We start from the raw sequence: 69,747 nt of genomic DNA, 5'->3' as shown, positions 1-69,747 counted from the left end.
TGGTTCTCCCTAGTGGTCAGAGGGGGCCTGCTGGAAGGGGGTCAGGAGTCCTGTGAAAAGCGTTGTCCAGCCTGGCGGGCCGGCCCAGGCCCCAGGCTGTGGCTTCAGGAGCCCATTTACAGCCCCAGCCAGAAACCTCGTACCCGGCACAGTGGGTGGTGCAGCCTTTCACCCCTCGAGTCTGCCCCCTGGTGAGGGCAGCGCCGGGCAGAGGCCAGCCAGGAGCGGGTCCTCCTCTTGCCCCTTCCTATCCTCCTCAGAGGCTTTCTGGGGGACTCCTGGCATTTCTGATTGCCTGGATTCCGCTGTCCGGCCGGGCTGGGGGTGTCTGCCCAAGGTGACGTGTCACCAACGCAGCTGCTGACACCGCGGCCTATTCAGGCCAATTCTATTTTCACCCTCAGGACCAGTGGGGCTGCAGCCCCCTTCCGGGACCACGGGAAGAAGGTCCAGGGCCAGGGGTGTGCGGAGAATGGGGTGCAGCAGATGGAGAGAGGCAGACAGGGAAGGTGGTCTAGGTTTTTGCTTTTGTTTTGGGGTCACACCCGGCGGTGCTCGGGGCTGACTCGTGACTCTGTGCTCAGGGCTGACTCCTGACTCTGTGCTCAGGGCTGACTCGTGGCTCTGTGCTCAGGGCTGACTCGTGGCTCTGTGCTCAGGGCTGACTCCTGGCAGGCTCAGGGACCATGTGAGATGCTGGGGATCAAACCCGGGGCGGCCGAGTGCAAAGCCAGAGCCCTCCCCGCTGTGCTGTGGCTCTGGCCCCAGGAAAAGGCAGCTCGGACCCCGGCCCCTGGACACCTACCCTCCCCTTCCCTCCTTTCCCCAAGCTCATGCCCCACCTCGTGAGGCAGGGACACTGCTGGCCTTGAACTCATGGACCTGGGGGGACTCTTGTGTGAATGTTTGTTTGGGGCCATTCCTGGCAGTGCTCTGGGGATGCTCCCAGTTCAGGTTTGAGGGTTGTTCAGGTCGGAACAATAGCACAGCAGGGAGGGTGTTGGCCTTGTACACAGCCAACCTGACTGGATCCCCGGCAGCCCACAGGGTCCCCGAGCATCGCTAGGAGTCATCCCTGAGCACAGAGCCAGGAGTCAGCTCTGAGCACTGCCGGATGTGACCCCCAAAAGAAACAGATCTTGGGGGGTTGCTTCCAGCAGGGCTCAGGAGACTGTGGGGTGCTGGGGACAAACCCAGGTCTGGAACCGGAGAGACAGTGCAGTGGTTAGGGCGTTTGCCTTGGATGTGCCTGACCTGGGCTCAATCCCCAATGTTGGGTTTCCCAGCACCACCAGGAATGATCCCTGAGTACAGAGCCAGGAGTCAGTCCTGAGCACAGAGACGGGAGTGCGCCATGAGCACAAAGCCAGGAGTGAGCCCTGAGCACAGAGCCAGGAGTCAGCCCTGAGCACAGAGCCAGGAGTCTGCCCTGAGCACAGAGCTAGGAATGAGCCCTGAGCACAGAGCCAGGAGTCAGCTCTGAGCACTGCCGGATGTGACCCCCAAAAGAAACAGATCTTGGGGGGTTGCTTCCAGCAGGGCTCAGGAGACCGTGGGGTGCTGGGGACAAACCCAGGTCTGGAACCGGAGAGACAGTGCAGTGGTTAGGGCATTTGCCTTGGATGTGCCTGACCTGGGCTCAATCCCCAATGTTGGGTTTCCCAGCACCACCAGGAATGATCCCTGAGTACAGAGCCAGGAGTCAGTCCTGAGCACAGAGACGGGAGTGCGCCATGAGCACAAAGCCAGGAGTGAGCCCTGAGCACAGAGCCAGGAGTCAGCCCTGAGCACAGAGCCAGAGCCAGGAGTCTGCCCTGAGCACAGAGCTAGGAATGAGCCCTGAGCACAAAGCCAGGAATGAGCCCTGAGCACAGAACCAGGAGTCAGCCCTGAGCACAGAGCCAGGAGTCAGCCCTGAGCACTCCTAAGGAAGGCCCCCAAACCAGATGAACCAACCTGGGCCTGCAGGACCTGCCCTCGACCGCTCAGCCAGCCCTCTGGCCCGCAAGGCAAGTGGGCTTGTGGCCCGTGACCAGGACACTCTCCTGCCTCTGTTTCCCCGCCTGCCCCAGGATGAGCGTTTTCCATGCGTCTGCCATCCCCTGCTGGGCCTGGGAGCCCGTACAAAGGGCTTCGCATGTGCTTCGCGTGTGGGAGGTCTGGGCTTGACCCACGGCACCCCACGTTCCAGGGAACAGAGTCGAGTGATTCCTGAGCACCAGCGAATGTGGCCCTTAAACCAGAAGAAGAAGAAATAAGCCTGACTGGGGGCACGGGTGGGGAGGGGGTGCTGGTCTCGCCTCCGCTGTGACTTTATTCTGTCGTCAGTGTGGCAGCTCTGGGCAGTGCCTGCTCCCCGCCTAGGGGGTGCTGTACCGTCAAGCTGCTCCCTGAGCTCCCCCAACCCCCACCTCGTTGTCTGAGAGTCTGGCTAGGAGTGACCCTCAGCCCTGACACTCAGCCCCCTCCCCTCCAAAAACAAGAATCCTGACCTGTGTCCTGGTGCGGCCTCTGGCCTGCTGTGTGACCTTGCCTGGTTACAAGCCCTCTCTGTCCCCAAGCTGCAGTGTGGGGAAAAGATAGGAGCCACCTCAGGAGGCAGAGACTGGGACAGGGAGCTTCGTGGCGGTGAGGAAGACGGCGGCTGTGGGGTCACGGCCAAGTCTTGTGGCTGATCTCCCCAGAGGACCCTGCACCCCCTTTGCCCCCCCCCCCCCACACACACACACACTCACTGGCCTCTAACCGCATCCAGGGGAAGCCGCCGCCTGGCGTCCTTGGCAGGTCTCGGGGAAGAAACCGGTCTGGACACAACTCACTTTTACTTTTTGGCTTTTTGGGTCACACCCGGCGATGCTCAAGGGTTACTCCTGGCTCTGCGCTCAGGGATCAATCGTAGTGACTCTCGGGGGACCCTATGGGATGCCGAGGATCGAACCCGGGCTGGCCGCGTGCCAGGCAAATGCCGTCCCTGCCGTCCTGTCTCTCCGGCCCCTCTCAGTGACGGCCCCCCTCACTGGCTACCAGGGCCCAGGGGGCTGGTGCTGCTGGGACTGGGGCTTCGGGCCTCCTGCATGCCTGACCTGGCTCCCCGGAAAGTGGCTTGGAACCTTCCCTGCAGCAGAGAACGGTTCCCCCGGCCCCCCTGCGGCACCCCACTCTCGGGCGCCTCCCACATCCCTCCAGGGGCTCGAGGTCTGCTACTGCCTCGGGGACCCTACACACGGGACCCTCGCCCTTAGTGCTCCCCGAGCACCGCTAGGAGTGACCCCTGGGCATCACCCGGTGGGACCCAAATAAATAACTAATAAATAAACAAACACTGCTGGGAGGGCGAGGGGGAGCGCAGCCCCCTCAGTGTGGCCCACACCAGCCCCGGAGCAAACAGGCCCTCAGTTGACAAATAAAAGCCCAAGTCAGCCGAGCCAGGACCCCGGCTCAGGTCTGTTCAGAGCCTCCCGGTGGGCCTGCTCGGGTGCGCCCACACCCCCAGCAGCCCACACCCCCACACCCCCCAGACCAAGCCACCCTCTCAGCACTGGCCATCATCCTCTCCTGGTTGATTTGTAGAAATGTTTTAGCATGGACGTCACTTGGTTTCTTTATTTTATCCTTTCCCTTATCTTTGTTGGTGTAATTACTGGGACTGTGCACACGCGCGCGCACACACACACACACACACACACAGAGTCATACGTTCACACACATGCTCACACACACATTCACACACACACTCATACGCTCACACACATACATATGCACACACGCATGCATACAAATGCTCACACGCTCACACACACGTACACACACGCTCACACACATACACATTCACATTCACACACACATGCACACACATGCTCACACATGCTCATACACGTTCACATTCTCATACATATACGCACACATGCTCACACACAGTCACATGCACTCACACATAGTCACACACACGTGCACACAGTCACATACCATGTACATACATACACACGCACACACACACATGCATACACACACTCATACAAACACACACACTCACACATAAACACTCAGCGGGGGCACCAGAGACCCAATGTTTAATGGTCCCAGTGCTCAGGGGCCCTTATGGGATGCTGGGGATCGAACCCGGGCCAGCTACAGGCATACATAGCAAGCGCCCTCCCTGCTGGACTATCGCTCCGGGCCAGGAATTCTTCATCTGTGGTGGATCCCACCCATGGTCAGCTATAGGCACAGCAAGTCTTTCTTCCGAGACTTAGCTCTCGTTTTGTTTTCGGTAAGCTGCCGAGAGTATCTCGCCCGCACGGCAGAGCCTGGCAAGCTCCCCGTGATGTATCCGATATGCCAAACACAGTAACAACAAGTCTCACAATGGAGACGTGACTGGGCCCACTCGAGCAAATCGATGAACAACGTGGGGACAGTGCTACTTATTTTTTAAACACTCAAGCACTGCGTTTATTATAAGCTTAAAAATCTTGGTTGAGTTACATTTGCCGCTATTTCTTCTAGCACTGGTGTTCGTGCATATTATTACACTTAACTTGGTGGCCTTCGGTTTAACCACTTCACCCCTTTTCTGTTTTTTTTCTTTTTGGGTCACACCTGGCGATGCACAGGGGTTACTTATTCCTGGCTCCGCACTCAGGAATCACTCCTGGCAGTGCTTGGGGGACCATATGGGACGCCGGGGATCGAACCCAGGTCAGCCATGTGCAAGGCCATTGCTCTCCTGGCTATCCCATTGTTCCAACCCCACACCCACAGTCCTGACATCACCGTGACTCAGATATTACAGTCTTAAAGGCCTGGGCGGTGTTTGCTTGTTTTCTGCCTCCCTGTGGGGTGATTCTCCCGCACCCTGGTTCCAGCTGTACTGGGAAGGGCTGGGACAGCCTCGACCAAGCCTCGTGTCTGAGGCTCCAGCCAGACACGAACCCCCGGCCTACATTTTCTTTGGAATATTTTGCAACTTTTCCTTTCTCACACAAAGTCCTTTGGCTCATCTGGAATTGGGTTTGGCTAATGTGGGAGGTGGGAATCTAATTTTATTCTTTTCCCATATGGACAGCTAATTGTCCTAGCTTTGTTTATCGGAGACCCAAACAAAACAGAAGGTATTTTGGAACACGTTTAGCAGAAGTTGCCAAAGACCTTCAAGATCATCTTCGAAGCCGTAAAGTAACTTGGGGATGACATCTTATTTATTTGTATTTTTATTTATTGTGGGGGTTTGGGAGTCACACCCAGTGGTGCTCAGGGCTGCTCTTGGCTCTGCACTAAGGAATCACTCCTGGCAAGATTAGGGACCCTATGGGATGCCGGGGATTGACCAGGGTCGGCTGTGTACAAGGCAAACGCCCTCCCCACTGTGCTATCGCTCCAGTTCAGAATCGTGTATCTTAAAGATGTTTGGAGGGGGGCTGGAGCAGGGAGGGCGTTTGCCTTGCACGCAGCTGACCTGGGTTCGGTCCCCAGCATCCCATATGGTCCCCCGAGCACCTTCAGGAGTAATTCCTGAGTACATAGCACTGTAGCACTGTCGTCCCGTTGTTCATCAATTTGCTCGAGCAGGCCCAGTAACGTCTCCATTTTGAGACTTGTTGTTACTGTGTCTGGCATATCGAATATGTCACAGGGAGCTTGCCAGGCTTTGCCGTGCGGGCGAGATACTCTCGGTAGCTTGCCAGACTCTCCAAGAGGGGTGGAGAAATTGAACCCAGCTTGGCTGGGCTGGCTGCGCGCAAGGCAAACGCCCTACCACTGTACTGTCCCTCTAGTCCTGAGTGTAACCCCTGTGCATCGCAAGGTGTGAAAAGTTTTTTTCTTTTTTTTTTTCTTTTTGGGTCACAGGGATTGCACAGGGATTACTCCTGGTTCATGTACTCAGAAATTATTCCTGGCGGTGCAGTGCTCGGGGGACCCTATGGGATGCTGGGAATCGAACCCGGGTCGGCCGCGTGCAAGGCAAACACCCTACCCGCTGTACTATCGCTCCAGCGCTGAGATCCTGTGGTTCTTACTTGATGCTCAGCTGCCTGGGTTTCATTCACACACATGTGTGTGAGCCTGTGAGAGTGAGCACACGCATGCGTGTGAGCCTGTGAATGAGCACAGTGGTCTGAGGACCTTTGGTTCCCCAAGCCCCACCAGAAGTGATCCCTGAACAACAGAGCCAGGAGTAACCCCTGAGCACAGCCATGTGTGACTGCAAAGCCAACCAAATAAACAAGATAAAAGGAAGGACCGGAGGGCTGAGGAGATAGTATAAAGGGGAGGACGCTTGCCTTGCACGTGGCCAGCCCAGGTTCGATCCTGGCATCCCGTAGGGTCCCCCAAGCACTGCCAGGAGTGATCCCTGAGTGCAGAGCCAGGAGTCAGTCCTGAGAATCTCTGGGTGTGGCTAAAAAAAAAAAACATTAAAAATATAAGTCCTAGGGGCTGGAGCGATAGCACAGCAGGTAGGGCGCTTGCCTTGCATGCAGCCGACCCGGGTTCAATTCCCAACATCCCATATGGTCCCCTGAGCACCACCAGAGTAATTCCTGAGTGCAGAGCCAGGAGTAACCCCTGAGCATCTTCAGGTGTGACCCAAAAAATATCAGTCTTGCTCCATGAAAGGAAGCTAATTCTCCCCTGAATTCATCTCAAAATTCAGTGCTCTTCCAGTTGGCCCTTTGACTGGGCTAGGGGAGTCTACTTAGATGTGCTAAGATGAACGATAACAAAGTCAAGTTAGTAATGGAGGGGAGAGAGAGAAAAAGTCTGAGGGTGGCGGGGGCCAAGCTGCTCCTTTAACTTCCCTGCAGAGGGAAAATGGTCTGCTTTTTGTTCTGTGAAGCAAGATCTTGCTTTATGGGGCTGGAGCGATAGCACGGCCGGTAGGGTGTTTGCCTTGCACACGGCCAACCCGGGTTCGATTTCCAGCATCCCACAGGGTCCCCTGAGCACTGCCAGGAGTGATTCCTGAATGCAGAGCCAGGAGGAACCCCTTGAGCATCGCCGGGTGTGACCCCCCCAAGAAAAGATCGTGGTTTATGGAAGCTTCGGGGCACGTTCGACACAAGCACCTCAGGGTGGAAAGAGTGAGCCTGGACCACGCCCGCCAGAAGGAACACGGGCGCGAGGAGCAGCCCAGAGTGTCTGTTTTTCCTGCCGTTTTAGGGGCTGGGCCGGAGGGCCTGGGCTTTGGTGGAGGGAGGCGGTCCTAGGGGAAGGAGGTGGTGCTGATGGTGGTCAAGTGCCAGGGGCGGACCCTCTCGCATCAGTGCTGCGAAGCCAGACGGCCCTTATAAAGCGCCTCTCCCAGAAGCGGGCGGGCGTGTGCAGCTGAGGTGGGAGCAGGAGAGCAAAATGCCTGTTTTATGGAAAAGCTGGAACCAGGTTTCTCTTACCAGGGAAGAGCCGGGCGGTGAGGGCTAAGCCCTGGTGGGCCTGGCTGTGGGGCAGGAAGCTGTAGCACAGCCCTAGGGCACTTGTCTTGCACGCAGTTGAGCCCGCTGACCCCTGGCACCCCTGGTGGTCCTCAGAGCCCTGAGTGATCCCTGAGCACAGAGCTAGGTGCCAGCCCCGAGCACCGCCGGGTGTGGCCCTAAAGCAACACATAAGTGAATGAAAGGACGGTGGACCTTTTGCACAGTCCAGAGCCGACTCGGGGCACTGGAGGGTCCTTGGGATGAAGGCGGCTCATGTCTGAGTGCTCCAGCCTCAGTGAAAAGCGGGGCCACGGGGCTGGGTGTGCACATGTGTGTGAGCCTGTGAGAGTGAGCACACGCATGTGTGTGAGCCTGTGAATGAGCACACACATGTGTGAGCCTGTGGCAGTGAGCACACATGTGTGTGAGCCCGTAAGAGTGAGCACACACGTGTGTGAGCCTGTGAGAGTGAGCACACACGTGTGCGTGAGCCCGTGAATGAGCACACACACGTGTGTGAGCCTGTAAGAGTGAGCACACACATGTGTGAGCCTGAGAGTGAATACACACATGTATGTGAGCATGTGAGCATGAGCCTACATGTGTGTGAGCCTAAGAGTGAGCACACACGTGTGAATCTGTGTAAGCATGTGTGCATGCTTCCGTGCACACGTATGCGTGTGTACGGGCGTGTACGTGGGCACACAGGTATGAGAATCTGCACGTGAGCATGTGTGTGCATGTGTGTGAACTCATGTGCACCTGTGTGTTCATACACCAGCCTGGGCTGCTTCACTAGGGCAGCCAGGGGCGGACCCTCTCGCATCAGTGCTGCGAAGCCAGACTCTGAGGTTGGGGGGTTGAAGCTGGCACCCAAGGTCCTGCCAGGGTGGGGGTCGGTGGTGTGGTGCCAAGTGGGGGGAGGGAAGGCGGGTCAGGAGTGGGGTGGAGATCGGGGGCACTTAGAGAAGCACTAATGGGGGTGGTCCTGATCGGTTTTGGGCTGGAGGTGTGTGGGAAACAGAGTCAGCTGGGGGCATGTGCACCCCAAAGCTGTGGGCTCCTCCCTAAGCCAGCAGGCTAAGGACAAGTGCCTTGGTCCCAGGTTCCAGAGGACATTCTAGAAGTTTCTTGGCCACCTGTCCAGTTCTCTGCAGTCGCCTACATGTTCCCCGAGCCCCAAACTTTGGCCTTCAGTCGGCTTTGCTTTCCTATTTGCTTGCTTTTTGTGGGAGGTGGTGGCCACACCCAGGGGTGCTCAGGGCTGACTCCTGCGTCTGTGCTCAGGCATCACTCCTGGCAGTGCTCAGGGGACCACACGGGGTGCCAGGGACGGAACCCGGGTCAGTGGCGTGCAGGGAAAGCGCCCTGCTCCTTGTGCTACCTTCTTTGCCCTGCTTCAGTGTCCTGTCATTTCTGTAGAGTAAGGGAGGGGCCAGGGTGGGTACCTGGAGTTTAGGTGGTGAGGAGGGTGTGGACAGGATTTAGGAGGGGTGTTCCAGGCCCAGGGGCGGTCCGTGGAGAGGGAGAGCCACAGTCAGGTGGGTGAGAGGCCAGTGTGTGTGTGTGTGTGTGTGTGTGTGTGTGTGTGTGTGTGAGAGAGAGAGACAGAGACAGAGAGAGAGACAGAGACAGAGACAGAGACAGAGAGACAGAGAGAGAGAGAGACAGAGACCGAGACCGAGACCGAGACAGAGACAGAGGTGGGACATGGGGGTGATGGGGTGGATGGAGGAGCTGGGTCAGGTCTAGACCCATGGGATCTTGGATCGCAGCTGGTTCTGCTCTGGATACTCTGACACACGCACGGGCCAGAGCCAGGGCAGGACCCGCCAGACTAGGAGCGGAACCCAGGTTCCTGGTTGGCTTGGGCGGTGAACTTGTCCACACTCAGGACGCGGTTGCTGTGCGGTGCTGAGGGCCAATGGCGCCACCTGGTGGTAGACATGGAGCATCACAGGCGAGGCTTAACTGATGGGTCCTGGGGGGTGCTCCCCAAACTCAGCCTCAGAGGAGACCTCCTCCCTACTAACCTAGTAGGGAGCAGAGCAAAAGCCGGGGGTAGGGCAGGGAGGTCCTAGTCCTCCCCATTCCCACCCTCCCCGTGTAACCCGCTCTGTTATCCAGGAGGGTTCGTCACATTGGACATGGGACACAGGGACTCAGAGGTCTTGTTTTGGGGGTCCTGTGAATATAGGTGACCCAGGTGGGTGACTGGATTGCAATTTAAACCGGGCCATCTCATTTATTTTTCTTTTTGGGTCACACCCGGCAATGCTCAGGGGTTACTCCTGGCTTTGCACTAGGAATTACTCCTAGCAGTGCTCAGAGGGACCATATGGGATGCTGGGAATCAAACCCGGGTTGGCCGTGTGCAAGGCAAACGCCCTACCCGCTGTGCTATCACTCTCTCTCTCTCTCTCTCTCTCTCTCTCTTTTCTTTTCTTTTTGGGTCACACCCGGCGATGCACAAGGGTTACTCCTGGTTCTGTACTCAGGAATTACTCCTGGCAGTGCGTGGGGGACCATATGGGATGCTGGGAATCGAACCCGGGTCGACCGCATGCAAGACAAACTCCCTACCCGCTGTGCTCTCTCTCCAGCCCCCCATCTCATTTTTTCAAAAAATAATTTTAACTGAAAAATTCTGGGTCATACCTGGCGATGCTCAGGGCTCACTCCTGGAGTGACTCGGGGACCATATGGGATGCCGGGCATCGAACCCAAGCAGGCTACATGCAAGGCAAGTGCCCTGTGCTCTGGACTCTCTCCAGCCCAATTAATTTTTGTCTTTTGTTTTGTTTCGGGGCCTCACCCAATGGTGTATGAGGAGCCAGCTCGGCACGTGGGGGTCCCTCTGACCTCACCTTGCTTAGGGGTGCTAGGGATCAATCCAGTCTTCCCAAGTGCAAAGCACGTACCCCACCCTTTGAGCCCTCTCCCCAGCTTTTCAAATTTCCATAAAGGCCTCCAGAGGTTCTCAAGGGTCTCCAGCTAGGAAGATCTTGAAGTTCCTCTGCTGGGGCCACACCCAGTGCTCTAGGGCCCGTCAGGAGGGAGGACCATCTCTGGCCCAGACGCCCCTAGTTTTAGGGGATCTGGGAAGCAGGGCCGAAGGGCCCAGGGCCCCTCCCCGCAATCCTGGGCCCTGATGAGGGCTGGAGGCTCAGGGTGGATTGTGGTGAAGGGGAGGGGCGCATTCTCAGTGCAGCTCAGGGACCACCGGGGCCGGGAGCCGCACTGGGGGCCTCAAGCCTGCAGACGCTCCAGCCTTTTGCACTCACGCCTCCTTTTAATTAACTAACTTGGAGTGTTTGGGCCACCCGGCTGTGCTCGGGGCTTACTCCTGGCTCTGCACTCAGGATCACTCCTGCAGGGCTGGTGGACCCTTTGGGGTGCCGGGGATAGAGCCCAGGTGGGCTGCGTGCAAGGGCAACTCCCTCCTCTCTGTGCTATCACTGGGGTCCGCATGCCCCCGGGAGTCCCTCCACAGTGGCCCCTCCCTGGCATGGAAGTGGAGGTGGCCCTGCTCCTCGCTGCATTCTGTACCCCAGATAGGCAGTTTTCCCAAAGTGGAACCCAGGGCACAACTGAGAAGCAGGCTGGTTCCCAGCGGCCGCCCGCCCTTCCCTCCTCTTTTACCTGGGGGGGTTTCCGCTTCTGGGCACGTGTGTAAAGCGAGCCCCGAGCACTAGGGGCGCTGCTGGACCTCGCCCGTCCGGGGACGGCAACCTGCTCGCGGGGCTGAGAGCCACCTTGGTAAGGGGACCTGCTGGGAGCTAAGCCCAGACCACCCCCAGGTGTGACCCCCCAATCAAAATCAGGGTGGGGGGTTCATAAGGAAGAATCAGGATTTGGGGCCGCAGGTTCCAACCTGGGCAAGACTGGGCACATCCCCGGCACCTGCACCCCAGAAGCCCACCCCCCCTCGAAGACCCTCACCCTCATTTGGGGAAGTTCTGAGACTCCGACAGACCTGAAAGCCACTGCATGGCAGGGCAGCTGGGGCTTGGAGAGCTGGAAGGGAGCCCCCTGCCAGCCAGGGGGGCCGGTCCTCTGACAAGCCCCGCTTAAAAGGCCCCCCCCCCGCCCCCCCCCCCCCAGCTGTGGGCAGTGCCAGCCCAGTCAGGGGGCAGAGGGATGTTGCTGTCCCAGAGCGTCCTGGGCCGATTCTCACCTCTGCACGTGGATTTCCTCTCAACTCCTCTGGACTGTCCATTTTCCTCCCTCCCTCCCTCCCTCCGCCCCCACCCCCTTGCTGGGGTGGAATCTGGGGCCTCATGCCTGCTAGGCCCACACCCCACCCCTTGGGACCATCTCCTTAGCCTCATTCTATCTGCCTTTGGAGCAGTCAGACCTACAATCACCCTCCTTTTACTTGGCCACACAAAGCAGTGGTCAGGGCTGACTCCTAGCCCAGTGCTCAGGGATTCCTCCTGGTGGGGCTCCAGGGAGCCCTTCGGATGGCAGGGATTGAACCTGAGTCAGTCAGGGGCAAGGCAAGCGCCCTCCCCGATGTACTGTCATAACTCCATCCTCTGGCCTTTTTATTTATTGAGGTGGAGGGGATCGAACCCAGGCACAGGGGGGGAGGGCGCTCGCCTTGTACATGACTTGTAGGATCACACTGGTTTGTGCTTTCTCCTCTGCCACCAAGAGTTTAGGTTTATCGGGTGATAGCCATCACAGTGTTCCTGAGCCACCTCCATTCCTCTGTGTTTATTGGGATGTAGCTCTGAACATTTTAGGGTAACACTGGTATGTCCTGTTGCCCTTGCCAGAGGGAACTCAGTTTTATCACAGTGCTCCTGAGGCACTTCCACTCCATTGTGCTTATCTGTAGACTCTTCTCTATGCTCTCTTCCCCAACCGGTCTATCACCTTTCCCTCTGTTAACTTGTAAGGTCACATTCCTCAGAAATCTATGATTTTTATATCTGTGACTGAAATATTGCTTTTCTCCTCTCCCTACGTATTTTTGCATAGTTTACTTTATTTATTAATTTTGCTTTTTGGGTCACACCTGGCAATGCACAGGGGTTACTCTTGGCTCTGCACTCAGGAGTTACTCCTGGCGGTGCTCAGGGGACCATATGGGATGCTGGGAATCGAACCCGGGTCGGCCGTGTGCAAGGCAAATGCCCTACCCGCTGTGCTATATCTCCAGCCCCTGCATAGTTTACTTTAAAGCAATGTCCTTTTTCTGGAGTGATAGCACAGCGGGTAGGGCGTTTGTCTTGCACGCGGCCCGACCCGGGTTTGATCCCCAGCATCCTATATGGTCCCCTGAGCACGGCCAGGAGTAGTTCCTGAGTGCACGAACCAGGAGTAACCCCTGAGAATCGCCGGATGTGACCCAAAAAAAACAAAATAAATAAATAAATAAATAAAGCAATGTCCTTTTGGTACAGACACAGGAAGACAGCTAATATTATTCTTTTGTAACTTGGGAGTCAATTGACTCTGAATAATATTTACTCCTGGCCATCTCTCTCTCAACTTAAGCCTCAGTTGCCCTTAGTTCCTAGCACCCCAAAAGCAGAGTCCTGACGAGGGACTGAATGGACCCAGGGCAAGCTGTGAGCTACCCTGGCATCGAAATGGACCAGGCCAAAGCACCACGGTACTTAATATAAGTTAAGAGCATGGTCATGGACAAATGCTGTCATGATCCAAAAAGTAATGACGACATCAGGACCCTGCTAGGGTTAGGAAAGACTAATCTGACCTGAGCACTGTAGTCTGAGATCTATAGCAAGATAGCCCCAGGAGAGCTATCCTATAAGCTTAATGTATCTCTTACTGTGTCCATGGGCTGGAGCGATAGCACAGAGGGTAGGGCGTGTGCCTTGCATGCAGCCAACATGGCCAACCCGAGTTCAATTCCTCCGCCCCTCTCGGAGAGCCCGGCAAGCTACCGAGAGTATCTCGCCCACACGTCAGAGCCTGGCAAGCTACCCGTGACGTATTCGATATGCCAAAAACAGTAACAACAAGTCTCACAATTTGTTGTGAGACGTTACTGGTGCCCGCTCGAGCAAATCGATGAACGAGAGGACAGTGCTACAGTACTACTGTGTCCATACAAAATGATTAATATTAGGAATGCTTATGTTTGTTGGGGCTGGAGCAATAGCACAGAGGTAGGGCATTTGCCTTGCACAGCCAGCCTGGCCAAGCCGGGTTCGATTTCTCCGCCCCTCTCGGAGAGCCCGGCAAGCTACCGAGAGTATCTCACCTGCACGGCAAAGCCTGGCAAGCTACCTGTGATGCAATCAATATACCAAACACAATAACAAGAAGCCTCAAAACGGAGACATTACTGGGCCCGTGCGAGCAAATCGATGAACAACGGGAGGACAGTGTGACAGTGTATATGTTTGTTGGCCAAGGAGAGGAGAAACACACCCATGGGATTCCCTTGGGAGGGTCGTCCTGCTGAGTGAGAATCTGTCCTAGAAGCAGCTTCCCCTGAGGGGAGGACTTTACCTCTGTTGATTGTATGACCACACCTACATGTAGTTATTACCCCGACCCCTCATGCTCGGGGATTTAACTAGGCTGTAAGAGTGGGCTGGGGAGGCAGAAAGAGAATGAAGTGGGATCGAGGAGGAGAATGAAGTAGCATGGGGGAGGGAGAAGCAGGAGGAGAATCAGAGATGGAGATGGGAATGGAATAAACTGTGACTAGGACCAACCAGCCTGGCCCTCGTTTCTTCTTCCTTCGTCTGCCCATCCCCATCAGCCTCCTCGGGGCGGGGGAAGCGGCGTGAGACCAATGAACGCAGGCAGCGGAGAGGGAGCTGCAGCCTGCGAGACCCTTTCCTATTTTATTAAGTACACAATGACTGGCCCAGGTTCAATCCCTGCCACCCCGTAGGGGTTTCCTGGAGTCCCACCAGGAGGGATCCCTGAGCATGGCGCTGTCCCCCAGCACCCCTATATGATCCCTGAGTCCCTCAGGAGGGACCCCTGAGCACATGGCCAGGCGTCACCCCCCCAAATAAATGAATGAGTGGCTTTTAGTGGACACCAGATGCGCCCGATATAGGATAGTGTCCACTCTCTTCCACCAGACCCTCCCCATGCCCCCCACCCCGTCCCCTCTGCTCCTGGACCAGGGTCAAGAGGGTCGTGGTGGCAGCTCCTCCTTTGGCTCCTGGGCTCCCTCTCCCCTGGTCACTGTCCCTGCCCCAGCAGTGTCTGCTAGTTGGTGCTAGTTGGCCCAGCGTCCAGCCCAATCAGGAAGCTCTCAGGAAACATGGGGCCTTTTTCAGGGTCCACGGGGAGGTGGGGGGTGGGGGCCCAACTGCAAAGCCTGTGGAGAGCCGGCAGCCTGGTGCAGGGGCTTCGGCTTGGCTTCTTCCACCCAGCCCCCCGAGTCACCGCCTGAGAGACCACCACCACCGGGGGGTCCTGGACCTCGGTCACAAGCTTTATTGTCTCGAGCACGGACTCGCCACACTTCAACAATTCCACTTTGGGGGCGGTAGGGGGAACGCCTGGGGCAACGGCCGGCGGGGGGGGGGGGGGGGTGGTGGTGCACACCTTCCTCCTGCACCCTGGCCCTCTGGGGCCCCAGGCATGGGGAAGGGACGGTTGGAGCCCAAGTCCCGGGTTTGTTGGGTCGAGGCCGCAACCTCTGGGTTAGGCCCGAAAGCGTCGCTTCTAGGCTTGTTTGCAAACTGCAAGCGCCAGCTACAGAAAGGCGGGGGGCAGGGGGTGGGCACCCCCAGCGGTGTGGGGAGACTCCTGAGTCACTGGGCATTCCCGGACACAACCTCCACTGTGTGCACTCTGGGGGCTACGGGGGTCCCCCTGCAGCCCTGTGGGAGCCGAGGCGGCCTCTGTGTGTGTGTGTGTGTGTGTGTGTGTGTGTGTGTGTACCTCTCTGCTGATCCTGGGAACCAGTCACCAGGCGGTCCTCAGCTCCATGTGGGTGGGACTCCCTGGTCTTGCCTGCTATGCAAGGGCAGGGTTTTCTGGTCCCCCCCAGCCCCGGGGTCCTTCCCTGACTACAGGAGGGGCCTTAGATGCTGCGCCAGAGAGAGCAGGAGTGTGGCCAGGTGGGCACGCAGCCACATAGACCCCAAGCAGACAGTGCCCCATTCCCCCCAGCGTGTCCAGCTCCACGGCCAACCTGGCCCGGTTAGTGGCGGGGAACGAACGAGGAGGGGGGCCCCCCAAATGTCGCTAATACTGTGGCTGTAGTGTGATGGCCTGTCAGCAGCAGGTCGGCGCTGAGCCCCCACCCCAGCATCCGGGGGCTCTCCGGTAGCTGGGCCAAGGGGAGAGTGGTGTGGAAACGAGGTCCCTCGTGGAAGAAGCCGGGCCCCTCGGGGGAAATGGCTTTCTGGGGTCTGAGGGGCTCGGGAGAAGGGGGAGAGAGGGTGGGTGGGGTGGGGCGATCCGGGTGCCCCGAGGGTCCTCAGACAGTGCCTTCCGGGGAGGGGGCCTGGCCCAGGGGCCTCCACTGCCCCAAACAGACCCCAGGAACGGCGGGGTCTGGAATGAAGGTCCGGGGGGCCAGGCCCGGCTGTACCGCTCTCGGGAGGCTGTGACTGGGCCTCCTGGTCTGGACAGGGACGAGGGATTGTCCTCCGCGGTGGCTGCGTCACACGGTTCTCACACTGTCACCACAGCCGCTCTCCGCTCCAAAGTGACAATTCTGGCGCCTGCCTGGAGGGGGTGGCGCCTAGGCAGGCCGGAGGGGCGCGGTACCAGCGGGCAGCTCCACGGCCAGGCAGCTCCTCCGTGTCCCGGGGTCAGTGCTTGTCCTGGAGAGAAGGACCTGGTCAGGCGGCCCCTGACCGGAGGGTGGGCTCCGGCCGTGGCCGGCGGCGCGGGCGGGTGGGCAGGCGGGCGGGCTGCGGGACCCTCACCTCCTGTTTGTGGGCCTTGTCCTGCTGGTGGACGCCGTTGGCCGAACCCGAACCTCCGAGGGCCTGCCAAGTCCAGAGCAGCGGCGGCTGAGCCCGGGGCGCTTCCCGACCCCCGCCCCGCGGGGGCATCCCCCTCCCGAGCCGGGGGTCCCGGGACGCGGGGGCTGCGGGGTCCCGCACCAGCCTCGCCGGGGCGCACCTGCGACTTGTCGGGGTGGCTCCTCAGGGCCTCCAGGAGCTTCTCCACCTGCTGCGTCTGGTCCAGCGCGGCCCGCAGGGCGTCCTCGGTGCTCACGAGCTGGTGCTGCAGCCGCAGGAGCTCCGGGGCCGACGACGGGTCGATGAGCGAGAAGCGCCGCTGCTCCGACAGCGCCTTCTCCTTGTCCTGCGGGCGGGCGCAGCGTGACCGTCCCCGTCCCCGGGCCGCTCGGAGGCCGGCCCTCCGCCCCGGGGGTCCCGGCCCCGCCCCCCACCCCCACGCACCAGACCCGTCAGCTTCTCCCGCAGGCCCCGGATGTCGTCCTTGAGCTTCTGCTCCTTGATGCGCCACTCGGCCTTGTGCACCTCGCGGCCCAGGTCTCGCTCGGGCCCGGGCGAGTGCCGGTTCGCCTCCAGCAGCAGCACCCGGAGCTCGTTCAGGCTCCTTGGGGGCGGGCAGAAGGGCGGCGGTCACCGGAGGCCCCGCCCACCCACACAGCCCCTCCCACCGGAGACCACGCCCGCCCGAGGCCCCGCCCACAAAACAGACCCTCCCACCAGAGTCCAAGCCCAACAGCGGCAAAGCCCACCCAAAAGCACCTCCCACCAGAGACCACGCCTACCGGAGGCCCCTCCCACCAGAGACAAGCCACAAGGAGGCCCTGCCCACCTAAAACAGCACCTCCCGCCGGAGACCACGCCCACCGGATGCTCCGCCCACCCGAACAGCCCCCGCCCACCGGATGACCGCCCACACAGCCTCTCCCGCCAGAGACCACGCCCACCCGCTGGAGGCCCCTCCCACAGACAGACCCTCCCACCAGAGTCCACGCCCACCAGTGGCCCCGCCCACCCAAACAGCCCCTCCCGCCGGAGACCACGCCCACCGGATGCTCCGCCCACCAGAACAGCCCACACAGCCTCTCCCGCCAGAGACCACGCCCACCCACTGGAGGCCCCTCCCACAAACAGACCCTCCCACCAGAGTCCACGCCCACCGGAGGCCGGGCTCTCCCAAACAGCGCCTCCCACCAGAGAACACGCCCACCAATAACCCCGCCCTGCAGTGACCCCGCCTCCCACAACATCCCCGCCTCTACAGCCACCAGCCCCAAACACCAGCACTCCAGCAACCAAATCCAGAGAGGCCCATCCCAGCAGCCACGCCCACTCCGCCGACCACCACCCAGCCCAGCCCAGCCTCAAACCATCCACAACAGCCCCGTCCCACCACCCCGGAGACACACCCACCCCGCAGCTCCGCCCACAGCCCCACCACCCCGCCCACAGCCCCTCCCACCCCAGCAACCACGCCCACTCCGGAGTCTCGCCCACCTGGCGGTCACACTGGCTATTCAAGCTGCCTCAGTGTCCCTCTCAGAAGTCCCCAAGGCACTAGGATTGGGGTCAGGAGAATCTTGAAGCCTTGGCTTCCCCAGAACTCTGTGTGTATGTGTGTGTGTGTGTGTGGTTTGCCGTCACACCTGGTGATGCTCAGGGGTGACTGCTGACTCTGCACTCAGTAATAACTCTGGCTGTGCTCAAAGGAACATACGGGATGCCGAGGATAGAACTCAAACGGGCTGAGTGCAAGGCAAACGCCCTACCCACTGTACTCCCTCACCAGCCTCCGCACATTTTTTAATAGATTTTTATTAAAAACACCTTGATTTACAAAGTTGTACATTATACAGTTTGTTTCAAGCCTTCAGGACATCTTTTAAGGTTTTTCAATTGTGCTGCCAGGGGTCCATACACGGCTTCATACCCAAGGAAGTGTTTGTGTGACAAAGAAGTCCTTGGCCTCTTTAGAGTTTTAAAGATCAGAATAAAGGTGGGAAAAGAATTTCGAGTTGGGTGTGGAGCAGGTATAGCAGGCAGGGCGCTTGCCTTCTTTGTGGCTCATTCAGGTTTGATCTCCAGCACCCCATATGGTCTCCTGAGCACTGCCAGGAGTAATTCCTGAGCACAGAACCAGGAGCAAGCCCTGAGCATTGCCAGGTATAGCCGCCCTCACCCCCCAAATCATCAAGGATTTTTTGTTTGATTTTGGGTCACACCCAGTGGTTTTCAGGACCTAATCCTGGCAATGATCAGGGGGACCATATGGGATGCCAGGGATTGAACCTGAGTGGGCTGTCTGCAAGGAAGGCACTATAGTATGCTCAGTATAGTATCTCTCTAAGCCTTTTAAAGATTTTAATTTTTTTGCTTCCTTTTGGGGTCACACCCAGCGATGCTCGGGGTTACTCCTAGCTCTGCACTCAGGAATCACTCCTGGCGGTGCTCGGGGGACCATATGGGATGCTGGGAATCGAACCCGGGTCAGCCGCGTGCAAGGCAAACACCCTACCTGCTGTGCTATTGCTCCAGCCCCAGGGAGAAGTTTCTTAAGAACTTTTCAGGGCTCTCATGGGTCAAAACTACTTTCATGAAAATGACATTTTCACTATAATTTTTTTTGGGGGGTCACACACTTGGTGCTCAGGGGCCATTCCTAGTTTCTGTGCTCAGAGGATCAGGTGGGGTCTGGGGATTAAACTGGGATTGGCTGTGTGCATGGCCAAGCACCTCACCCCTGTACTATTTCTCCTGCCTTCCACTATCGTTTCTTGGGAGTGTGTAATTTTTCCTTTGTGCCACATGAAATATTAGTATTTACCTGAAAAGACTATTCAGATGCTTTTGTGGGGTGGGGTGGGGGGGCGGGTAGGGTCACACCTGGCAGAAGTCTCCCAGCTCTGTGGTGGGGATTAGTCCCCTCTATGCTGGGAACCGTGCAGGGCTGCTGGGGTCAAACCAGGATTGGCCACAAGCAACATAAGCACTTTGCCCACTCAGCTGTCTCTCCGACTCTGAAATACTCTTAAAAAAAAAAAACCCACAATCTACGTATCTAAATAAGGCAAGATTTTCAAAATGCACTTCAACCAAAACAACAATTTGCAAGAATTAATTGCTGAAGAAATGGGAATCCAGCTGTTTTCTTTGAAGCAATGTTTAAGAAATTTGCAAAAAAAAAAAAAAAAGAAAGGAAAGAAAAGAAAGAACGAACCCCACTCTTCTCACTAAATATATTTTGTTTTAGGAAACAGCAAGCTTATCTAAAGCATGCAATTTAATTGCAGTCTCCAACCCTTCAAACTTGCAGGCTGGTGCGCATCCTACACACGGCTCTGCAGACGGCCACTGGGAACCCAGGCGGGAGTCGGGGGTTTCAGCTTCCTCCATCTGCAGCCCGCAGCGGCCCAGGGTCTGCAGGCAAAGAAGCTTCTGGCCTGCAATTTGCTTACTACTGCTTTGGTAAGGGGTGACAAATTTCTTTTTTTCTTTTGGCTTTTTGGGCCACACCAGTGGTGCTCAGGAGTTACTTCTGGCTCTGCACTTTGGAATCACTCTTGACAAGCTCAGGGGATGCCGGAGATTGAACCCTGGTCAGCTACGTGCAAAGCCAGCACCTTACCTGCCATACTATCACTCCAGTCTCAGGAGACATTTTTTCAATTTCTTGTTTAATGGATATCAGAGAAAATCTAAAATACACACCAAAACTCTTTGGGAAGCCTCAGTGATTTGTGGGAGTATGAGCATGAGTGCCTGTGTGTGCATGTGTGAATGTGTGTGCATGCATGTGTGTACATGTGAGTGCATGAGTGTGCATGCGTGTTGTGCACACGGGTGTGTACGTGAGAGTGCGTGTGTATGCATGGGTGTGTGTGTGTGTATGTGTGAGAGAGCATGCGTGCATGTGTGTGTGCGTGTGTGCATGTGTGTGCTGGGTTCTGAATTCAGGGCCCCCGCTCTGAGCTGGCTCTTGGTGACTCCCAGGCACCTGCTGACCTCAGCTGGTGACCTGTGCTGAGGGGGCAGTGAGGGGTGGCGGGGTGGCCGCCCGGACTCACCGCTCCTTGCGAAGCAGCTCTTGGCTGATGAGCACCAGCTGGCCCGAGGCGTCGTGCGTCTTCCTGGACACGGCCTCCAGCTCGGCCTCCAACCGCCGCTTCTCCTTCAGCAGAGCCTCTGCCCGCTTCTCCCCTGACCTGCACTTGCCCTCCAGGGCTGGAGTCAGCGTCAGGAGGGGAGGAAGAGGCCTGAGCCGGGGCAGGAGCAGTTGCGGGTGGGTGGGTGGGGCTCTCATCCCGTAGCATGGGCCGAGGAAACCACTCCCAGAGCAGACCCAAAGCCCCCAGCAGCAGTGCCCACTGTTGCTACCACCAGGGCCCGGGGGTGAGCTGGGCCTGTCCCATCAGAGCAGGTGAGAGTCTGGGCAGGGCTGTGGGGGGTCACTCTCCGGAACCCCACACTAGCACCCTGAACCCCTCTCCGCAGTGCTCTGCCATCCAGGCCTGGCTGGGACAGGTGTGCTGAGGCATGGCAGGGACCAATCTCGGAGAGGGGTCAGGAGTGGGGTCCCCATGCCCACCAAGGTGAGTGACCCTGCCTGGCACCCTGTGTGGTTCCGCTGGTTGCAGGAGTGAGACTTACCACTTACTTGGGCCCTGAGCTGTTCACTCTGTGAGGTCAGGGCAGCCACCTCCTTGTCCCTCTTGTTCAGCTTGTCCTGGAGGACTGGGAATGGGGGGCAGGGGTGTCAGGACTCCAGGGCTGAGGCTGGACACAGCAGGCCACGGGGGTTGGGGTCCCTCCACAGGAGCCCTAAGACAGAGTCCTCTCGGCACAGCTCCCAGGACAAGGAGCCAGGACTCCCCCACCCTGTCTCCATGTCCTCAAGAGAAACAGGGAGACTTGGTTTCAAGGGGGCCCGGGTCCAAGCAGCCTTGGGGAGGACAGTGCATGGAAAGTGCTAGAAAGCAGTGAGCTGGGAGCAGAGCCACTGTTCAGAGGGGAGGGAACCGGCCTTGCACAAGGTCGACCTGGGCCTGATCCCCCGTCCCCCGTCTGGTCCCCCGAGCACTGCCAGAAGTGGTCCTTGAGTACAAAGGCAGGAGTCAGCCCGGTGCACACCGGGGGTGGCCCGGCCCCCTCGAATCCCCAGAGCAGAGTGCACCCCGGGATCCTCAGCAGCCCGGATCCATCGAGGACCCGAAAGACCTGTGGTATGTCCTCCAGGTGGGCTGCGTCAGAGCCAGGGACACCGCCTGTCCCCTGCGGTGTGTGGTATGTGCTCATACCAGCGCAGATGAGCCCCTGTGAGTGGGGGAATGATGGGGCAGCCACAGGCACTGGGATCTACTTCAAGGGGCAGCGCCTGCCCGGGCACCTGGCCAACTGCAGCCTGCAGCGCCCACCTCTCCTGTGGCCACTCACCCTCCAGGGCCTCCTTCATCCTCAGCTTCTCCCCGGAAATGTCGTCCGGCTCAATCATCTGCAAGAGGGGCCTTGTGAGGGGACACTCCGCCGGCCCTCCACCCCCACCCCCCAACAAACTGGCGTTCGGGTACCAGAGATGTGGACGGGAGTTACAGCCATCCTCACCCCGGTCTTCCTGACCCCAGAGGCGCGCTGCCTTGAGCTGCTGGCACGGAGGCCAGTGGTCTGACCCCTTCCTTTTGTTTCTGGCCCATCCCTGATGGGGCTCAGGATTAAACTCCTGGCAGTACTTGGGGGACCCTATGGGATACCGGGGATTGAACCTAGGTCGGCTGCATGCAAGGCCAGTGCCCTGCCCGCTGGACTATCTCTCTGTATCTCTGTTTCCTTTGTTAAGAGCCTTGAGGCCCGGGTCAGAGTGATAGCACAGCGGGGAGGGTGTTGGCCTTGCACATGGACTACCTGGGTTCAAGCCCCGGCATCCCATAGGGGTCCCCAAGCACTGCCAGCTGAGTGCAGAACCAGGAGTAACTGCTGAGCATCACTGGGAGTGAAGCCAAAAGACAGACAGAAAGAAAGAAAGAAAGAAAGAAAGGAGAAAAAGAAGAAAAAAAGAAAAGAAAGAGAAAGAAAGAAAAGAAAAAAATGAAGAGAAAGAAAAGAAAAAGAAACAAAGAAAAAGAAAGGAAACAGAAAGAAAAGAAAAAAAATTTAAAAAAACGAACCAAGAGGCACCTTAACACACAAGTTCCCTCCCTGCGGCCTTGCTACCATTCTTGTTCTTCCCAAGACTTCTCTGGAGTAATAAACTTAGACACTGGACTAGAGCGATAGTACAGCGAGCGTGGGGGGGTGTTTGCCTTGTATGTGGCCAACCTGGGTTCGATCTCCGGCATCCCACGTGGTCCCCCAAGCACCGCGTTGGGGAGTAATTCCTGAGTGCAGAGCCAGGAGTAAGCCCTAAGCAATGCCAGGTGTGGCCCAAAAGCCAAAAAACAAACAAAAAAAAAACAGCACCAGAGTATCAACTGGGGCGGGGTGGAGAACGAAGAGCTCGTCCAGCAGGGAAGGCGCCTGCCTCACACGTGTCTGACCTGGGTTTGCTCCCTGGTACCGCACTGGGTGGCCTAAGTCCCACCAAGAGTGCGCCCGGAGCACAGTACCGGGAGTAAGCCCTGAGCATTGCAGAGGGTGACTCTGTCAAACCAAACCCGATAAAACCCGGGTGGGCAAGTCCCCAGGGTCCCTGACTGTCCTTGCACCGGGTCTGCAGCCAGGGCTGCTCACCCCTCCTGTCGCACACACTCGGCTCGGACCCCTGAGCCCTGTTTCAGTTTGCACCCCCAGACCCCAGGGGGCACGCACAGCAGCAAATGGGGGTCATATTCAACACCCAGAAATATGTCTTTGGCTTCTCGAACTCAGAGCAAGAGACCCAAATAATCCAGCTGTGGAGCCTCTGAGAACTCGGGAGATGGGCAGGCTCAGACCGAGGCCCTGTGCACGCAGAAACCGACAGATGGGTGGACATCCTGGACCCCACTGCCCTGGCTTCCCAGACCTCCTCCCGGAAGGGGCCGCTTCTGGTGCGTAAAACATCCAGGACTGGCAGGAAGCGGGTTCCCCGGGCTTCCTGAGGCCGAGGCTTGAACTGTGTCTTCCGGCGGGTGGGGCCAGCCCCGTCCCAGAACTGAGGAAGCCTGTCCGGGGGCGGCTCAGCCACTGCATCTCTCCTACTGTCTTTTTTTTTCTTTTTGGGTCACACCCAGAGACTCAGGTTACTCCTGGCTCTCTGCACTCAGAGGTTACTCCTGGTGTTGCTTGGGGGACCATGTGGGATGCCGGGAATTGAACCCGGGTCGGCCGCATGCAAGGCAAACACCATCCCCACTGGACTATTGCTCCGGCCCCTCTCCTACCATCTTTGTGTGTGTGTGGGGGGGGGGGGGTGTAGAGGGGGATGGACACCACACCACAATGCTCGGGGCTTCCTCCTGCCTCTGTGCTCAGAAATCACTCCTGGCTGGACTCGGGGAGGTTCGAACCCAGGTCGGCTTTGTGCGAGGCCAATGCTCTCCCCACAGTGCTTTCTCCAGCCCCCGCTGTGTTCTTGGCGACCTGGCGGTGGCCAGCCTGGACCACGCCTGCTGTACCTTGTCCATGCAAGAAACCCGCTCCATCCTCAGCCCCAACGGGGGGAGGGGGTTTCCTGCTCTGAGCCAGGCCTCCCCCTACCCCCCCACCACCTCCCAGGGCCTTCCTCTCTCTCCAGCGGGGGTGGGGCGGGAGGGAGGACCGGCGGTCGCCTACGTTGCTTTGCTGGGCCGAGCAGCGGGTCTCGGCGGCCTGGAGCCGGTTCTCCGCCACCAGGAGCTTCTCGCGCAGCCTCTCGGCCTCCTGCCGGCTCTGGGCCTCCGCCCACTGCAGCTGCTCGTAGTCCAGCATCTTCTTCTCGGCCAGCGCGATCTGCTCCTTGAGGAACTCGATGGCCTGCGCCTGGCCGCGGTACTCCACGTCCAGCTTCTCCAGCTCCTGCACCCGCAGCTCAGCGTCGCGGGCCTGGTCATGGGCCTCGCGCAGCTCCAGCCGGTGCTGGCTGGCCTGCGCCTCCAGCTGGCCCTGCCAGTGCTGCCGCAGGCCGGCCAGCTCCTCCTGGGCCTCCTGCAGCCGCTGCCGCAGGCCCTCCTTCTCCTTGGCGTGCACGGCCGTCTCCAGCTCGTGCTTGGCCTGCAGGTTGCCCAGCTCCAGCTGGTGCTCCATCTTGATGCCCTCCATCACGGCCTTCAGCTCCCCGATCTCCTTCTGCTGGGCGCCGGGGCCCGAGTTCAGGGTGGCCTTGAGGTCCTCCAGGGACTTCTGGTGGTCCGAGGCCAGCGAGTCCAGCTTGGACTTCCAGTTGTCCATCAGCCCCATGTTCTCGCTGGTGGCCTGCTGCACCCGGGCCTTGAGGTCGGCCACCTCCTGCGCGTACTTCTCGTTGGCCGCCCGCAGCTGCTCGGCCTCCGCCCGGTAGGCCCGCAGCGCCTTCTCGAACTCGTCCCGCAGCAGCCCGCGCTCCCGCTGGTGCTCCTGGCTGGCCGCCAGCAGCCGCTCCCGCAGCCGCAGGGTCTCGGCCGCCTCGGGGTGGTCGGCGGGCGGCGGCCCCGAGTTCAGCAGGCACTGCTGCAGCTCCTCGATCTCCCCGCAGCGCAGGCTCAGCTCCTCCTCCAGCTGCAGCACCCGCGACTTCTCGGCCACCGTGGTCAGCTGGCGGGGAGAGAGGGGCGGCGTGAGGGCCGTGGCGGGGCGTGCGTGGGCGCGGGGAGGGGGGCCCTCCCTCTCCCTCCTCTCCTCCTCCTCCTCCTCTTCGGCACTCAGGGGTCCCGGTTCTAGTGCGGGGAAGGGAAGGAAGGGAGGGCACAGCCCCCAGGAAGACCCCCGGCTTGGAGCCGGATGACGGCATGATTTGGGCTGTCAAGGTCCCCATGGGGTCAAGCTGGTGGCTGAAAGAAACCGTTTGTGGTTTTTTTGTTTGTTTGTTTTTAGTGGGGGGGCGGGGCCCGCCCGGCTGTGTTCAGGGTTGACTCCTGTCTCTGTGCTCAGGGATCACTCCTGCTGGGGCTCGGGGGACCCTATGAGACGCCGGGGAAATGAACCCCGGCTGGCTGCGTGCAAGGCAAGCACCTTCAACGTACTATCTCTCTGGCCCAAGTTTCGGCTTCTTACAAGCGTTATTCTTTTGGCTTTGGGGCTATACTGGTAGACCTCGGGGAATTTTCCAGATGTGCTGTTTGGGGGAAGGGGCATGCAGTGTCTGGGATTCACCCCAGGCCTCCTGAATTCCCGCCCAATGACCGACCCCTGGCCCCTGCTAATTCTTTTTTTTTTTTTTTTTTGCTTTTTGGGTCACACTCGGCGATGCTCAGGGGTTACTCCTGGTTCTGCGCTCAGGAATTACTCCTGGCGGTGCTCAGGGGACCATACGGGATGCTGGGAATTGAACCTGGGTCAGCCGCGTGCAAGGCAAATGCCCTACCCGCTGTGCTATTGCTCCGGGCCCCCTGCTAATTCTATTTTTATCTTTTTCTGTTTTCTCTGATGGGGTACTCAGCAGTGCTCTGGACTGAGTCCTGGCTCTGTGCTTGGGGTTTGCTCTTGGCAGGGCTCAGCACATGTGCCTGGAAACAAATCTGGGCTGGTCGCATGCCAGTCAAGTGCCTTCTCCCAAGTACTGTCTCTCCGGCCTCACTAATGCTCTTTGTAAAGGACAGAGATGCAGAGCGAAATTGGCCTGTGGCTGTTCTGTGAAGTTCTGCAGCTGGACGGGGTTGGTTCATGGAACTGAGAGTAGCACCCGAGGCAGTCTGGCCTAATGTGGAGCGGAATCCACATGGGATGATCCACTCGGGCTGGAAACTCGGGGACGAGTAGGGCTCCGGCCCACAAAAACCACCTGGGTCACGCGCCAACGGCAGCACCTGGACACACTATCTCTGGAGGGTTCAGCCTTTCGTGAGCGTGAAAGCAGGTGATCGTCACTCCATAAGCCTGTTTCCTGGGGACTGGCCACCAGCGCGGGGGTTCCAGCCCCTCGCCAGGGCCTGACCCAGTGGGTTTCTGCACACATGTGCAGTTGCCCAGGGCACCCACTGCAGAGATGCTAACAGTTCCGACCGTGCGTGCTGCACTAGTAGAAACTGCCTGCAGGGGGCGCCAAGTGCCAGCCGGGCCAGGAGCCTGGACTCCCAGAGCGTGCTTCCCGGGACAGTGAGACCAAGGCTGATACAGTGTCCCTGGGGACACCCCGTCCCCGCCCCCCCCCCCCGCCCACCTCACCACTTCCTCCAGCCCAGGCCCCTTCCTGGGGCTAGAGAGAGCTGGATGTGGTGGTGGTGGGGGGTGGGTGGGAGATGTGGGCAGGAGGGCGCCACGCCTGCCCACGGAAGGGAACACGATGGAGCTTGGTCATGAGGCAGGGGCCGGTCTCAGGAAAGGGACCAGGAGGGGGCTGGGGAGTCAAGACCGCACCCCCCTTCCTTCCAACTCTACTGTCCTGGAAGGGGGTGTGAGAGGAGAATGGAGCTGGGGGGTAGCCAGAGAGGGGGGCGGGCGGGCGGGCGGTTACCCTGTTGTCCGCTAACTCGCGGAGCAGCCGCTCGGCCTGCGCCTTCTCCAGTAGCAGGCTCTGCTCCAGCTCCCCAACGCGCGCGTGCTCCAGCTGCGTCTGAGTCTGCTCGGCCCGGGGCGTGCGGGGCAGGGGCAGGGGCGGGAGGGGGGGGCAGGGGCAGAGGAGGGGAAGTCAGAGGAGCAGAAAGAGAGAGGGAGCGAGGGAGAGAGACAGACAGAGAGAGAGAGAGAGAGGCAGTGTCATCTTGCGTGAACCAGACAGAACAGGGCAGAGTGGAGGTGGCCAGGGACAGACAGGTGGTGAAGGGGCGTGGCCGCCCCCCTCGCGGTGGCCGGCTGGGTCTGCTTCCTGGCAGGTGGGGTGCTGTGCCCCCCCACCCCCGCCCAGGCAGGCATCCGGGGACCCACCCTTCCCCAGGCCGAATGGCCTCCCCCGGCGGTGGCAGTGGCGCCCTGATCCCCGTGGGCCCCTGGAGGGAGGCACAAGGAGGCCTCCTCAGACCTCCTGGAACTTTGAAGGTGGATGGGTCACGGGTCAGGAGGTTCCCGAGACAGCGCCATACTGTCCCTGTCACCAAGCTTCTCTGCCTCCCGCCACCCGGCCCCGCGGCCTGGCCCTTGTTCCTCCACGGTCACAAAAGCACGTCTGTGTCGGCTCTGCACGCCCACTCCACATGCTAACAAAGCCTTGCATTCTCAGGCTCTGGCCAGCCACGTGGGTCTCCCAGAGCGGATCTAGGAGGGGCGTGGGCTTGGGGGAACCTGGGCAGTCCCCAAGTTTCCTTGGGAGAGGCCGGTGGGTGTTCCTTTGCCCCCTCCTGTCATGCCCCCAGCTAGGAGGAAGAGGCAAAAGGAATGTGTGCGGGCATGCTAAAAGGCTGGGCAACACTGCACATGCGTGTGTGTGTGTGTGTGTGTGTGTGTGTGCGTGTGTATGTGCACATGCATGTCAAACAAGTACATTGCAGGCCAGAGAGACAGCTCAATGGGCTGGGCACAAGTCTTGCAGCTTATAGGAGGCCCAGATGCCGTCTCTGGGATTAGATGGATTCCCCCAAACACTACCAGGAGCCCCCTCCAAGCAGTGAGCTGGGCATAGCCCGAGCACCAGCAGGTGTGGACCCAAAACCAGAAGGAAAGAAAAGATTTTATGCCAGGTCTGCCGGGGTGGCACCTGGGAGGCCCCTCTCTGGGATAGCCCACTGAGAAACACTCCCGAAGTCACGGGGTACAGCGACACAGGAGCTGGGGCTCACCCAGGGTAGCCCTCTATCAGAGCCAGAGATGCTCTCTCAAAGGGACGGATGACGACTTCTGGCCCCAGGACTGTAGGGGAGTTGCGAGCCGCTTCCAAGAGCTGCAATGTGTAATCACCAAGGCCCTTCCTCAGCCTTGGGTGTGCTTTCTAGGGGGTATGCCAGGGTGAGGGTGGGGGCTCGCCCAGGGCTCTTTATTAAAAAAGCATCAGAAGCCACAAACAGAAGCAATCTGGGGATGAAAGGGGCAACGGGCACGGACACAACCATGAGCAGGAAGACCTCAAGGTCAGAGGACACAGAAGACTGGGAATGGGACCACATGCACACGGGGAGCATGAAGTGAGGGAGAGGAGAGACGGTGGGGGGCAGAGCTCAAGTCTCGGGGTCTCTTTTGGAGTTAAGGTGGGCAGGAATGAGCCCAACTCTGGTCAATCTACCTTGCCACTGCCATGAATCCGGACACAATTAAAAACAGTTCCGAACAGGCCACAGTGATAGCACAGTGGTGAGGGCATTTGCCTTGCACGCAGCCAACCCGGGTTCGATCTTCGGCATCCCCTAGGGCACCCCCGAGCACCGCCAGGGGTAATTCCAGAATGCAGTGCCAGGAGTAACCCCTGAGCACCGCTGGGTGTGACCCCAAAATAAACAAAACAAAACAAAACAGGATCAAAAGGGGATGGGAGATGTGGCTCGGCCATGCACCACATGCCTCACGCGCGAGAGGCTCAGGGTTCAACCCCGGGCACTGCAAAACAAAGCACGCACATTCCTGGAGCCAGAGAGCTGGTCTGCGCGCTGTCTGGACAACCCTCTCGGCCAAAGCTGATTGGGTCTGGGTAGACACCTGATCTACAAGCAAACAAGCCCATTGGCCAGCCTGGGACCAATCGGATTCGCTCTCAGGGACAGGTGGTAGCTGATTGGTGCTGGGGTCTGGGCGGGGCCAGGAGACTGGACCCGAGCAGCAGAAAGCAGATACACAGAGACTGAACATCAGGGACAGACGGCACCGGGCCAGCGGGGTCAGAGCTCTGGGTGGAATCACGGGGGTGGGGGGTGATACCAGGGCAAGTTCTCGGCTCCCAACAGCTGCACCCATGGGCACCGCACAGGGTGAGGGATTCTCCGGTGCAAGATAGGCACACCGAGGCCGGAGAAGGGAGGAAGCTGGTGAGGCAAGTCAGAGCTGGCCTCTCCATGGGACAGCTCCCTGGAGTGAGGGAGGAGGGGCAGGAAGGCCACCCCGCAGGTCTAGGCTGGCAGAATGGGGCCAGCCCCACACTTCACACCCAGGTCCCTCACAACCTGCCCCTGGTGGCCAGTCTGACTCTCCCCTGCCCGCCCAGCCCAGCCTGGGCCCCAGAGCCAAGGGAGTGCAAGCTGGGGCCTTGGCATGTTACCTCCAGGTCGCCCTTGGTGATGGACTCCTCCTCCACGCGGAACTGCAGGTCCTCCACCTTCCTGCAGGAGAGACAGGACTAAGGGGGACTGAAGGGACACACATGGGCACCATCCCCAAAGTCGCTCTCGCTCAGGCTCCTGCCAGCGCCCAGTACACGGATGAGGAGACTGAGGCCTGGCACAGGGTCACCGAGACACCCCCCCCACAGACCCTCCCTCAACACGGTCCCCATAAAACCACTTCTTCAAGGTCTGGTGGGGGGGGGTGGCAGGCCGTTGCCATGGGAACCAGATGTGTGGGCCCCTACAACCTGCAGTGCAGATATAAATAAGCTCCCTCTCTCCACTCAGATAGCAACAGCAGCCCTGGGGGTACACGGCGACCTGCTCAGAGCCCAAAGGGGTGAGGGGACGGGACGCTGAGGACGAGGCTGCCTACCGGGAGGGGAGGGAACTGCAGGAATCTGTGGATCAGCCCTGAGAGCTGTCCTGAGACAAGGGCACCCACCACTGTACCATACCCATCTGGCAGGCTGCGGACCCCAGAGCCTGAGCTTTCCCCTCTGTGCACTAATGCTAGGCAGAGAACTGGGGTGCTGCTGCTCTCAGTGGCGCCAAGCCGCGGACATCTGCGGTGAGCTCATGCAGAGAACTCATTGCGAGGGGTCCCCACAGACACGAACTGGTTCACAGTTTGCGCGCGAATTCCCAGCTTGCCCCCCTGACAAGAATACCCCACACCTGGGGCCGGAGCGATAGCACAGCAGGCAGGGTGTTTGCCTTGCATACGGCCGACCGGGATTCAATTCCCAACATCCCATATGGTCCTCCGAGCACCACCAGGGGTAATTCCTGAGTGCAGAGCCAGGAGTAACGCCTCTGCATCACCCGGTGTGACCCAAGAAGCAAAAAAAAAAAAAAATACCCCATACCCCACACCCACCTCGGGCAAGAGAGATAGCCCAATGGGTAGAACATGTAAGAGGCCTGGGCTTTGCCAATGTCCATGCCAGCACTGCACAGCCCCCTGATCACTGAGCCTGAGTGCTGAGCCCAAAGTTATCTCCAGAGCACTGCTGATATGAGCACCTCCCCATGGCACATGAGCACTACACAAACAAGGGCCATATGAAGGAAGACTGTGGCCACCACCAGCTGGGCGCCCTACTCAAGACCCTGTCTCCTGTCTTTTCTCTCTCTCTCTTTTTTTTTTTTTACTTTTTGGGTCACACCTGGAGATGCACAGGGTTTACTCCTGGCTCTGCACTCAGGAATTACCCCTGGCCATGCTCAGAGGACCATATGGGATGCTGGGAATCGAACCAGGGTTGGCTGCGTGCAAGGCAAACGCCCTACCCGCTGTGCTATGGCTCCAGCCCCGAGACCCTGTCTTCTCAAGAGCTCCAGAGAAGGGGGCCAACAGCAAGGATGTAGAGAGCATGGCCGGTCCGGGCTGCAAGGGCAGGGGGCCTCACCTGCGCTCCTCCTCCAGCTGGTTGGACAGGTCCACCTTCTCCTTCCGGACACTCTCCACCAGCAGCCGGGCCCGCTGCAGCTTCTCCTCAGCTTCTGCAACATACTGGGCCCCGGGCAAGGGCAAGGAAAGGGTCAGCTTCTGGACTGTGGGGGAGGCCTGGCTGCGTGCCAGACCGCAGAGGCAGCCCCCACGCACAGGGAACCCCAAGGTCACTTGCCTCCAGGCCCCAGCACCCCAGTCCTGGCACCTCCCTTTGACTCGGTCTCTCAAAGGCCCTTGTCCAACACCCAAGGGAGGGACAAGACAATCCCTGATCATGGGTAAGTAATTCGTCTTTCACACAGCTGATCCCTGGCATCCCAGAGTCCCCTGAGCACCATCAGGAGTAATTCCTGAGTGCAGAGCCAGGAGTAAGCCTTGAGCATTGCCGGGTGTGCCCCCAAACCTCCCTGCACCCCCAAAGTAAGAGATGAGTGGACAGACTGGAGGCTGGGGAGAGGGCTGCTTCCGTGCACCCGGCCCAAGAGTGCTCCAGAAAGCTCCGGAAAGCTGGGGTGTAGCCATGGCTGTGCATATGAGCTGTCTCATAGCAGCTCTGCGCAGAACTGGGGAGCAACAGGAAAAGCTGCGCGCACAGCACCCCCTGCCTGGGAACTGGGGGCAGCTCCGCGAGAATTTCCCACGACCTAAAACAGGTTTCGTGAGAAGCCCCAGGGTGGCAGGGTCCTGTCCAGCGCCGGGAGTCCACAGATGTGGGCACGAAAAGGACACGTGCGGGGTCCTGGTGGAGACGCCCCCCACTCTACCCGTCCGGCTCTACCCTGGGGCTCCCGCCCCACCTGCTCGTGTTGCGCCTTGAGCAGCGCGATCTCCTTCTCCACCTCGCAGATGTGGCTCGTGGCCTTGGCCACCTCGGCCCGCTCCAGGTCCCGCTCGGCCAGCAGCTGCTCGATGTGCTGCTGCTTCTCCTTCAGCGCCTCCTGCAGGGCGGTGGTGCCCGAGATCTTGCGGGCGTAGCGCGAGGACGTCTCGGTGAGCTGCGGGGTGAGGCGGGGTCAGGAGGGAGGGGTGGAGCCCGGAGGGCGGGGTCAGGGGAGGGCGGGCCCGGAATAGGGGGGGCCAGGAGGGAGGGGGCGGAGTCAGGATGAGGGGCGGGGCCAGCAGGAGGGCGGGGCCAGGGTGAGGGGCGGGGCCGGGAGGGCGGGGCCAGGAGCTGTCCGGGAGGAGGGTGACTCAGGAGGGGGAGGGCATGGGGAGGGGCGGGGCGGGCTCAGGAGGGAGAGGGAAAGGGGGAGGGGTGGGTTTGTGGGAGGGGTGGGGATCAGGAGGGGGAGGGGCGTGAATAGGAGGGGGGAGGGAACCAGGAGCGGGAGGGGCTGGGACTCAGGAGCCTCAGCCTGGCACCGACAGGACCACGTGCCTGTCCTTCCCGCCAGCGCCCAGCGGCTGGTCACGGGTATGAGGATGGCGCACTCCTGATGGCACTGCCGGGAAGCCAAGTCCTGGCCTGGGGGTGCCTTTACCCGGGCTTGAACCGGGTGCGTGCAGGAAGGGGGCGGCCTGCAGGGTCCCACAGCATCGCCTTCCTGCACCTCCTGTCCTGCCCTGCCACACCTGTAGAGCCCTGCGTGTGCAGGATCTTCCCGTCCCGTGTGACCTCCTTGTCACTGTAAAGGATATGCCCAGCCCCTGACCAATCAGCTCTCCACACAGAACCCAGGGTGGGTGGGCAGCAAGTCCAGGTGTCCCAGCCCCCTTCGCCCCCTGCCCGCCTTACCAGGCCACTGCGGCTTGGCCGGCCCCCCACGGAGGAGGCCACGGAGCTGACGGAGCTGATGGAGGAGCTGCTGGGGCTGTGGGTCAGCGCCGAGACCCCCATGGCCATGCGCTTGCTCTTCTTGCCCTTCGCAGGGCTGGTGGACGGGAAGCCGATGCGGATCACCTTGTGGATGGGCGCGAAGAGCCCGAACTTGGGGGGGCACTGGAAGTACCTGGGGGGGAGCACCCACTGAAGACACGGCCCCCTGCCATACTCCCCCTCCTTACCACACCCGGCAGAGAGAGGACCCCACAGGGCCAGGGCCTGAGACTCTTGCCGTTGGGGCCGTAAGGGGGGATGGAGGAGTGACCACCGCAGTCCACTCTGTCAATCCCTCCTAGGGACACTCAGTCCAGTCTCAGGCTCCGAGAGGGTCAGTAATGACCGTGAACCCCGCAGGCTGATCCTGTCCCTCTGCCCAGCTGCTCCTCACGGTGAACCCGACTGCCCACAAGGCCCAGCTGTGCCCAGCCATCTCAGCAGCATTGCGTTCACTCCCCAGAGGCACCTGCAGGTTCCCAGGCCCCCAGCCAGCTCAGCCCGGCAGCTGACCTCTCCCATCAGAGATGCCCAGTACCGGTGACCTCTTCCCCAGGTCTCTGGGGTCTGAGCGGGCCCCGCTCCAGGGCCCTTGCCCGCCCGGCGCTGGCCCACATTCCGCGGGCAGAAGCCCCTGTACCTGGTGCCCGCCACGGCCCCGTCGTTCTTCCCGAGGGGCTCGTCCAGCTCCACGCCACACCACTCGCCTTTGGCGAAGTCTGTCTCGCCCACATACCGCACCACGCCGGTCTTGGTGCCGCCGACCTGCAGGAACACAGAGCACGGGCTGGGGGGGACCCTGGGTGCAGGGGTGTCAGCGGCGATGAGCCTGCTGTCCATCCCGCCCTGTGACGGGGGCCGGAGAGACGGTACCCTCATGGACCCCCTCAAGCATCTCTGGGGGCAGCCCTGCAGAACCCCAACACCATGGGGGTGACCCAGGGGGTCCCCAGCCCTGAGGCAAGCACCCTCCCTCATGAAACAAACGCTGTGCAAGTGCACATGTGTTTCCTAACCTCTCAGCTTCCACATTCCCATCTGCAGAACGACAGGGGCTGGGGTTTCTACCTGGCCCCATGGGCAGCTGCGGCCATGCTGGGGGCTCCGAGAGGCCTGTTGCAGGCCACGCGCATGCTCCTTTGTGAGCCCTCTGCTTAAAAAGGGTGTGTGTCTGTGTGTGTGTGTCTGTGTGTGTGTGATGTGTATGCAGTGTGCATGTGTGTACGTGTGTATGCATGTGTGTACGTGTGTGTGTGTGTGTGTGTGTGTGTTATGCACTGCAGGTGCATGTACCGGGCACATCTGAGAGTCTCCATGCGTGTTCTCCTCACCAGCGCTTTCAGGGTCCGAGAGGCAGCTCAGACCGGGAGCACGGGCCCAGGTGGAGCTGTGCGTTCACACCTCTGAGTCACAGGACCCACAAACACTGCTGGGGGGGTCCCCCGAGCCTGGGCCCTGAGCAGCAGGCTGAGAGCTGCAAGTGGCCTCAGGACAATGAAGTGGTTGGCCTGGTGGGTGCCCAGGGCTGAGGGAGGCGGGGACAGAGTTTCAGCACTGCAAGCGAAAGGATGCATAGAAACACTACTGAGGGGCTGGAGCAAGAGCACAGCGGGGAGGGTGTTGGCCTTGTATGCGGCCGAACAGGGTTCGATTCCCAGCATCCCATATGGTCCCCCGAGCACCACCAGGAGTGATTCCTGAGTGCAGAGCCAGGAGGAACCCCTGAGCATCGCTGGGTGTGACCCAAAAAGCCCCCCCAAAACAAAACAAAACAAAAACAAAAACAAACACTACTGAGAAAGCATTACCATGAAAACACTGAGGGGCCAGAGACAGTACAAGGCGTAAGACTCGCCATCGCTGACCTGGTTCAATCCCCAGCACCCCACAGGGTCCCGTTTCCAAACCCCCCCCCCCCCCCCATTGCTTGCATGTCAAGTCAGCCCTGAGCACTACCAGGAGTGATCCCTGATCCCTGAGCACAGAGCCAGGAGTAATCCCCGAACATTGCACAGGCGGAAGCCCCAAGGCCCATCCCCAGCACCACGGGGACCCTGGCACCGCCAGGTGTGGCCCCCAAGCCCAAACCCTGTGATTTTATTATTTTTATTTTAATATTTATTTCTGATTTTTGAGCCACACCCGGCGGTGCTTGGGCCTTACTCTTGGCTCTGTGCTCAGGGACCACTCCTGGTGGGACTCAGGGGACTGTATGGGACGCCGGGGATCAATCCTGACTTAGCCACATGCAAAGCAAGTGCCCTCCCCGCGGTGCTATCACTCTGGCCCCCTTAAAATTAATACTTTAAAAAGAATATTTAACTCAGTGGTCTTTTACTATACCTGAATCTGTCCCCAAATCTATCTCCGGAATGTTTCATATCTGGGAATAACCTTTTGTCCCCACATCACACTATCCTGTATCTCTGCCACCCCCGCCCCAACCCCCGTCCCCACCGCCCCCGTTTGCTTGTTTTTCTGCCTGACTGACCTTCTCTAGTTTCTTTTTTTTTGGGGGGGGGTCACACCTGGCGATGCTCAGGGGTTATTCCTGGCTATTCACTCAGGAATCATTCCTGGCGGTGCCCAGGGGACCATATGGGATGCTGGGATTCGAACCCGGGTCGGCCGCGTGCAAGGCAAGCGCCCTCCCCGCTGTGCTGTCGCTCCAGTCCCAACCTTCTCTCATTTCTCAGAGGACTTATTAGTCGCCCCAGAGAACCTTCTGGTACTTTCCACCAGGGTGGGGTGGCCGGGGTCTGGGAAGCAAGTGAGGAAGGAGCACAGGAGCTGGGGGCTGAGTCTTTGGAGAGAAACCCTCAATGAACTGCCCTCTCCAGTCTGGCCTGCCGGGGTCTCACCCAGAGACCCTCTGATGCTCGCAGGACAGGCACGTCCGTTCCGCCCATCTGCTGGGGGACAGTCCTGGCACGGACCCAGAGAGGGACACGAGGGTGAAGATACCCCGTCCCCCATCCCTCCTGGTGCTCCCACCATTCCTGATGCCGTCAGCTCCAGTTCTCATGGCTCTCCGGGGGTCCTGGGATCCTGGGAGGGCCCCGGGCCTCATCTGTAAATTCCCTCCTTCCCACCAACGCTTCTGACACTACAGAAATATTTTTCTCTGTTTTGAGTCAAACCCAGCGGTGCTCAGGGCTGACCCCTGGCTCTGCACTCAGGGATCACCCCTGGCAGTCCTCGGGGGCCCCTATGGGATGCCGGAGATCGAACCCGGTTCAGCCGCGTGCAAGGCCAGCGCCCTCCCCTCTGACCCGTGGCCGGATTCCTGCGGCTCCTGTCTGTTCTGTCCTCTGGCGTTTCCGAGCGTGTTCAAAATCCCTAATTAAAACCCGCCCCACTGCTGCTGAGCGCCGGGCACACCGGATTCCTATTTCCTTTCTCGGTTTTGGTTTTTGGGTCATACCCAGCAGTGCTGGGTCAGGTGGGGGTGCAGCTCTGGGGGGCTGTGGTGCAGAGCACAGGCACGAGGCGGTCCTTCACACAGCTCCCCGCACGACCCAGAGGACAGTCCCGGCCCCAAGGTGGCAGTGCCCCCCGGGACCTGACAAGGACCCAGGGGTTCACCGGTGAAACCACTTGGTCCTCCTTTTTTTGTTTTTTGCTTTTTTGGGTCACACCCGGTGATCACAGGAGTTACTCCTGGTTCCTGCACTCAGGAATCACTCCTGGCGGTGCTCGGGGGGACCATATGGGATGCTGGGAATCGAACCCAGGTTGGCCACATGCAAGGCAAACACCCTACCCACTGTGCTATCGCTCCAGCCCCGGTCCCTTTTTTCTTGACTTCCAACTCGTGCCAGCTGGGTTCGAGCACCAGGCCCTCCTGGGTCCCTGGCACCAGGTGGGGGGCACCCACAGCTGTTCACAGCCCTGGAGGTGCAGTCCCGCCCCCCAGAACCTTTCCCCTCCACAGCACCCGGAGACAAAAGGGCTGCAGCGGAAACACAGGGTCCCAAGGGCGTCGGACCCGCCCACCCGAGCCTTCAACCAGGCATGAGGTCTGTCCTTTTTCTGTTTTATCTTTTCATCTAAAAATCAATAGGCGGGGCTGGGAGATCACACACGGCCATCCTGCCGGCTCTACGCCCGGACCAGGTCTGGTTCTGGTACCACACGGTCCTCTGAGCTTGCCCTCGGCCACTCCAGGGAGCGAGGGCCCAGGCCGGACACCCCCGGGCCCTGCTCGCAAGCCCAGACCGTGGGAACGAGCAGAGGCAACACCGGGTCATCCTGGTTCCCCCAAAGTGCCCAGTGCACAGCTCTGCAAAGGGAGGCTAGGGACAGGATGGTTGGGGCTAGTCTCTGCTGGTGCCCCCCAGCCAGCAGGGCAAGAGATGAGAGGGGGGTCAGCAGAGCCAGGACAGGGAGGGGTCAGAGACTCCTCCCCAGGAAACTGAAATGGGGGCTTGGGGAGGGGACAGCACCCGCCTGGCCCGGTGGTAGGGACCCAGAGACACGGTCCAGGCAGAGTTGAGCTCGGGGCCTGCTGGATCCCCCAGAAACAGGATTTGAAAGGAAAACCGAGGGAACGGGGTGACAGTACAACATGCCCGGCTGGGTTTGATTCCCCAGCATCCCATAGGAATCTCCGAGACTGCCAGGAGTGATCCCTGAGTGCAGAGCCAGGAGCTGGCCCTGAGCACTGTTGGGTGTGGCTCTGCCCCCCCGCAAATAAAATCAAAGGGAAAGTTAGAGCCCCTCATGCCTGCCCCGTGCCCACCAGTGCCCTGGGCCCAGCCATCTCCTGCTCCTGCAGATACGAAGGGGGTCTAGGCAGGCCCACAGTGGGGTGGACCCCCCTGCTCCTCCCCACCACCCCCAGCCATGGTCAGGGCTGGTGAGTCACCCCTGGGTTCTCCACCTCCTCGATGATGGCCACCCGGCTCCCAGACACTCACAAGCCCCACCCCCCCAGGCTGGCACGCCCAGAGTCCGGGCAGTGACAAAGCACCTTTGTGTCTGCCTGCCCGGTGCCCAATAGAGTGGCCCCTCCCGGGTGGCCCGAGGGAGGAGGGAATGAATGAATGCATGAATAAATGAATGGGGAATGAATGACGGGATGGGCCCAGCTCGCTAAGGGATCCCCCCAGCATCACAGCAGAAAGGACACGAGCCTGGATTTCCCTGCAGTGGCCACACAGTGGCCTCGGGCACAGCCCAGTGCGGCCCAGAGAGTGGGGTGGTGACCTCTGCGGGAACTGCTGGGGGGGCGAGGGGGTGGGCCGTCCCTGAGCCCAGTGCTGTGGCTTTGTGCCACTGAACCAGCTTCCTGTAGGGTGGCCCGCTCCTCCGGGCATGTGGCCACAGCAACCCTGGGGGGGGGGGGGTTGCTGGCAGGGAGGTAAGGGTCCATTCTATCCCCACCCAGTGGCACAGAATTGGCTTCAAGGGGAATCTTCTTCAGTTGCATAAAGCCTTCCACCACAATGCCCAGCCACAATGCCTCTATGCCGTCTCCCGCTTCTCTGCCACTTGCTCCCGCCCAACCTGGACACAGGCACGCCCCCACCCACTGACCTGAGCACAGGGTAACCCCAAGCAGGGCCAGGCCTGGGGTCTGCACCCCGACTGGGCCGCCGCTGTCAGGGGGGGTGGCCGTGGGCCTGGCAGCAAGCCCCATGCAGGGCTGCTACTAGGATTTTTTGCTTTTCCTGGCAGTGCTTGGGCTGGAGTGATAGCACAGTGGTAAGGCATTTCCCTTGCACACTGCTGGCCTGGCCAAGCTGGGTTCGATTCCTCTGCCCCTCTCGGAGAACCCGGCAAGCTACCAAGGGTATCTCGCCTGCACGGCAGAGCCTGGCAAGCTCCCTGTGACGTATTCGATATGCCAGACACAGTAACAACAAAGTCTCCAATGGAGACGTTACTGGGCCCGCTCGAGCAAATCGATGAACAACGGGAGGACAGTGCTACAGTGGCGGTATTTGGGGGGGGGGGGACCATATGGGATGCTGGGAATCGAACCCGGGTTGGTTGCGTGCAAGGCAAACGCCCTCCCCGCTGTACTACCGCGCTCCGGCCCCTAAAGTGCTCCTTTTTAAACAGAACAATTAAGGCTCAGAGAGCCTCAGGGTCCAACAGCAGGAAGTCCAGAACCCCCTTGCCCACCCCCCGGGACGCTGGGGTCCTGCTGCGGGCGGGCGCATGGACACTCACCAGCACGCGGTCCCCCAGGCGCAGGTCCTTGTCTCCGCGTTTCACCGAGCCGCTGTCCGACAGGTTGGAGCCCGACTCGTTGCCCGTCTTGCCCGCGCTGCCCAGCACGCTGTCCCGCAGCGGGAGGACGCGGCCGCCGGGTGGCGGCGTGGCGGTCCCCGCGTGCAGGGACAGGTTCTGCGCCGTGAGCGACTCCACCGAGTGGCCGTCGCTGCCTGAGCCCTCAGCCGCCGGCTGGCGCGTGAGCTTGGACGGCCGCGTGAAGATGCCGCGCAGCGCCGGGCACTCGAAGTAGCGCACGCCGCCCACCGCGCCGTCGTTCTTGCCCACCGGCTCGTCCAGCACCACGCCCGCCCACTGGCCCGGCGCGAACTGCGTCTCGCCCAGGTACTGCACCACGCCGGGCTTCACGCCGTTCACCCACACGCGCTCGCCCACCTCCAGGTCCCCCAGCGACTCATCGCCCACCTCGGCCGCCTTGGGGCCCGGCCTCTCGGGGGTGGGGCCGGTGGCCGCGGGGCCCAGGCCGGGGGCCTGCTTGTGCAGCGGGGAGCCTGTGAGGAGAGAAAGGGGGACAGTGGTCAGGGTGGGTCCTGCTCCGGGGGGAGGGGCTCCCCTCCCCACTCCTCCCCCAGGGCCCCAGAGTGCACTGGGGGGTCACTGAGCGAGCCCCCAGGAAACCTCTTTGCCCCCAGGATGCAGGTTCAATCCTCAGCTGTTGGCCAGAGACCCGGGTGGGGCTCAGATCCTGGGGAGGTCTCTGTGCCCGCCACAACCCTCCTCCGCTACCTCTGGACCCCACAGAGGGCCCCCAGCCTCGTCCCTCACGGCTGCTCCCAGCCAGACACCCCGGCACAACCTCTTCGTCTCTTTTTGCTTTTGTTTTGGGGCCACACTCGGCGCTGCTCAGGGCTGACTCCTGGCTCTGAGCTCAGGGGTCACTCCTGGAAGTGCTCAGGGTCCCTGTGGGGTGCCGGGGATCGAACCCGGGTAGACTGCATGCAAGGCCAGCATCCTCCCCGCAGTGCAATCGCGCTGACCCAGAGCACCCTGGTCACAGCACCCACTCTGAGCAGGAAAGGGGGGATTCCCAGCAGAGAAATGACCCGAGGGCCCCTGCTCCAGGCCCCGAGGCTCAGAGAGGTCAGGCCTGTGTCCCAGGCCACACAGCAGAGCCAGGAGCCTGCGAGGGGTCAGCAGGTTACATGGGGCCATTCACAAAAGGATGAAGGGGCCGAGCCGAGAGCAGCCGCCTCCCAGGAGCGAGACCCTGAGTCCCATCCCCGGCTCAGCAGGCGTGGGCTCCTGTGGTCAGGCCCCACCAGGACCCGGCGTGCCCAAGCCCAAGTCTCAGTGTCCCCATACTGTCCGTGGGAGGCCTGGGGGCTGTGCTCAGCTCGGCAGGCAGGAACCAGCCAGGCACTGGGGGCTCGGGTGTCCCCTGAATGGGGGCCTGAGAGCTTTTCTCCACCAAGATGCCACCGGGCATAGCCCCCAGACCTGCCCTAGGCCCGGGCTGGGGACACACATTGGCACGGCTCGCGTGGAGGCCTGACGAGCTCCAACTCCGGGACTACACTCAGGGCGTGCAGGCAGGCGGGCCCAGGTCAACCCCCAGCACCACGTGGTCCTCTGAGCGCCAGGCCTGGCCCTGCTGGACCTGGAGTCCTGCACGCCTCCATCACAGCCAGGTCACCCACACTGCCTGCCTGCTCCGCCCCCGCCCTGCAGGGTAGGAGACAGCCACCCCAGCAGGAGGGGACCCCAAACGCAAGGCAGGCTCCAGCAGCATCTGTCCCGAGGCCCTGTGAGGACTTTCCTGTACCCGAGGTTTCAGGATAACTGCAGTGCCGGGTGACATTTGTCCCTCCCTGTCCACCGTCCCTGTCCCTCCCTATCCCCCCATCCTCTCCATCCCCCATTCCACCCGCCCCTACCTGTCTTTGGCTGACAGCACCAGGGGACCCCGGGGGCTATTACTGGCAAGAAGCTGCCCCTCAGCTGTCCCCTCGCCAGCTGCCCGCCAGGTCATCTCCCGGCTTCCATCCCCACCCCTGGGTCCCAAGCCCGGGCCAGCTGTTTCAACAGCTGCAAGGCCAGGTTGTGGCTATGTTGTGCACTCCCTCCTGGGGCCCGGGACTACCCGGCTCAGACCCCCGACTCCCGCTCGGAAACCCCCGAGACCTCTCCCTCCAGGGCTCTCCTCCAGGAGAGGAGACAGCAGCTGAGCTGCCTGGGCCGGAAGCTTCCTGGAAGCCCTGCCTCCCCCATCCCCGGGACAGTCTCCACCGGCCTCCTCTCTGTCTGCCTGGGTGAGGCCACAGTCTGTCACTGGGTGCCCGCAACGCTGTTCGCCTCCAGTGGCCAACACAGATGAGGACAGACCTCCCCAACAGTTTCTTGGTGCTATGCTGGGACCCAGCCGCCCCGAGGACCCCTCGCAGTGGCTGCGACACCATCTGCAGCATCTGGCAACTTCCATGGTGACGCTTCCAGCCCCCCTCAAGGGGCCACTGTCCAGGTCCAGGGGGAGGTGATGAATAACCACCAAGACTGGGTCCCTTCATGTGCCTGGTGCCAGCGGTCACTATTTCACCGGAGGGCACAGAAGTGTGGCCGAGAATTGTTCCAGGAGCCCCAAGCATGGCTCTGGGGACAACTCTGCCCCTACAATCATCTTGTGGCACATGCAGGTGCCTTTTACCATCGGTGACGGCTGTGTCTCAGGGTTCAAATCTGGCTGACAGAATCCCACACACTTGGGGCTGGAGCGAGAGCGAGAGCACAGCGGGGAGGGCGTTGGCCTTGTATGCGGCCGACCCGGGTTCGATTCCCAGCATCCCATATGGTCCCCTGAGCACCACCAGGAGTAACTCTTGAGTGCAGAGCCAGGAGTCATAACCCCTGAGCATCGCTGGGTGTGACCCAAAAAGCAAAAACAAACAAAAAAAACAAACAAAAAAAACCACCACAAAAACAGTATTTGGTTTACGGATCTACTTAGCTCGGGGGCCACACCTGGCAGTGCTCAGGGGTCACTCATGACACTGAGCTCAGAGATCATGGCAGGGTTTGGGGGAGCAGATGGGGTGCCGGGGAACTGAAGCCCGGCCGGTTGCATGCAAAGCCAGTGTTTTCCTTGCTTGCGATCTCCGGCCCATCTCCCTCGAAAGCGATTTAAAAAGGGAAAAAGGAGCAGCTGTGGAATCAGGGCTCAGCCCTCAGTTTCCTCAGCTGCCTGCGAGCCTCGGTTCCTGCCGTGTGGGTGCTCTGTGGGAAAACAGGGTAGGGCAGGGAGCAGAGGGATGGGGTGACGGGACATGATGGCACTCACTGACACCAGAGACAGAACAGCAGATAAGGCGCTTACCCTGCAAGCAGTCCTCCCGTCTGAGCCCCCGACACCACGAATGGTCCCCCCAGTCCCACAGAGCTAGAAGTAATCCCCGAACATAGCCTTGGCGTGACCCGAACAGGAAAATGCATTAAAAAATAATAATAAAGCAACACAAATATTGGGAGGCTATCCAGCCTACTGAGATGCTGGTTCAACCCCTGGCCCTGAGCACCCCCGGGTGTGACCCCAGAACAAACACCAAAGGGCTGGAACCCAAGTTTGGTTCTGGACCTCACGTTGCCCCACAAGCATCTGGTACGGGCCAAGCGCTCAGTCATGTGGCCAGCTTAGCCCAGGTCCCTGAGCACTGCTCAGGAGAGTCCCCTGAAACAGGCAGACTGAGAGGAGCTTTGCAGGGTCCACGAGACGGAGGCAGGGACAGAGCCAGTGGCCAGGGCCACCTGCTGTCCAGACTAGGGCGGAACTGAGCCCTGACTCGGCCGCAAGATTGACCGCCAGGGCTCCCGGGAGTCCACTGAGCTCAGGCCTCCCAGTGCTGTGCTGTTCCCTGGCCGGCCCTTGGAAGGTGGGAGCTGTGACTTCTAGACTCGCCATGGGAAGGTGGGCCCATGTGAGGACAGGGCCCCCCACCCAGCTCCCCAAGCTCCTTTCCTCCTGGTCCACGCACACAGTCAGGATGCCTACATGAGCCCAGTACATAGGGGGGCCCCTGAACCCCTAAGCCCATCCTCCCCAGTGCTCTGGGAGGGCTGTGGGGGCGCCCAGAGCACTCGGGGCCCCACCTCAGCCTTTCTGACAGTGCCTGGCACACACCACAACCCCCGGGAAGCTCACGTGCCCCCCACTCAGATCACCCTGACTGCAGAGGGGCCCCATGCGTGGGTGTCCAACCAGCCATTCCAGGCCCCCGTTTCAACCACCAGGCCCCCGTTTCCCCCACCCCCGTCTTCTCCCAAAGCAAAAAGGACCCAACCGAGAAGGGTGCCCCCCCATTCCTACCTCTCCCCCCGAGCCCTGACCCCACATTCCCGGGGGCTGGGGAGCGGGAAAGGAGGAGCAGGCGCCGGGGCTTACCCTGGAGCGAGCAGAGCCAGCTCCCCATGGAGACGGTGCCACTTGGGGTGGGCCGAGCACCAGGCCGGCGCAGGGAGCAATCGATTGGCTGCCAACGTCAGGGGCTGCATCAGGCAGCGGGACCCGCCCCCCGCGGGAAGCTCCGCTCCCCCCACGCCCAGGCCATTAGGGAGTGGAGGATGTGGTCAGGGGCGGCGGCGGAGGCTGACCTTGAAGGAGCGGGCACTGCAGGGGCGAGGGGCTGGGCCGGCTCAGCCAGGCAGGGCACAGGTTCTGGGAAAAGCCCCTCAAAAAGTGGGGAGCCCCCGCCCCAAAGCCCAGGAGCAGAGAAGCACCAGAGTCAAACCACACCACAGAGCTGAGGTGCAGCAGGGCCGCTGGCCGGGACGTCAGCTGTTCCTGGCTGGCCCCCACCTTAGCACACTCTGGGGTGCAGGGAACAATGCTCGAAGCTCAGGGGTCCAGGACGGAAGGACTGGGGGTGGGGGGGACCGCAGAGACAGCGCAGAGGTGTCTTGAGAGCAAATGACCTGGGTTCAATCCCCGGCACCTTAAATGGTCCCCACTGAGCCTTGCCAGGAGTGAGCCCTGAGCACAACCAGGTGGGACCCCCAAAACCTTAAAGAATTAAATGAAAATAAAGTGTTCCGGCTGTGGGGCCGGAGCAATAGCACAGCGGGTAGGGCGTTTGCCTTGCACGCGGCCGACCCGGGTTCGATTCCCAGCATCCCATATGGTCCTGAGTACCGCCAGGAGTAATTCCTGAGTGCAGAGCCAGGAGGAACCCCTGTGCATCGCCGGGTGTGACCCAAAAATAAAAAAAAAGAGGGGGCCGGAGAGATAGCACAGTGGGTAGGGTGTTTGCTTTGCATGCAGCTGACCCGGGTTCAATCCCTGGTATCCCATACGGTCCCCCAAGCACTGCCAGGAGTAATTCCTGAGTGCAAAGCCAGGAGTAACCCCTGAGCATTGCTGGGTGTGACCCAAAAAGAAAAAAAAAAGAGTTCTGGCTGGACTGCGTGGGCCCCAGGAAGGCACAACACAGGGGACCCTTAGCAAGTGGGCCCCTGCCCCAGCCGGCATCTGCGAGTTCAAGGGTCCCTGGCCACAGGAGAGCCGGGGCCCCAAGGATGGCTCATCACCCCCACCAGCGTGCAGGACGGGGCTGAGTGGGGACCCCAACTCCCACGCGGGGGACAGGACAGACGGATGAGGACATGGCGGCGTCAGACCACTTGTGGCCCCCAAACTCTGGGGAGCTCTGCTGAGCTCTGGGCCTTCGCTCGCTCATCTCGAACACGGGGTGCAGGGCTGACGATGAGGGGGCTGGCGGACACTGCCGCTGAGCCCCCGTCTCCAGCACTGTCCCTCCTGGCTGGGCCATCGAGGTGGGCCACAGAGCGAAGACGGCCTGGCCACCACTTGGGGGAGCAGGAGGGTGAGAACAGCGGGGACCCGGGCTCAGTCCTGCACCCGGCAGCCCCACATCTTCCCCACCACCCACCGCTCCGGGGTGGTCTGGCTGTGTTTGAGCCCAGCAGGGCAGAGGGACCCCTCCCCCAGAGACTCCCCCAACAGTGCCTGGGTGGGGGCGGGGGACGCCGGGGCCGGAACTCGGGGCCTTGGACAGGCCAGGGCCCCCCACATCCTGCCTGCACCCCAGCGAGCCCAGGCGGCATGGACCCTGCCAGAGGCTCCGGGCGCTCCAGACACCATGGCCGCACCCCTGCAGTGGAGGCCCGAAGCCTGTCTCTGGAGCAGTTCCAGCACCCCAGGCCCTCGGCCTGTCTGGGTCAGGGGTTCCCGGCACCCTCCCGGCACCGGCTGTGCAGAACCTCCTGTCCCCAGGGACAGAAGCAGCCCACAGACCACAGTGAGACCCCAGACCACCTCCTGGGGTGAGACCTGAGTCCCTGAGCACCCCCTTCCTGCCTGCTGTTCTGTGTCCCAGCTCTGGAGCAGACAAAGCCGCCCATGTCCCTGGAGGCGGGGGTGGGGGTGGGGGTGATGGTGGTGGCAGTGGCCTCTGTCCAGCCCGGCCGGCACAGACCCTCTGCCAGGGCTGAGCTCATGTTTGGGCCGCGGCCACCATCCGGGCGCCGAGCACAGACCCCAACGTGCCCCGGCACCCCAGCAGGGAGCCCCTCCCCACCCAGACACGAGCCCCCAACCCCCCCGGGGCAGGAACAGAGCAAGTGGGGCACAGAGCTTCTCCCTGTTGGGGCTCCTGGCCTCAGCCAGCAGCTCCACATGTTGTCCCCTCCCCCTCCCCAGCCCTTCCCCGGGAGAGCGTGGGATGGCGGGTTCAGAGGGGGCCGGAGGAGGGATGCGGGCACAGCTGCAGCCACAGACACAGACGTTGTCCAGAGTCCGGCAGGCAGGAGCTCCTCAATCCCCCCAATCCGGGACAGCCCCACCCGCCCTCGGGCACCCCCACACGCCACAGGGCTGGAACCCAGCAGCGGCGCGGGCCCCCTGCCTGCCAGGACGCCTATGGCCCTCAGAGTGACCAGCCAGCTCAGGGAGGCAGTGAGGAGCTGGCTGCAGGGGTGGGGGCCGGGCAGCGTGCAGGCAGAGGATGGCCCGGAAGGTCACGTGGGGGGGAGGGGACAGGAGTCCTTCCTACTCACGGGACCATAAGGAAGGTTTATCCTGCTGGGGCCTTGATCCAGTAGAGAAGACAGTCAGGGCCAGGCCTTTCTCTGGCCAGTAGTCCCAAACCCACTCCCCAGTATCCCCCCCAGGCTCATGCTCCACCCACCCAGGTCCCTTACCCAGGTTTTGCCTCCACTGCCTGCAAGGTCCTACCCCTTCCCCTCCAGACTCATGCTGTCTCCTCCAGAAAGTCTTCCCTGACTACCTGCTCATGGGGGGAGCGGGGGGGGGGGGCGCAGTGGGCAGGGGGGAGGGCCTAAACCATCCCACAGTGTGGATGGTGAGTGTGGACACCCTTGTCCAGGGGCACTTGCTTCCTTATGCCTCCCCACCCATTCCCCCAGTGCCCAAGGGATGGGAACAAGTTCCCTGCCCCCAACAGACAGGCACAGAGCCCAGGCCTCCGCCCCATCCTCTCGGACCCCACTTCCCTGCTGCCTGTGCTTAGAGCTCACTCCTGCTTTAGGGCCCCAGGGCCCATGCTGCCTCTCCCACTCCCTCTCTTGGGGTTCCCCCTCACTGCCCAGAAACGCTCCTCCTGGGCATCTGCCAGCCTTGGCGGGGGTGGGGGGGTCCACCCAGACAGGCCCCGAAGCTTCCTCACCCTTTCCTGCTGTGCCGGGCTGTGTCAGGCTGTGTAGGACCCAGGTTCTGCCAACCACCCGGGCCCTGGGCTCCCCCCCAACCCCTTCCCTGAACCCACCCGGCGGGGCAGGGGGAGGGGTGTTGGTGAGTTGGCTTCAGGCCCTTCCTATTGTTTCGCTTTGTGGGAGGCTGGTGTCTCCCAAGCAGTGCTGGGTGGAAGCTGGAGTCTGGTCCCTAGCAAGCTCAGACTCCAGAACAGGGACCGGATTTCTCACCCCAGAGTGGAGCCAACTCCCGGTCCTTGAGGCGGGGAGGGGGCCATCCTGAGAGAGGCAAACAGGCGGCACTGCTGCCTGGGGCCTGCTGTAACTGGTACTGATCAAAACACACTCAAGGGGCCTAAGCAATCGCACAGCAGGGCTCTTGCCTCGTGTTCTGCAGGCCCGGGTTCAATCCCCAGCATCTCATAGCCCCCCGCCCTGCCCACACACAGCACCACCAGGTGTGATCCCTGAGCACTGAACCAGGAGTAAACTCTGAGCACTGCAGGGAGTGGCCCCATGAGACGAAAGCCCCGGGCCAGGAGTCCTGGCTAGGGGAGCTTGGGGAGGCAGCAACACCCCCACATCCCCTCAATTCCTTTTAGCCAGGATAGCTGCCCCGCCCTGCCCCAAAGCCCCGCCCCCACCGATGACCCCGCCCCCACCAGAGTCACCCCAGCCCCGAAGCCCACCCCTGAAGCCCCGCCCCGCTGTCATTCCACCTCAAGTCATGCCTCCACCAGAAGCCCCGCCCCTTGAAGCCCCGCCTCCATCGGGAGCCCTTCCTCAGAAACCCCGCCTCCATTGGCCCCAGGAAACCCAGAAGCCCCGCCTCTGTCAGGTGCCCCGCCCCAGAAGCCCCGCCTCCATCGGCCCCAGGGACTCCAGAAGCCCCGCCTCTGTCAGTTGCCCCGCCCTAGAAGCCCCGCCTCATTGGCCCTCAGGAACCCAGAAGCCCCGCCTCCATCAGGGCCCTTCCCCAGAAACCCCGCCTCCATTGGCCCCAGGGAATCCAGAAGCCCCGCCTCTGTCAGTTGCCCCGCCCTAGAAGCCCCGCCTCATTGGCCCCAGGAACCCAGAAGTCCCGCCTTTGTCAGGTGCCCCGCCACAGAAGCCCCACCTCTGTCAGTCACCCCCAGAAGCCCCGCCCTGGAAGTCCCGCCTCCACCGGCGGCCCCGCCCCACGCACCTTCCTTGGAGCCGGAGGCCGTGGCCGTGGCCGAGGCTGACCCAGTGGACGTCCGCCCTACCGGGCTCGAGTGCTTCCCGCCACGGCCCGGGGGCTTGAGGCCACTGGGCTTCTGCATGGTGGAGCCACACGCTGGGTGGACAGGGGTCCAGCAGGTCACGTCCTCCCTGACATTGTCACTCACCTGCAGAGAGAGAACGGGAGCGGCTGTGAGCGGGACCCCAGCGTCCAGGCGATCCCCCAACACGTACCGCGGGGAGGCAGGTGCTGCGCGAGTCAGAACCAGCAGGTCCTGGGTCTGCACAGCCGTGGGCTCGGGCCAGGTGGTACCACCAGCCCAGGGAACCTGGGCGCCCTCCTTGTCCTGCCCGCCCTCCAGACCAGCCAACACCACAGACTACAATCCATTCAGCCAATCAGTTTACTGGGATTGCAGCTCCAGGGCGCCCCATCCCAACGTGCAGGTATGGGAGGGCCGGGAGAAGCGGATTCCTCCCCCCAACCATGGCCTGCCTGCCTCCCCTCACAGCGCACTGTGCAGGGTGGAGGCGGGAAGGGCCAGCACCTGCGGGTACTCGGCAGGTGCTGGGCTGGTGCTGGACAGGGGAGAGGGGCTCCTGACGGCTGGGGCCCCAGTCTTCAAGGTGACGGATCCAGTTCAAAAGAAGCTGTGGCTGCCTTGCAGCAACTGGTACCCAGAAAAGTCGGGGAAGTACCCCAAGTGACGCGTGGCTCAGCGACTATCTGCTGCCCCCAAACACTCCAGCCCAGGCCTGTTTCTAGGACCCCTGGACGGGGCGGGGGTGGGGGCAGGGGAGCTGCAGCGACAAAGGGGCTGGAGAGAGGACAGAGGAGGCACGCTGGTCCCCATGTCACCGCTGGGAAGGGGAAGATGGTGCCGGGAAGAGGCGGCTCCTGTCATGACGCTGCCCTGCTGGGGGACACAGGAAGGGCAGGGGGCTCTTGGGCAAAGCTGGACCCAGTGATAAGGCAAGCGCTGGCTCACTATGGCTAAGGGGGCACCCAGGAGGCGGGTGGGGAGGAGAGGAGCCTCCTAGAGACCCTGCTTGTCTGTGGGGCCATTACCTCAGTGTCAGTGCCTGGAAGATGGGGTGCAAAGATGGCTGCCTGCGAGGCCTCATGGCCCAGTAGGGTCTGTATCCACACCCAGAACAGCGGAACCACTGACGCCCACTCCACGCTGCAGCCCACGTGCACACAAAGGTCACACGCACACAGAGACAGGCAGCACACACAGATATCACAGATATGTATGCAGATACACACAGGGAGCACACACAGACACATAGATACGTGCAAACACACACAGATGCACACACATAGACACATGCACCAGATGCACACACAGATACATGCAGACACACACAGATGTACACAATCAGATGCACTCAGACACACAGATAGGCAGCACATAGACACACACCGATGTATGCACACGAACATACACAGATACACGCACACAGACACACACAGAGATACACAGTCAGCACACACAGACAGATGTACTCAGGCGCACACAGATGCACGCACACACTCAGGCAACACACACAGACACAAACAGATGCACACAGACATGCACAGAGGCAGCATTCATGTGCACAAACAGAGATGGTGCATCCACACACACATACACACACACACACACAAACACAAACACACACACACGCACACCTCCCCCCAGAGCCAGAGCCCAGACAGGCGGGCGTGGGAGAGGCAGGCGGGCAGCGTTCCGGCCAACAGGCCCCTTTGTGGCGCCCTCAATGGGCTGCGCTGCAGGGTATCCGGTTCAGCTGGCCTGGCGGGAGGGGCGGGGTGCAGTGAGTGTTTGTGGGGACGCAGCCCAGGAACCCCAGCCTGGGGCAGCCCAGGGAGGGAACAGCCACAGAAGCTGCCAACTAGGGCAGTGGGAGGCTCATGGCGTCCAGCACCACAGCAGGCCAGGACCGGCGGGCTCTGGGGGCCCAGCTGGTCACTGCTGGGCTCAACCCTCTCCAGGGGCTCCTCATCTGCCCCTTGGGGTCCTGACAGTTGGGGTGTCTGTGGCCCCTCCTCGCCTGCATCTAGGGCCACAAACCAGCCAGAGAGACGGATTTAGTGGGATCCCAGCCCAGAGCAGAGCCGTGCCACGGCATGGGGGTGGGGGTTCTTCTAAGTGTTGGGAGGGGGGGGGGCCCATGGGCTGGACAGGGTAGCCAGCAAGCCACAATCCCTTCGCAGGTCAGCCAGTGAAGATTTAGTGGCTAAAACGAGGGGTGCCCAGAACCTGGGACATACACACAGACACATGCACCAGGTGCACACACAGACACACACAGATGCATACATCTGAGGGCTCCAGGCAACAGTGTGGGACGGAGCCCACGGCCGTGTGCACTTCGGCACGCGCGGGCCCAGGAGACCGTGGCCTTCAAGGACCAGAGCAAGACTGAGCCACAGCAGGGGATGCGGGGGGACCGGTGGCAGTGACCAATACTTAGGGACAAATGGGGGAGACGGGGAGGGCTAAGGAAGGGGGGGACTGTTGGAGAGCCACATGGTCAGGGACCAAGCCCCTGTGCTATCTATCACCTGGGCCTCCAATCTGTTGGCGGGGGTTGGGCCACACACAATGACAGTCAGGACTTACTCCTGGCTCTGACATGCATGGACGTGCCGCCAACACGGGTGGGCGCTCAGACGTGGGCGTGTACTCACCTAGGCCCTACAGGTACTGATGCAAGCATATGGACACGGCACACACAGGCCCACGCACACATGCACACATGGGCAACATACACAGGCACATGCATGCAACACATGCACACACGAGGGCACATGGGCACACATGCACAGACACACACATGCAAACACATGGGCACACACTCGCACAAAAACACACGTGTATACATACATGCATGCACACAGGCACACACATACAAGCACATACACATGGCTCACAAATGGGCACACAATGCTGGGCACAAGGACAGCCATGACCTGACCTGGCCATGCAGTCACCCACAGTGTTAGTGAACCACTGGAAGCCGCCCGGCTGTATGTGGGGGTCACCCACCAGGTCCGGGGAAGGGGCCATGAGAATGACGCTATCCACGCTGCCCTCTCCGCCCACCTCTCGGGAAACAGGGTCCCAGGGTCACTATCTCAAGGAATCACCCAAGGCCCAGCACAGGGGGAGACAGGGCAGTGAGCACGCTGCCCCGAGTCCAGACCTAGTGTGGGCAGGAGGGGAGGAGGCTGTAGAAGCGGCCCCAGCCACTGGTTCTGATTCTGCTGCTCCCCCATACCCCTGCTTCCACGGCTGCAGCCTCCGGTTGGGGGGTGACGCAGGAACAGGCCCTCTCAGGATCTCCCCTCACTGTCCTCTCAGAGTCTACCCTCACTGTCCCCTCAGGTCTCCCCTCACTGTCCTCTTAGGGTCTCCCCTTACTGTCCCCTCAGGTCTCCCCTCACTGTCCTCTCAGGGTCTCCCCTTGCTGTCTCCTCAGGTCTCCCCGCACTGTCGCATCAAGGTCTCCCCTCATTGTCCCCTCAGGTCCTCCCCTCACCATCCCCTCAGAGTCTCCCCCCACTGTCCCCTCAGGTTCTCCCCTCACTGTCCCCTCAGGTCTCCCCTCACTGTCCTCTCAGGGTCTCCCCTTACTGTCTCCTCAGGTCTCCCCGCACTGTCGCATGAAGGTCTCGCATCATTGTCGCATCATTGTCCCCTCAGGTCCTCCCCTCACCATCCCCTCAGGGTCTCCCCTTACTGTCCCCTCAGGTCTCCCCTCACTGTCCTATCAAGGTCTCCCCTCACTGTCCCCTCAGGGTCTCCCCTCACCGTCCCCTCAGGGTGTCCCCTCACCGTCCCCTCAGGTCTCTCCTCACTGTCCTCTCAGGGTCTCCCCTTACTGTCCCCTCAGGTCTCCCCTCACTGTCCTCTCAGGGTCTCCCCTCACTGTCCCCTCAGGGTCTCCCCTCACCGTCCCCTCAGGTCCTCCTCCCCTCACCATCCCCTCAGGTCCTCCCCTCACCATCCCCTCAGGTCTCCCCTCACCGTCCCCTCAGGGTCTCCCCTCACTATCCCCTCAGGGTCTCCCCTCACTGTCTTCTCAGGGTCTCCCCTTACTGTCCCCTCAGGTTTCCCCTCACTGTCCCATCAAGGTCTCCCCTCACTGTCCCCTCAGGGTCTCCCCTCACCATCCCCTCAGGGTCTCCCCCCACTGCCCCCTCAGGTTCTCCCCTCACCGTCGCCTCAGGGTCTCCCCTCACCGTCCCCTCAGGTCTCCCCTCACTGTTGCCTCAGGGTCTTCCCTCACCGGCCTCTCAGGGTCTCTCCTCACTGTCCCCTCAGGTCTCCCCTCACAGCCTGCCTCCTCCCTTGGACCGGAATTTGCTCCCATCTCTCAAACTGTGCCCGAGGATGCAGCTTCAAAGCACAGTGACCGTCTCACCCAGGGGGAGGCAGCTGCCTCTTGGCTAGAGGGGGCGGGGGGGGGGGCGGGGGCACAAGGTCTCAGGCACCACCAGGGCTGGGCCCCGGCAGCACCATGCTGGGGGTGGCCCCGAGTGCCGCTGGCCATATGTGGCCCCCAAAGTCACCAAACTCAACATCAAACGGAGAGGCCAGAGGGCCTGGCAGGTCAGCTCCGAGACTGCTCCCTGGGCACCAGAAACACTCGAATGTGGGGGTCCCCGCACCTGACTCCCTGCCCCCGCCTTCAGACGAGGGATCAACCTGCACAGCCCCAGACAGACAGATGAGGAGGGGCCCCAGCAGCTGGGGTGGATCTGGGGGTGCCTGTGGCAGTGACATCAGCCAGAGAGTGAAAGACACGTGCCAGGTGGTCCCGCTCACATGCGGGACGGAAATAGCCAAAGCAGAGGGACAGGCGAGAACTGGATCCCGGGGTGGCGCAGACGGGCAGGAGAGTCTGGGGCCCTGGGAGTGGCCCCCGACTCATGCAACAGAGGGGGGCTAAAACCCCGAAATTCCATTGTGCCAAAAACCACGGGCGCACCTATGAACAATATGAGTTTGAAAAGCAAAATAAAACCAGAATTAAAATGTCCCTGAGCACAGGGGGATGCTTCACATAAAGTGAAGCTTTATGGGATGGGGTGACCACGCGGGGGACAAAGGCATGGTCCCTGTGGCCAGCAGGGGACAGCCCCAGTGAGGTCCGAGTGTCCTGGGGCCATGGCCCGGGCTGTCCATGCGGTGCCTTCTTGAAGCAGGAAGATAATTTGGGTTGGGTGGGGATGGCCGCACCCTATCCAGAGCTCTTGCAACTGAAGTGGAAAGGGATGGAAGGAAGGCGTGAAGGAACTCAGGAGGTGACAGGCCCCCAGGTCCCAGCAATCCCCACCCCCAGATCTGGGAATACCTTACCCGCCCCCCTCCCACAAGTCCACTGACCAGGACATACAGCTGTGGGGTTACAGCCGAGCGGATGCAGTGACTGAGTTCATGCAGTGACTGATTGAGTTCATGCAGTGAATGAGTTCATGCAGTGACTGAATGCAGCCAAGGCATTGGGCCCAGGAGGTAACAACACCAGTGGGGGAAGATACTGACCTTACACCTAGGACCCCTGGAGGGGCCCCTGAGCTCAGAGCCAGGAGGAAAACCTGGGCACCTCTGGGTGTGGCCTAAAAACACAGCCAGTAGGGGTCAGAGTGACAGTACAGGCAGAGGGTTCGATCCCTGGCACCCTGTAAGGTCCCCCGAGCCCACCATGAGTGCATTCCTGAGTGCAGAGACAGGACTGGCCCCTGAGCACCGTGGGGTGTGGCCCCCCTCAAACCAAGCAAAGAAAACACCTCGTCCTGGGTCAGGCCTGGGGGTTGCCCCCGCTCCAGCGCTGGGAACTGATGTGAGCAGGGGAAGGTGGTGCATTTCCCTTTAACATCCGGAGTCAACACCAGAGAGGCAGGAGGGCAGATAAGGCGCTGGCCTTGCCCACAGTCAACTTGGTTCGATCCCCGGCACCCCACACGGGTCCCCAGAAGTGCCAGGAGTAATTCCTGAGTGCAGAGCCAGGAGGAAGTCCTGAGCACCAATAGGTGTGCCCCCCACCCCAGAATAAGATAAGCAAGGAGGAAACACACGGAGGCAAGCAAATACTTCAGGACCAGGCGCTTTTCTGTATAGTCCCTGACCCACAGAAGCCCAGGGCCTCAGCAGGAGAGGGACGCCCAGCAAGCCGGCCACGAGGACGGTGTGGGTCTGGGGCAGATGCCGAAGGCCCGGGCTGCCGTGGGAGCCCAACTACAGGCCTTCAAGACGGTGTTTTCTTTTATTGCATTTTTTTTGAGGTCCCACAGCTGATGCGCAGGGGTTAATCCTGGCTCTGCACTCAGGAATTCCTCCTGGCGGTGCTCGGGGGACCATATGGGATGCTGGGAATTGAACCCGGGTCGGCCGTGTGCAAGGCAAACGCCCTCCCCGCTGTGCTATCGCTCCAGCCCAAAGACGGTGTTCTCTTTGCCTGCTCCCAGAACGGCAGGCACCCGCCCGCCCAGCGCTGGCTGCGTGCCACAGACACCCCCACGCCCCAGTCACTGCTCTCGGCGGCTCTGCGGGCCCAGCACCAAGGACAGCGCCCAGCCCTGGGTGGCAAGGGGGGGGGGGGCGCCCCACTCGGGGCTAAGGAGAGGGCTGGGCCTCAGGCCCCCAGGATGGACAGGCAGGAGTCTCCAGCAAGCAACGTGCAGAAGAGGAAAACCCAGTGCCCAGCCCCGGCAGGATCCCAGCAGAGCCTGAGGGCTGCTTGGCATAAGTTCCAGCTCTGCCCCTGCCCACCCCCCATCAGATGCCTTCTAGGCTCAGGTTCACGGCGACATTGTGAGGTCCATCCGAGCCTCCCCCCATCACACCACTCTCCATCAACAACACCAGCAGGGCCAACCCCCAATCCCGCCGCCTCTGATACTGACCTACCGGCGAAGAAGCCCCAACTCTAGTCCTGTGTGGCCCCCAGGAAGAGCTATGGCAGTGAATGAGTCCATTTTACTGATGGGAAAACGGAGGCCCAGCTCAGCCACAGCAGAAATAGGCTAAACGCAGATCCCTGCCGGAGTCCTGCTCTTCCCTCTTTTTACTTCCTGGGGCCCAAAGCAACTCTCATCCAGCCCCCTCCACTTGGGGGCACAAGGACGGGCATCCAGGCCCATGGGATGATGCCACGCAGCAGCCAGCGCCCACATCATGCGGCCGACACCTCTGCCAGGCAGCCCACCTTGCTGCCTCTGGCCCGTTTTCTGGTTCCTCCCTCCTCCAGCCCCTCAATCCAGCCACCTGGGGCTCTCATGGTGCCTGAAGCACCCGGGCGGGGGGGCTCGCAGGCCAGCTGCTGCTTTGGGGAGACAGGGGGACGCGGGCGCCAGGGGCCAGCTGTCTCCCGTCTCGGGGTCAGGCTCTGCCTGTAGCGTGGGAGACCTGGGGGGGGGCTGGCTCCCCACAGCTGCTGGGGACCAGTAGGGTTAGGGGACCAGAGACCTCGGCTGCCCCCCATGCTAGCAAGAGGAGGGCCGGGGGCGCTGCTGCAGACGCCAATGTTATATATAGTCTGTGCCCTGCTCCAAACGCCGCCCCACCGAGGGGCTACCAGAAACCTCGGGTCCGGTTACCCCGGAAGGAGGCCCGCCCGCCCCACTCCTCCCGGAGTCTGTCACCCGAGTCTCCTCCTGCCCCAGAGGTCTCGTTTCTCTCTCTCGCACTTTCTGGAATGAGATAAAGACACGGCAGAGGGCTGGGGGGGGGGGGGGCGCCTGCCACTCCACAGACAGGAGCTGGGTGTGATGCCCGGCTCTGCACCGACCCCCAGCACCTCTGGAGGGGACCCCCGCACCCAGCCGAGGACGGGGCAGCCCACACAGGAGGGGGCCACCCGGCCGAGACACCAAAGTCACCCCCTCCCTCCAGGGGGTCCAGGAACCCCAGAGCCACTGCTCCCTAACAGTCCCCAGAGACCCCTGGAGTTCCCCATGGCCATGCCCCCCAGCCACCGCAAGAAACTGGGTCCTCCCAGGGAGCACCGCGGGAAAGGCTGCCGCGAGGGACCCCGCTTCCGGAAGGGGCCCGGGGCTCCCGAAGCCAGGCAGCCTTCCGGGGCCAGGGAGGGGGCTGGGAAGCCAGGCAGGCCTCCTGGAGGAAGTGAGAGGGCGTCAGGGGCTTCCCCGCTTGTGGCCGGGGCAAAGGGATGACGACGCTGGGGTCACTGTCAGGAGCTGGTGGGGGTGACAGGGCAGCGCCCCCGGCTTCGCTCTGCCAGACCCACTGCGGGGACCCTTTCCACGGCCGGGGAGCCCATGGTGGGCACAGCAGGCAGGTCCTGCTGCCCCGGGCCATGGCCCACCGCCTCTCCCGACACTCGGTCCCCCAGCTCCCGAGAACAGGGAACCCCATCCCATCAGCACATGCGCACGTGCACAAGCACAGAGACACATGCAGAAACACACACAGACACACATGTGAACATACAGGGACATACAGACACATGCACACAGACATGCACAGACACAGACACATACAGAGACATATGCACCGACATACAGACACACAGATCCAGACATGTGAACATGCACGCCCATAGACATGCACACACGCACACAAACATGGACCCACATGCGTCGGTACACACAGACACACCAACACACATAGGTATGCACAGACACACACACACACACACACACACGCACGCACGCACATGCAGAGTTGTGTCCAGAGACACAGCACCGTCTCTGGACCACCACGTGGCCTGCGCCCCCTGTGTGCTTTCCCGAACCCCAAGACAGAGGGGTCACCCCGGGGAGGCCTTGGGGCTGCTGGCTGAAGCCACCTGGAGCATGAACCCCGTGAGCAGGGTGTCCACGCCCTCCCGGGCAGCCCCCATGTTCCCAAAACCCAGCTCCACCCATATGCAACAAATGGGAGCAGATTCCAGCCCGCGACCCCACACCGGGGCCCTGCTCCCGGATTCCAATGAAGGCGCGTCTGTGCAGCCGAGGTGGCAGGGCAGGCTCGGAGCACTGAACTTGGAGAAACAGGTGGGTGGCCCGGGCTGGGGGGAGCAGAGGAAGGGCGAGCCCCGCACACAGAAGGCACCGGGCACCCCCTGAGGCTGTGGCCTCCCCCACCCAGAAGGCCAGCACCTCTGTGGCCCTGCAGAGCCCAGCGCAGGGCAGAAAGCGGACAGTGGGAGACAAAAGCCCTGTCCGGGCCCCCCGCGCCCCGCCAGGAGTGACCCCAGAGCACAGAGCCGAGAGTCAGCCCTGAGCACAGCCGGCTGCCAACGACCCCCACCCAGAGCTGCTGTGGGATCACTGCCTGTGCAACACCTGCCCCGCACGCCAGGGCCTGGGTTCCATCCCCGGCTCCCCAGATGGTCTCGAACCCACCAGGAGTGATCCCAGAGAACAGAGCCAGGCGTCAACCCCACACACTGGCCCCCAAACAAAAGCAAATCCCCCACAAACCAAGGCAAGCGCCAAGCTCCAAACAGACGCCCACCCCCCCTCGCGCCCGCAGGAAGGCTGTAATTAGGGGGCTGAGCCCGCAGGAAGGCTGACGTCCTCCCAACGGCAGCAGGTGTTGTTGGCGTCTGACTCCGGTTCCCCCGAAATGATCCCTCTGCAACCTGCCCAGTAAGTGCTGATGGGGCGGGGTGTGGGGTGACCCCACCCAGGTAATGTCAAGTGGCAGCCTGAAGAGGCCCCCGCTCCCCCGTGCCCATGGGGGGGGGGCAGCAATGACCCCAGAGAGGCCAGGCGGACAGCTCTGAGGAAGAAGGCAGACCCGAGCATTCACTGCCTCCTCTTAGAGGGGAAATGGGGACACAGAGAGGTGCAGTAACTAGCCTAAGGTCACACAGCTCCGAGCAGCTGGGCTGGGATGCCATCCCACGCACTAGGCTCCAGCAGTTGAAGTCTTAACCCCCAAAGTGGACAGCAGAGCGGCCGGAGAGATAGCTCAGCGAGGAGGGCGCCTGCCTTGCATGTGGCTGATCGGATTGAATCCCCAGCACCCCATACGGTCCCCTGAGCACCCCAGGAGCGTCCCCTGAGCACAGAGCCAGGAGTAACCCCTGAGCCCGGTCGGGAGTGGCCCCCAAACAAAACAAACAACAACAAAAACACAAACTGGGGGCCAGAGCCATAGGACAGCGGGGAGGGCGCTTGCCTGGAGCACAACCAACCCGGGTTGGAACCCCAGCACCCCACAGGGTCCCCCGAGCACTGCGGGAGTGAAGCCTGAGAGCAGAACCTGGAGTCTTCTGAGCACTGCCGGGTGTGGCCAAAACAAACAAATAAACAAAACACAAAGTGGAAGGAAAGGTCAGGTGGCCGCCCCCCAAAAAAAATTCAGGGTTCTAGGATCTGGGTACAGAATGCAGCCACCACCTTTGCCAGCCTGCTGGGGGCACGGGGGGGGGGGGCAGATGAGGCTGTGTGCCCAGCCGGACCAACCAGCCCTGGCATCCTCCCTAGCGTCTGGGGCTGCACCTGTCCGGACCTGACCCCACATTCCTGCAGGCACCGCGAGGGCCGGGAGCCCCCCAGAAAGACAAGGAGCGACACAAGGCGTCAGCCTGGAGAAACTGAAGCCCCCAGTGGCCCCCTCTGCCCTGGGCGGTCACTCCTTCCCGCCTGCTGCCCAGCCGGCGGCCTCCTTGGGCATCCTGGCAGCAAACTTCTGCCCCCGCCCTACGGCGTTGGGTGGAGACTCAGACCCCGGTGGGGAACCCCAACCGCCCCCCAGATGGCTGCCAGAGGCGAGGATGAAGGGCAAATTCTTGTTTACAAGGAGCGGGCGCCAGGTGCGCCCCACGTGCAGCCCGGCACCCCCGTGGGCTCGCCTGGGGCGGCCGTCCCCTGCACCCCCAGTCCTGGCCGGGCGTCTCACCTGGGGGAGGGCAGCCCCCCATCAAAGAGCATCATCTGCCACCCAGACGGCAGAAACGGGGTCTCAGGGGTGGGGCGATGAGCCTCGGGGAGCCCCCCTCTGCCCGTCCTCCTCGGGTGGGGCCGGGGCCTGCGTGGCAGTGCCCAGTGGGCAGCGCCGCGCCCAGGCCCCGCCGAGTGGGCCCCGGAGGCCGCGCCCGCAGCATCCTCGGGGCCGCGGCCCCTCCCTCGGGGCCGGGCAGAAAATCTGCCGCCTCACCCGCCACGGGCGCCCGCCTGGGGGGGCAGCGCCGCCGGACCTCGCCCCGCCGGGGCTCCCCGCGCCCCTCGGCCGTGCACTTCCCCCAAGTTTTGCAAAGGCCCCGCGTGGGGGCTCTGCGCGCCCGGGGCCGGAGCAGGGCACCGGGGTGGCCGCGCCCACCGGGGTGGGCCGGGGCGCTGGGGACCCGCGGCGTCCAGCGCAGAGTCCAGCCGCGGCGCGCGGCCCCGGCGCGGGGACCCGACGTGCCGCACCCCACCCCAGTCTAGCGAGGGGGATGCTCCGCCCGGGGGAGGCGCCCCCACCGTCCCCGCGGGCCCCCGGCCTGCAAGGCGCGGGGCACTCGGGGCGCCCCTCCCGCGGGCCCCCGAGACCCCCAGCGCGCCCCGCGCCCCCGCACCTCTCCCCGCTCCGGCCCTTTGTTGTGCGCGGGGGTCCGGGGGCTGCGCCTACCTTCGCCCCTGCAGCGGCATCAGGCGGAGCGACGGGCCGCGGGGTCCCCGGGCCGGGCGCGCGAGGGGGCGACGCGCGGCGCCGCGCGCGCGGTCGGGGGCTCGGGGCGCCGGGGCTGCGCGGCGGGGGCGCCCGGGAGGCGCGCACGGAGCGGCCCGAGCAGCCCGGCCCCGCCTGCCTGCGCCCCGCGGCCGAGCAGCGCAGCCAGCAGAGCCGGCGGCCGGGAGCGAGCGGCCCGCGGCGCGCGGCGGAACAAAAGGGGCCGCGCCGGGCCGGGCGCCGCGGGCGGGGCCGGGGCGCGCGCGCGCTCGGGCGGATTCGCGGTTGTCGGGCCGCGGCGCGCGCCGCTCGGGCGGGCGGGAACGGCGGGCGCCGCGCCGGCCGCGCCGCGCTCCACGCGCCCGGGCTCCGCTCCCCGCCGCGGGGCTGGGCGGCCACGGGCTCCTGCACCCGCGGGGTCCGGTGGCAAGGGCATCCGAGGGAGGGAAGACGGGCAGCTGCCGGACGGACGGGGTGGGGCGGGGGGGTGGAGGCGGGCGGCGGAGCTGTCCAGGCAGGCTTCGCGGAGGAGGTCACGTTTGCAGGGACCGGCCACTCCTCCGCAGGGGGGACGCTGCTGTCCCGGGTGCGAGCGCGGCTCCTACTGAGAGGTCCCGGGCCAAAGCGGGGAGGGCCAAGGGTGATCTGCCGAGGTCGCTTCTTGGGGGAAGGGGCAGAGAAGGGGCTGCTCCTCGCTGGGGCCCCGATGAGTCTCCCAGGCACCCAAGGGCGCGCCCGCCCGCCTTCAGTTCTGGATGGTCCAGGGAAGAGAGGGGGAGAGGTCATGGACTTCCAGCCCCAGGGTGCTCCAACTGCGGGGTGGGGGACCGGATGCCCGTATTTCCCCCTTTATCCCACGGATAACTTCTTGGTTCTTCGTTGTTTTTCCCTTTTTGGTTTCTTTTGGTTTGGTTTGGGGGTCACACCCTGCGATGCTCAGGGCTTACTCCTGGCTCTGCACTCAGGAATTACTCCTGGCACGGGAACACGTGGGGTGCTAGGCACGGAGCCTGGGTCAGGCAAGCTCTCCCCGCTGTACTATCTCTCCAGTCCCTGTATTGGTTGTTGTTGTTGTTGTTGTTAGTTTGGGGGTTGCACCTCGCCGTGCTCAGGGCTTACTCCTGCCTCTGTGCTCAGGATCACTCCTGCCATTGCTTGGGGACTCGGGTGTCGGGGATTGAACCCTGGTTGGCCACGTGCCAGGCAAGCCCCCTCCCTGGTATACTATGGTTCCGCCCCTGTTTCAAGTCATCACCTAGAGGTGCTCAGGGGACCCCGGGGTCCTCTGAGCTGGGCATCAGATCAGGCCCTCGGGTGCAGAGCCTGGACTCCAGCCCTGTGAGACAGCTCCGGACTTCCCTGGCCTGGCTGGGTCCAGTAACTAGTAAGTTCCTTTCCTCTGTTTGACAGATCAGTCCAGTCCAGCTCCCAGGCTGGGGAGTGTGTGAGGGTGTGGGCAACACCGGGCAGTGTTGGTGAGGCCTGGCGGAGGGAAGACACACAATGACACCTGAAGAATGTCACCTAAGCTGCTACCTCTCTCCCTCCACAGGGCTGGTGTCCAAGATTGAGTTGACCTCTGAACCACACACCACACACACACACACCGCCAGCCCTGAGGAGGTACCGGTCAACAGGGGACACCAGACCCAGACCCGCAAACCCAGCCCTGATCCAGGCGACTGGGATGGCAGGGACAGATAGCAAGAGATAAGCCAGGAGTCAGAGAGACGGTACAGACTCGGGTTCAAGCCCCAGAACCACTGTGGTCCCCCGAACCCCACCAGGAATGAGCACAGACCCACGAGTAAGTCCTGAGCACCTCTGGCTGTGACCCCCAAACAAACAAACAGACAGAAACTCCAAGTTTCTTTTGTCTATGCACTCTATATTCCCTCCGCCTATCATTTTTTCTTCCATTTCAAAAAAAAAAAACAGTTTCACTGTTTTTTTTTTTTTTTGGTGGGGGGTGTTGGGCCACACCTGCCGGTGCTCAGGGGCCCCTCCTGGCCTTGAATTTTGGGGATCGAACCACTGGTAACTGAATGCAAGGCAAGCGCCTTACTCTGCAATCTCTCAGGAACTCAAGTATTTTTATTCTGGGACTCAATTATTTTTACTTTCCGACCGAATTCCTGAGGGCCTGGAATGATAATACAGCGGGTGGGACATTTGCCTTGCATATGGCCAACCCAGGTTCAGTCCCCAGTATCCCATATACTCCCATATGGTCTCTGAGCACCGCCAGAAATAATTCCTGAGTACAGAGCCAGGAGTAACCCGTGAGCATCGCCAACTGTGATCCAAAAGGCAAAAAAAAAAAGTAAAAACAAAAAGATAGTACAGGGGTAAGTCACTTCCTTGGCCTGACTCGAATTCAATCCCCAGTACCCTATATGACCTCCCAAGCCTTACAAAGGAATGATCCTGGAGCCCAGAGCTGGGGGTAAACCCTGAGCACTCTGGGTGTGACCCCCAATAAACAAACAAGCAAGAGACAGAATTTCTTCCTAGCCCTCAAAAAAAGAATCTCCATCCGTTAACATTCTTACTTAAAAGGCGCATCTCTAGTCACATTCTATAAGATTATACCCCTATTTTAAAAGTACTTAATGAAATTCTTTTCCTAAATTTAGCACAATTTAATTTCCCAAGAGATTTGGATGACAATTTGCAACATACCTTCTAGACAGTCACTAAGACCCATGACTTCTGCCTTATCGGGCTTGAGTCTTAATTGACCCTCCTGGAATCATTTTCTTGCCTGAAATGATCCGTTCTTTACTCACACAGAGTAGCATGAAGTTGCCAAAAGATCATAGGCCAAGTATTCGTAGAGAACTCTTTCATTTGATGTCATCTTCAACCCCTTTTTTGTTTGTTTTTGGCCACTCTTGGTGATGCTCCAGGGTTACCTCTGGTTCTGTACTCAGAAATTACTGCTGATGGTGCTCAGAGTACCGTATGAGGTGCTGAGGATCGAACCCGGGTCAGCTCGTGTGAGGCTAATGCCCTACCGGGTCTACTGTGGTTCCGGCCCTAATCTTTTACCTCTTGATCAAGTTTACCCAACTGGGAAAATTCCGTTCGCCTTAGCACAAGTGACTCTATTTAACTAAAAATATTTTCCCTGTTCAGATATCACAAACTAATTCTGATTAATAACCCAGGTGAGATGAAAAAAATTGTATCTGATTTTATGGTTCTAGAGACTTGCATGTTTCAATCTATATACTACAGTTCTTTTTTTCTTTTTCTTTTTTTTTGGATCACACCCAGCGAAGCACAGGGGTTACTCCTGGCTCATGCACTCAGGAATTACTCCCTCCTGGCGGTGCTCAGGGGACCATATGGGATGCTGGGAATCGAACCCTGGTTGGCTGCATGCAAGGCCAACGCCCTACCTGCTGTGCTATTGCTCCAGCCTCTATACATTACATTTCAAACCCACTTTCTTTCACTATAATCATCTCAAAACCATCAGCAGTTTAGGATCAGGTAATCTAACAATTCCCTCTAAAAGCAAAATGAAAAGTCAGCAGGGGATTGCCCTGCCACAGAGGCGGGGGGGGGGGAGGGGGGGAGATGGGGGGATGGGTGGGGAGGGATATTATCCATGGTGGTGAAAAACGGGCACTGGTGGAGGGATGGGTATCTGATCATTGTATAATTGAAACTCAAGCACAAAAAAAATTGTAAATCTACAACTGTAAAAAAATAAATAAATAAAAATTAAAAAATTTAAAAAAAAATGAAAAGTCAGGAAGACATACATTCAGATGCAAAATGAAGTCTTTTAATTGTCATTCAAATATTGCTAAGCGGGACTATAGATTCAGAAACACTAACTCGAAAAATGCAAAAACAGTAGGAGTTTGATTCCAGTATACTTTGGTCAACCATCTCACCCACAGAGCGGTCTCTTGATAGGGACCCCAACGTCAGGCAGCAAGCAGTTTCTATCGGGCTTGATTACATAAGCAGCACACGCCTTATTGTTTCAGAAAAAAACCTTACCTAGTTACCAAACAAAGGTGTTTTAGCCAGTGTCTAGGGTAACAGTGGTCAGGCAATAGTTAAACAATGGTTTCCAGTAACGATTCATGGTTACATAAGCTACTCATTCTTTTAGGGTTAACAAAAGACAGTTTCTGGAGCATTTTGACTGGGGCACAGTGATTGATTGAGCCCACTTGCTGGGCCCAGGAACTTTCCCAGGTGGGTTCAGGTTGGCTAGTTACGCATTGTTTCATTGCTGGGAAACTGAAACTGTTTTAGTTCCTGTAACTGAACCTGAGGCTTAGTTGATTTAGCTGATTTCTGCCACCTGTTATGGCATGAGTTTCACCTTTACCATATCAGCTATTGGGGTCTCAGGGGTAGTATAGTGGGTAAGGCTCTGGCCTTGCACAAGACCCAGATACCATTCCCAGCCTCTTATATGGTCCCCACGCACCATCAGAGTAATTCCTGAGCACAGAGCCAGGAGCAACCCCTGAGCATCACTGAGCGTTGCCCAGAACACAAAATAAATAAATAAATAAATAAATAAATGTCTGGTATCTGTGGGTCAGAGAGATAGCACAGTGGGTAGGGCACTTACCTTGCATGCAACCCACCCGGGTCCTGTCCCCAGCATCCCTTACGGTTCCGCGAGTCCTCCAGGGATGATCCCTAAGCACAGGTCCTGACCACAGCTGGGTATGACTCAAAAACAAGAAAATAAAATAAATAAAAATAAAACAAAATAAAAAATGAGGGCTGGAGTGATAGCACAGCGGGTAGGGCGTTTGCCTTGCACGCGGCCTGACCCTGGTTCAATCCCCAGCATCCCATATGGTCCCCTGAGCATGGCCAGGAGTAGTTCCTGAGTGCATGAACCAGGAGTAACCCCTGAGAATCACCGGGTGTGACCCAAAAAGCAAAAATAAAATAAAATAAAAATAAATAAATAAAAATGAAACATCAGGGGCTAGAGCAATAGTACCAGCGGGGAGGGCATTTGCCTTGCACACTGCCGACCTGGGTTCGATTCCCAGCATCCCATATGGTCCTCTGAGCACCGCCAGGAGTAACTCCTGAGTGCAGAGCCAGGAGTAACCCCTATGCATCGCAGAGTGTGACCCAAAAAGCAAAAAGAAAAAGAGAATAAAAGATCATCTGGAACTGTCCATAATTGTAGAAACACAAGAATTTTCTTTGATTTAGATTCAATGTTTCTCTGCCTTTGCATGAAAATTTCCTCCTTAAAGTCATGGAAACCACTCATACCTTAATTTGGAAGACAAACAGCCGAATTCCTCACGGAAACCAGCTCTCACCCGGCTCTCACCCTGCAAGACCGCTGCTCAGTACAGACCCCTTATCTCACTTCCCACACCCCAATTGGCCCGTTCCATGTTTATTTTTTCTCTAGGACTGCAGTTTTGACCAGCAGTGTTTTTTTGACACTCCAGAGAGTTCCTCCTGGCCTCCGGAAACTTAAAATATAATCTGATCTCAGGCTAAAGAAAAAGTTTCATGGAAAAATATTCTTCCATTTTCTTTACCTCTTTTATTAATTTATAGGGGGATGGATTTAGGCCACACCCAGTGGTGCTCGGGGCTTAGTCTGACCCTGTGCTTAGGGATCACTCCTGGTGCTGCTCAGGGTTTCATATGGGGTGGCAGGGGGCTGAGCTAGAGTCATAGAGTCAGGCTTACCTTTTTTTTTTTCCTTTGGCTTTTTGGGTCACACCTGGCGATGCTCAAGGGTTACTCCAGGCGGTGCTCGGGGGACCATATGGTTTGCCAGGGATTGAACTGCGCGCAAGGCAAATGCCCTCCCCACTGTGCTATCACTCTGACTCCAGCCTTAGCTTCTGTACTAGCTCTCTGCCCATAGACATACATTTTGACCCACAGAATCTAATATTTTCCCAGTAAGAAATTTAGATTGAGGGGCTGGAACGATAGCACAGCAGGTAGGGTGTTTGTCTTGCACGCGGCCAACCTGGGTTTGATTCCCAGCATTCCATATGATCCACCAAGCACTACCAAGAGTAATTCCTGAGTGCACAAGCCAGGAGTAACCCCTGTGCATCTTCGGGTGTGACCCACTTGATCACTTGATCCCCCGTTATTCATCGATTTACTCGAGCGGGTGCCAGTAACGTCTCTATTCATCCCTGTTGCGTGCTAGCATAGCCCAATGACATCTGTTCATTCTAGGAACATGCAGAGCCTCAAACTGATCATTCAGGGTCTTGACGAAGAAGTCTGACCATCTTGTAGGTGGGCGTCCATGCGATCTTTTGACATCCCGTGGAATCCAGTCAGTAATGGCTCTAGTCCAGCGGTTGTCTGTAAACCTCATTACGTGTCCAGCCCATCTGATTTTTGATGCCTTGGCAAATGAGACAGCGTCCCTGATTCTTGAGCGTTGACGGAGATCAGAACTCCGGATTCTATCTCTCATTTGAGTGAATCGTGATATTCCAAGCATAGCTCTTTCGATTCCTCTTTGAGAGACCCGAATAGCGTTCTCATCCTGTTTGCGTAGGGCCCAGGTCTCTGTTAATGCAGGAAGAACAGTGGAATCGAAGAGATGTGCTCGTAGCTGGAGGTTCTTTGTCCTTTTAGTTATTTCTTCAATGCTCTTGAAGGCATTCCAAGCCGCTCTCTTCCTCCTGCGCAACTCAGGTGCCAGGTCATTCATCATGTTGATTTCTCGACTTAGGTATATATAACTGTTGCATTCGGAGATGGTGGTTCCGTTGAGAGCGAATGGGGCGTCAAGAATGAGGCTGTTTCTCATAAACATTGTCTTCGTAAGATTCAGCTGTAGTCCGACCTTTCCACACTCACGGTCGAAGTCGGTCAGCATTTGTGCCGCTTGGCTGATGTTTGGTGTTATTAGAACGATGTCATCAGCAAAGCGGGTGTGACCCAAAAAAGCAAAAAAAAAAAAATTAGATTGAAAGACAAACATTAAAAAAAAAAGTGCCTAACCTTGGATTCAGATGAACCCAAAACCAGAGCACATAACATGAATAAAGCCCCCAAAAGCCTGGGGCTGGGGATCATGGGTGGGTAGGAGAAAACCCATCGCACTCTGGTCTCCAGCTGGCTCAGTCTGTCCTGTCTGTCATGCAGTTCAGCCAGACATGGGTTTTTTGTTTGCCTGTTTCCTGGTTCACGCAGGAATGGCTTCTGGCAGCGTTCCGGCACCGTATGAGAAGCTGCAGATGAGACCCAGAGCGCCCTGAGCCCTACCCATTGTGCTATATCTCATTTAACACCTCTGCGCAGGGTGACTTGGACCTCAGCCTCTCTCTTGCTTCCACCTCCGTGATCACAATCTCCCTTTCTCGGTCGCTTTGCTTTTGGGACACGTCAGGTGCAGGGACCAGACACAGACAGAAGAGTACATTCATGGGTGTGGACAAACATTCACCCAGATTCCCACGCTGCTCGCAGAATCCCCCAGACCCACAAGAAAATAGGGTCCTCAAGAATAGTAGAGATAAGGACCAGGAGGATTGCTCCACAGCTTAGAAGCTGGCCTCACATGCTGGGGGAAAAGGCAGCTCAGACAGAGAAGGGACCACTGAGTAAAGGGTGCTAGGAGGGAGACGCATGCTGAAAATAGACTATAGACTGAACACGATGGCCACTTAATACCTTTATTTCAAACCACATCACCCAGAGAGAGAGAGAGAGAGAACGCAAAAGGGAATGCCCTGGCACAGAGGTGGGATGGGGTGGAGGGGATGGGGTAGGGGTGGTGGGAGGGATGCTGGGACCATTGGTGGTGGAAAATGGGTACTGGTGGAGGGATGGGTACTTGATCATTGTATGACTGAAACGCAAGCATGAAAGTTTGAAGTCTGAAACTGTACCTCACAGTGATTCACTAATAAAAAAAATTTTTTTAAAGTTTAATAAATAAATAAATGTGGTTTTTAAAAAAAAAAAGAAAGAAAAGAAAATAGGGTCCGGGGCTGGAGCGATAGCACAGTGGGTAGGGCGTTTGCCTTGCACGCGGACGACCCAGGTTCGGTTCCCAGCAACCCATACGGTCCCCCGAACACTGCCAGGAGTAACTCCTGAGTGCAGAGACAGGAGTAACCCCTGTGCATCACTGGGTGTGACCCAAGAAGCAAAAACCCCCAAAAAATAGGGTCCAGATGGGAAGTGAGGTCCTTGTCTTGGACTTCACCCAAGGCAGCCGTGCCCTTCAGAGCCCCAGGGCTGGGCACACACATAGGGTCCCCCCACTCACCCCCAAGTGCCTTTCTGGCCCCCCTTAAGAGGGCATGAGAGAGCTAGGTGTTGGGTCAGAAGGAGAGGGGTGTCCTCCATCTGCAATCCAGAGATTCTGATGCCAATTTCTGATGTCCTGGCAGCATCAGGGCAGTGAAGCCGTGCACGTTTGGCATATTATTTTCGAAGGGGGAGGCTCATCCCTGCAGTGCTCAGGGTTTACTCCTGGTAGGCATGAGGGACCATATGGGGTGCCGGGGATCAAACAGGCTCAGCCGCGTGCAGACAAGCGCCCTCCCCTCTGTGCTGTGGCTCCAGCCCCTATCACTTCACTTAATCACTTAATCACTTAATCCCCGTTATTCATCGATTTACTCAAGCGGGTGCCAGTAACGTCTCCATTCATCCCGGTTGCGTGCTAGCGTAGCCCAATGGTATCTGTTCGTTTTAGGAACATGTAGAGCCTCAAACCGATCATTTAGGGTCTTGACGAAGAAGTCTGACCATCTTATAGGTGGGCGTCCACGTGATCTTTTGATGTCTCGTGGAATCCAATCAGTAATGGCTCTAGTCCAGCGGTTGTCTGTAAACCTCATTACATGTCCAGCCCATCTGATTTTTGATGTCTTGGCAAATGAGACAGCGTCTCTGATTCTTGAGCGTTGACGAAGATCAGAACTCCGGATTCTATCTCTCATTTGAGTGAATCGTGATATTCCAAGCATAGTTCTTTCGATTCCTCTTTGAGAGACCCGAATAGTGTTCTCATCCTGTTTTCGTAGGGTCCAGGTCTCTGAGGCATATGTTAATGCAGGAAGAATAGTGGAATCAAAGAGATGTGCTCGTAGTTGGAGGTTCTTTGTCCTTTTAGTTATTTCTTCAATGCTCTTGAAGGCATTCCAAGCCGCTCTCTTCCTCCTGCGTAACTCAGGTGCCAGGTCATTCATCATGTTGATTTCTCGACCTAAGTATATATAACTGTTGCATTCGGAGATGGTGGTTCCGTTGAGAGCGAATGGAGCGTCAGGAACAAGCCCCTATCAGCGTTTATAATTATTCTCATCATCTCCCACAAACCAAACCAAGCTGCAGCCCCGTTCGTGGCTCAAGGAGTGGTTTGGGGACCCTTGTTTTGTGAGGGCGAAACTAATACCATGACAAGCTGCAACTGACACTAAGTCTCAACGAGGCCTCAGTTTCTGGTTCCCTGGAGCAGGACTTGCAGTTTCTGGTAAACTCCCAGATGAGTAATTTGCCAAGATAAGGAATTGGGCAGTTGGGTCTGGCAGGTCATGGGCGGGGGGAGGGGGGGGTCACTCTACCCTCCTTAGAAACTGTTACTGACCATGGCCTAATTTCTGACCATCATTGTAATAGGGCCGATGTTAAAAATAGACCAGTATAGGGGCTGGAGCAATAGTACAGCGGGTAGGGCATTTGCCTTGCACTCGACCAACCCAGGCTCGAGTCCCAGCATCCCATATGGTCCCCCGAGCACCACCAGGAGTAATTCCTGAGTGCAAAGCCAAGAATAACCCCTGAGCATCGCCAAGTGTGACCCAAAAAGCCAAAATAATAATAATAATAATAATAATAATGATAATTTAAAAAGTAAAAAATAAAAAAAAGACCAGTATATAAATTGCTTCTTAACTCTGAACCCTATATAAACTGCTTGTGATTTGGAGTCGGGGTCCTTGTCAAGACTTCACTGTGTTGGATGAGATGTGGACCCTAGCTCGAGCTAGCGCTGGCTCAGGCTAATAATAAAGTTCCTTGGCTCTTGCAATATTGTGTGTGGAACTGGGTCTCTTCGTGATTGGGGATCTGAAACTCGGGCACAACAGTTTCAAGTTCCTGCATTCATAAGGGGGCCCAGCATGGTGTGAGTAGAAAGTGAGGGGATC

At 59.8% G+C, this 69,747-nt stretch overlaps 1 protein-coding gene across 2 annotated transcripts; it reads right to left on the bottom strand.

The window, feature by feature from the left end:
* Window positions 1–15,733: 15,733 nt before the first annotated feature.
* Window positions 15,734–48,124, bottom strand: CLIP2 (CAP-Gly domain containing linker protein 2). Of its 2 annotated transcripts, XM_056108191.1 has the most exons (16): window positions 47,944–48,124; window positions 39,042–39,595; window positions 33,505–33,629; window positions 32,784–32,997; window positions 31,846–32,043; window positions 31,005–31,108; window positions 29,529–29,589; window positions 26,865–26,969; window positions 24,071–25,006; window positions 21,758–21,815; window positions 20,975–21,058; window positions 20,392–20,548; window positions 16,775–16,934; window positions 16,491–16,676; window positions 16,292–16,354; window positions 15,734–16,186 (listed from the first exon to the last, which is right to left on the bottom strand). In XM_056108191.1, exons 1-16 carry the CDS (start codon window positions 48,059–48,061, stop codon window positions 16,175–16,177), a joined length of 3,135 nt encoding a protein of 1,044 aa, XP_055964166.1. In that variant the 5' UTR covers window positions 48,062–48,124; the 3' UTR covers window positions 15,734–16,174. The 2 variants fall into 2 exon arrangements, with proteins under 2 accessions (XP_055964166.1, XP_055964167.1); XM_056108192.1 differs by lacking the exon at window positions 26,865–26,969.
* Window positions 48,125–69,747: the final 21,623 nt, after the last annotated feature.

The sequence above is a fragment of the Sorex fumeus genome, unplaced genomic scaffold (genome assembly GCF_029834395.1).
Source record: "Sorex fumeus unplaced genomic scaffold, SorFum_2.1 ptg000199l, whole genome shotgun sequence".
Classification (NCBI taxonomy): domain Eukaryota; kingdom Metazoa; phylum Chordata; class Mammalia; order Eulipotyphla; family Soricidae; genus Sorex; species Sorex fumeus.
Note: the sequence above shows the minus strand (reverse complement) of the source record. Positions and strands in the feature narration are given on the sequence as shown.

Excerpts from the sequence above, each read along its gene's own strand:
- CLIP2 (XM_056108191.1), bottom strand. The coding sequence starts at position 48,061 with ATGCAGAAGCCCAGTGGCCTCAAGCCCCCGGGCCGTGGCGGGAAGCAC. Across the intron at positions 32,044-32,783 it reads GGCCAAGCCGCAGTGGCCTG|CTCACCGAGACGTCCTCGCG; the intron begins GTAAGGCGGGCA and ends CTCACCCCGCAG. Across the intron at positions 16,355-16,490 it reads GCCACCCCGACAAGTCGCAG|GCCCTCGGAGGTTCGGGTTC; the intron begins GTGCGCCCCGGC and ends TGGACTTGGCAG.